The sequence below is a fragment of the Sus scrofa genome, chromosome 6, assembly GCF_000003025.6.
Source record: "Sus scrofa isolate TJ Tabasco breed Duroc chromosome 6, Sscrofa11.1, whole genome shotgun sequence".
Lineage (NCBI taxonomy): Eukaryota > Metazoa > Chordata > Mammalia > Artiodactyla > Suidae > Sus > Sus scrofa.
The window spans coordinates 44,668,391-44,720,694 of NC_010448.4; the positions used below are offsets into that span (position 1 = coordinate 44,668,391).

The 52,304-nt window shown below is 49.4% G+C and overlaps 2 protein-coding genes across 12 annotated transcripts; both read left to right on the forward strand.

The window, feature by feature from the left end:
- On the forward strand, positions 201 to 13,456 carry FXYD7 (FXYD domain containing ion transport regulator 7). 2 transcript variants are annotated; one of them, XM_021097203.1, is made up of 12 exons: positions 201 to 257; positions 650 to 714; positions 1,216 to 1,248; positions 1,822 to 2,266; positions 3,175 to 3,224; positions 3,404 to 3,455; positions 3,568 to 4,035; positions 9,304 to 9,333; positions 11,185 to 11,259; positions 11,403 to 11,445; positions 11,586 to 11,626; positions 13,055 to 13,456. In XM_021097203.1, the coding sequence occupies exons 4-12, from the start codon at positions 1,924 to 1,926 to the stop codon at positions 13,075 to 13,077; spliced, it is 1,125 nt and encodes a 374-aa protein (XP_020952862.1). In that variant the 5' UTR covers positions 201 to 257; positions 650 to 714; positions 1,216 to 1,248; positions 1,822 to 1,923; the 3' UTR covers positions 13,078 to 13,456. The 2 variants fall into 2 exon arrangements, with proteins under 2 accessions (XP_020952862.1, XP_020952863.1); XM_021097204.1 differs by lacking the exons at positions 9,304 to 9,333; positions 11,185 to 11,259; positions 11,403 to 11,445; positions 11,586 to 11,626; positions 13,055 to 13,456 and adding an exon at positions 7,318 to 7,385.
- Positions 13,855 to 27,698, forward strand: FXYD5 (FXYD domain containing ion transport regulator 5). 10 transcript variants are annotated; one of them, XM_013998308.2, is made up of 11 exons: positions 13,898 to 13,995; positions 14,523 to 14,646; positions 14,736 to 14,787; positions 16,759 to 16,836; positions 17,536 to 17,592; positions 19,256 to 19,354; positions 22,224 to 22,364; positions 23,755 to 23,784; positions 23,863 to 23,937; positions 27,384 to 27,429; positions 27,525 to 27,696. In XM_013998308.2, the coding sequence occupies exons 3-11, from the start codon at positions 14,736 to 14,738 to the stop codon at positions 27,589 to 27,591; spliced, it is 645 nt and encodes a 214-aa protein (XP_013853762.1). In that variant the 5' UTR covers positions 13,898 to 13,995; positions 14,523 to 14,646; the 3' UTR covers positions 27,592 to 27,696. The 10 variants fall into 10 exon arrangements, with proteins under 10 accessions (XP_020952873.1, XP_020952874.1, XP_020952872.1 ...); XM_013998306.2 differs by having other exon boundaries at positions 13,907 to 13,995; positions 14,406 to 14,646; XM_013998307.2 differs by having other exon boundaries at positions 13,910 to 13,995; positions 14,447 to 14,646.

Here is a 52,304-nt window from a genome sequence, read left to right on the forward strand (position 1 = left end):
TCCAGGAGAGGAGAAGAGGTGGCCTTTCCCACGGGGGCAGCCTGTGGCGTTGTGGCAGCCAGGCCTCACCCCGGCAATGACCCCCGAGGCAGGAGGGGGGGTAGGAAAGCTGTTGCCATGGTGGCCTGTGCGAGGCAAATTCCTCCAGGGTGAAGTGGGAGATATTTATACCCAGGGTCAGGCAGAGAGTGGGCCAGTGGCCGAGGGCAGGAGAGCTGGGATCTTTCAGACACAGCGAGGCAGTTTTGTGCAAGCAGGTGGGTCCTTGGGTGTGTCCTGGCTGTCTGGGCTCTGGCAGGCTGGCCGTCTCTCTGCCAGGGTGGGGTGAGGCACCTCCACCACCGGAGTAGGTGTGGGGAATCTGGGGCCTGCTGTGGGGGAAGCCCGGGCCTTCGGGAGGTCCCTGTGGATTTTGTGTGTCCCCCCTGCCTGGTCCTTGTCCTTGCTGCCATATGACCCCCCCCATTGGGTGGGATGTTTGGGTGAGACTGTGTCCTGGTGAAGCAGGGGGTGCCTTGTTTCCCAGGGCGACCAAGCTAGATGGATGCTTTTGGAATTAAGTCTCTGGACTGTATCTTAACCCCTTGGGTTCAGGCCCCAGTGGTAGGGGAACAAGGGTACACACTTCCTGACCCTTGGTGCTCCCCAGGACAATGGCATCTCTCAGCCACATCTTGGTTCTCTGGGTCGGGATCCTCACCGTGGTCAACGCAGGTGAGTCTGCGGGAGGCAGCCCACCACTCACCTCAGCCCCAAGGGTGGCAAGCGTAGGGGGAAAGCCTGCGAGAGAACTAAGTTGGAGACTCGGTCTACTCTAAGTCCGTTGGGAGCCAGGAAATTGGGGGTCTCACATGGGGTCCAGTCACAGGCTGGTGTGTGGGGGAGGGGAGAAGATGCCCCAGGTCAGGCAAAAATGGAGGGTGGGATGGAGGCGGGCTTCCGTGAACGATGGAGTCAGTCGATGGACAACCTGTAATGAGATGGGAGCTGAGGCAGTTACATGGCCCTGCCCTGCCCTGCCTGCCCAGGACAGTGCAGAGGGGTGGCTGAGACCCAGAGCCGGGGGTGGGGGTGGGGGGGGCGCGGCCTGCTCAGAGTCCAACAGTCCCCAGACTCTCAGCCCAGAAATGCGAACCCCCAAAAGGACCTCGTTACGCCCCTCCCTGTCCAGGATCCCAGGGAGCATCCACCTCTGATGTCTTTCTCTCTTTCCAGAAGCTCCACAGGAACACGACCCATTCACCTATGGTGAGGGAGGGAGGGGCCTCTTTCTTGGGGAGCTGGCTGGTGGGGGTGGGGGGCTGGGCTGAGTTAGCCTGTCCTCTCCTCCCCCATCTCTCTCTGTTTCTGTCTCCACCTGTCTCTAGACTCTCAGTGTTTATCCCTCTGTCATTCTCATTCTCTCTCTTTCTCATGATCTGGCTCTATCTTGATCTCTTTGGCTGTTTCTCTCTGTCTCTCAGTGAGTCCCTGTCTCTCTGTCTCTCTATTCTCTTTCTCCTTTCCCCTCTCAGTATCCCATGGCCCAGCCTCCACTTCCTCCTGGCTTTCTCCTCTTCCTGCCCCCCTCATCCTTTCCATCACCCTCCCCATCTCCCTTGTTTTCCTCCCTCCTCCTTGCCCTGCCCACCTCCTCTTCTCCTTTTTCTTTACATCCTCTTTTCTTCCCATCTCCTGTCTCTCGTCTCTCCCTCCTCCTCTTATTGATCTCCTTTCTCCTCTTCCCGGATCCTTCCTCCTGGCCCCTTCCTCCCTATTCTGCTCCTCTCCTGGCTTTCCTCCTCCCCTCCCTGCATTCACCGTCCTCCCTGCTGTCCACAGACTACCAATCCCTTCGGATCGGAGGCCTCATCATCGCCGGAATCCTCTTCATCCTGGGCATACTCATCGTCTTGAGTGGGTACCCCCACACTGCCTCCAGCCATGCTTCTGCGCGTGTCTGCTCCAGCCCCGCCCTGTCCCCGCCCCGCCTCCAACCCCGCCTCTATCCCAGCCCTTGGCCCCGCCCTTGTTTCTGCCCTGCACCTGTTCTGCCCTGGGCCCGTCTCTGTCTCGCCTTCGGACCCGCCCTCGCCCCTTCCTATCCCCGCCCTCGGCCCCGCCCCTGTTCCTGCCCCACCCTTATCCCCGCCCCCCAGCCTCTTCTGCCCTGGCTCGCGCGCGAGCTCTGGCTGGCTGTGCGGCACTGAGCAGAATATCAGCGCGCTCTTCCTCACACCCCACCCACAGGCAGAAGATGCCGGTGCAAGTTCAACCAGCAGCAGAGGTAAGAGGCCTCTGTGGACCCTCACTCCCCTACTCCGGCTCTAAAGGGGAGCTGGGGGTGAGGCCGGAAGTCCACTCAATCCACAGCCAGAGACACCGGCAAATATGTACTAAGCACCTGCTATGTGCCCAGCCCCGAGGTAGCCTGGGACCAAGCCACGAAATAAGTAAACTCCTTGCCTGGCTGAGTCCCAGCCCAGTGGGGGCGGTGGCAGTGGGTTCCAAGAGACCCACAAATATAAAATCACAAAGCGTGATAAGTGCTGTGAAAGAGCCTCGGCAAAATGAGATCACCTCACTTGGCGGCCCAGTTTAGCTCGGAGTCCTGTTCCTAGCTTTTTGATTAATCCTTAAATAAAAATTTAAAGCCCAGGCAATGTATTAATATCTTCTCCGTATTGATACTTGTAGATGTTATTATAAATAAAGGTAGTATTTATTGGGTGTGTCTCACGTGCAGGATTCATTGTGTTATTCACCCCTCACACCACCTCTATAAGGTGGGCGCTGTAACTAACCTCATTCTACAGATGAGGAAACCAAAGCCCAGGGAGGTGATCACATGCCCCAGATCACTCAGCTAAAAGAGGAGGGTTCTGGGTTTCTAACCTAGGGCTGTCTCCAGGCACCCTGCCTTCAAGTCCTTTTGCTAGTCCCCTTCCAAATTCCAGTTCCTTCCCCAGCACTCGGGGAGGTACTTGCTGTTACTGGCTTGGAGCGCCTGCCTCTTGCCACACACTTAAATGCTTCTGGGTGCGCTAGATCTTCTGGCTGCCTCCTGAACCCGCTCCTCCCTCATTTCTGGGGCTCAGTACACTGGCCTGTGAAATGGGGCTGCTTTGGGGTTTCCTGGGTGCCACTGCCTCTCTCCTTTTCCATCCCCAATTCCTTCTGCATCTTCTTTCTCAGGACTGGGGAGCCTGATGAAGAGGAGGGAACTTTCCGCAGCTCCATCCGCCGTGAGTTTGGGGGCGACTTCGGGTGTTTCCAAGAACCCCTTCCCTTGTCCTCCCTGGGCGCGTGGAGGGAGGGGCTTGATCTGAAACTCCAGGTCGGGGAGTTGCACTGCCTTGCTCCTACCTTCCAGAGGAGCTGGGGTGCCCCTCCTGACACCCGAACTCTATGTGTTCCCCCTCAGGTCTGTCCACCCGCAGGCGGTAGAAACACCTGGCGCTATGGAACCCAGCCAGGTCCTGCAGCTCTGACCAGGCTTAGGGGAGGGAGCGGGGAGAGGAGGGGGCGAAGGGCTGGGGTAGGGGGCCTGGAGGGCTCTCCGGCCTCTTACCCTTTTCACTCCCACAGGATTCCCCTGGCACCTGACGCCCCCCACCCACCGTCCGCGCGCCCACCACCACCTGGACTGCACTCTCCGCCAGCTCTGCGCCCACAGACTCCTCTCTGCTGCCCAGATTTCCAATAAAACGTGCTTTTCTCTCTTGACAGCGCTCTGTTGCTCTGTCAGTCCCTTCGCGTGGAAAGCCTGGGAGCCCCCTTGGCCCCGGCAGGGGGCGCCCCCACCCTTGGGGAAGGGGCGGGGACGTCGGCAGTGGGCGGGGGCGGGGGCGGGGGTGGCCGGGACGGGGGCGGGCTCTCCGGGCCCCCATTGGCTACGGCCCCCCCCAAGAGCAGGGCTCTTCCCCCCATCTCCCCCCGACACCAGTCTGTCCCGCTTCCAGCTGCTGCAGCCGCACCTTCACCGCCTCGACATCCAGCCACCCCCTGATCCTGACGGGTTCAGCATGGCGACCCCTACCCAGGTCCCCACAAAGGGTGAGCGTCGCCTGGGGAGAGGGAGCAGGGAGGTTCCGAGATCTTAGAGCTTAGGAGAGAGCATCTGGCGGAGATTCCAGTTCTGGAAAGAGAGGGGAGTGGGGAAGGGGGATGTCCGCTCCTCCAGAGGGCGGAGGCCCCTGCAGTGCACCCCTTGGAGCCCCTTTGGGCCTCTTGGACACCCCTCCGGGTGGTGTGGTTCCTGTGCGGGACCCGCAGTTGGAGAGCGGCAGTCTCCGGAGAAAGGATGCGCGGATTGGTAGCTATAGCAACCGGGTTGCTGGTCCAGCATAGCGGTGGTAGTGGACTCGAAGAGATGCGCTTGGAGGGTGGGAGCGGGTGGCTCTGCGGCCACAGAGGTTCTGGCAGATTTCAGAGTCCCTGCGGTGGGTAAGGCGAGGGGGTCCATGTACTTCTTCTTTCTAGAGCCAGCCCCTATGGTGGGTGTTTCCTGAATTCCCTGATAGGCATGTTCCGTGGGAAGGGGAGAGAAAGAGGAAAAGACAGGAGGTGGAGGAAGTGAGAGAGAGAAGGAGAGAGACAAGAGTGCGCGAGAAGGAGACAGAAAGGAATATAGAAAGAGACTGACCGAGAGAGCCTGAAAGAGATAGAGACCGAGAGATGGAAGGAATGAGGCAACTCTGGAGAGGGAGGTATAAAGACACGGAGGGGGAGAGAGAGAGGGAGATGGACCCACAGCGAGAGGGAAACGGGAAAGAGGAGAGACGGCGCAGGGTGGGGCCGCACCACTGCAGTGAGCCCCCTGGGCAGGGATGGGTGGCAGGACCCTCCTTCCCAGCCCACAGCCAGGGCTGTTGTCTGGTCGGGGAGGTGGTGCGCTTGGCTGTACACACCGATGCCCCTTCCTCCCAGCTCCATGCAGCCACACAGAGATTTACATTTCACACCGTTAACCCAGTTAGGCACCCCCTGAAACACTTCCCCCCCAACACACAGGCCCCTTTCTTGAACCTACTTTGCAGAGGAGCAAGGGGAAAAATGCTTTCATGGTGGGGGGAGAGGTGAGCAGGGGGAAGGATTTTAGCACTGAGAGCCGGGCCAGGGGATAGGTCAACCACGCTGAGGAGCCTCTGGCGGTGAGGGAACCCCAATTCCACTCTAATCTCTCTTTCCCTGCTCCCTTTCCCGGCAGGTGGGGGCTGCTGCACTGAGCCATATCTGCAGAATTTGAAGCAGGGCGGGGGGGGGGGGCGGCTGCAGAGGCCGGAAGCCACCCTAGGGAGAGGGGGCAGGGCTGAGCCAGCAAACCTGGCGGGAGCCCAGGGCTTCTTTTCGCCGAGACGGTGGTTAGCAGGATCGATGGCAGTAGATGGGCAGCGGTGGGAGGACAGATGCCTCAGTCATCCCCCCCTTTTCCCTAGTCACAGCAGGAGAGGGGACATCAGGTCTTGGGAAACCCCAGGGGAGGAAAAGCATGTTGCGTGTTGCAAACCAATTAATGAAATTAACCAATGGGTTGTTAGGGAGAGAGGGGTGGGGAAGAGGGACGACACCCCAGTCCCCCTACTACATGCCCCATTGGAGAGCAGGAGGGTGTCCTGGGGGCAAAGAGAAAGGAGAAGTGGAGTACAACTAGACTTGGGTCTCTAGAAGAACCCTTGGCTTGGCCAGAAGCCAATTCTGCAGGGGCAACACTAGGAGGTACAAAGGGTCCAGAGAGTATCAAGGAGGGCCCTGGAGTTAGAAACGTAACCCCAAGTCCCATACAGGACCCCACCCAGCCTGGGGTACCCAGACCCATTACCTCTCTTCACCTCTCAAGATGCCCCAGTTGCCATAGTAACCACCTCCTTCCTGATGTCTCCCTGGCAACTGGCCAGGAGTGGTGTACATTCCTTCTCCTGATTCCTGACTCCACCCTTAGCCCAGCGTCGCCCCAGGACCCAGATTGCCAGGGCAGCAGGGAGCAGGAGAGGAACTTCTGCATGGAGCAAGAATACCCATGGAGAAACAAAAGAGGATTCTGGGGCAGGTGCTCACCCAGTGGGCTTCTTTGCTGGCTTGGGGAGTCTGGAGGTGTGGAAACACAGGAGAGAAATGCAGAATAATCCAACTGTTCCATCTCTGAGGCGGCCTCCCTGCAGCCTAGCAGGGGCTCACATTCATTCCTTCACCCATTCATTTCATTCGTTCTAGAAAACTTCTTCGAAAAACTTTATAAATGCCAGGATTAACAGCAGAGATGAGTCAAATAAATTTGCTCTCCATCTGGTGCAGGAGCTAAGACAGAGCACAGATGACTCCAAAATAATGTTTCCCCATCTTGATGCTCATGAGTGCCACCTTCATGATTTTTCCTTGTCCAAATGTTTCCCACGGTGATATTTATTAAACATTTTTTCCTTCAAAGGATTAACTTTTTAAAAACTTAATTAGCTGTAGGAGTTCTCATTGTGGCTCAGAGGGTTAAGGACCTGACATTGTCTCTGTGAGGATGTGAGTTTGATCCCTGGTCTGGCTCAGTGGGTTAAGGATCTGCTATTGCCGGTAATCTGCAGTGTAGGTCACAGATGCGGCTCAAATCTGGTGTTGCTGTGGCTGTGGCATAGGCCAGAAGCTGCAGCTTCACTTCAACCCATGGCCTGAGAACTTCCATATAGTGCAGGTGCAGCTGTTAAAGCAAAAACAAAACAAAAAAACCCTCCAAACCAAAAAACTTTTAGTTAGCTTTATTTTATATTCTCACCACAAATAGAAAAATCAGCATTTTTTTTTTTGCCTTACATTAAAAGCAAGTATTAAAATGATCTTAAACAAGTGACTTCACTCTTCTGGGACTCAGGGTCCCTCTTTGTGGAATGGTAATGAAGCTAGTGCCTACATCAGAGAGCTGCTGTGAAGATTAAGTGTTCTAATATCTTTAAAGTGCTTAGGAAAGAGCCTGGAATGGAATCAGTGCTATCAAGTGCTGTGTAGATAAATAAATAGAGGCAAAAACCAAATAATGCCATTAAAATTCTAGTTATGTTGTCTGCTGAAGGCCCGAGCCCAAGGCCTGTTTTCTCTTGGGAGATTAACAAGGATTGGGAGGTGTGGAGACACATCACCTCCTATTTAAGACTTCCCTTTTGAAGACTGGACAGGAACTGAGAAGGGCAAAATTACCCACTGAGAATACATGTTATTCAGGGTCCTGCCTGGGTACCACCTGCATTGGTCAGTTTGGGCTAGAATACACCGTGTTAACAAATAGTACCAAAAATCTCAGTGGCTTCTCACAACCAAGGTTGATTTCTCACTTACACTGTGTGTCCACCACAGGTCGACTGGGGATCCCTATTCTCCAAAGAAAACTGGAGCAGCCACAATTTTGAACATTCAAGTCACCTGGCAAAAGGCAAAGGAGAGCTTCTACCTGAGCCCTTGAATGGGACAGACTGGAAGTAGCAATGACACTTCCGCTCATAGTTCATTGGCCAGAATTAGTCATGTGTTCCCCTTCCCAACCTCAGGGTAGCCAACCTTCCTGACCTTCGATCAGGGAAGAACGTTAATGACAGCGTCTGGCTCTCCTGGTTACCTCCCCTCTGCCCTCGTGGTCCATATTTGCAGAATTGTGCTCTGAACAAGGCAGAGTGTACGGAAAGCTGTCAGAGGAATCGGGGAAGCAACAGGACAAGCTTCTTGAATGGGAAGGATGTTCTGAGCTCTCCTGATGGGGAATATGGTTTAAGACAGGGAAGCAAGAGATGGGAAAAGTAAATCCACAGACACACACACACACACACACACACACACACACACACACACACACTTTATCCACATGTTAGCTCTTATGAAATCAAGCGGAGTCCATGGATGAGTATGTTTCACGTGGTATAGATACATATGCACGCATGGACACACCCACTGGGAAAGTTATTACAAAATCAATTTTGAACCTTTTTTTTTTTTGGCTGCATCTGTGGCATATGGAAATTCCCCAGACCAGAGATTGAATCCGAGCTGTGGCTCAGCTTATGAGACAGCTGCGGCAATGCCCAATCTTTAACCCACTGCTGATGGGCTGGGGATCAAACCCACAGCTCCACAGCAACCCAAGCTGCTGCAATCAGATCCTTAACCCACTGCGCCACAGTGGGAATTCCAATTTGGACTGTTTAAATTGACAATGTTGGAGTTCCCGTTGTGGCTCAGTGAAAACGAATCCGACTAGGAACCATGAGGTTTTGGGTTTGATCCCTGGCCTCACTCAGTGGGTTAAGGATTTGGTGTTGCTGTGAGCTATGGTGTCGTTCGCAGACCCGGCCCGGATTTGATATTGCTGTGGCTGTGGTGTACCCCAGGCAGCTGTAGCTCTGATTAGACCCCTAACCTGGGAACCTCCATATGCCATGGGTGCAGCCCTAAAAAATAAAATAAAATAAATAAATAAATTGGCGATGTCTGAGAAATAAGTGCTACAGGATATAGTATAATACAGTATAATATAATACAAATTATTGCACAGCTCCGCTGTGCTGACTTTGGTGGCAGGAGCAAGTGGATAAGAACAGGCTGCAGTGCCTGTCTCTTGGAGCTCTCAGATGGCTTCGAAGTTTCAGCGAGTGTTCAGGGGAAGGCGATATACTCAGTAGTCCCCCCGTAGCACTGGAGTCTGTTCACTCCCAGCACCATATGCCAGTGGAAGTGTTCATGAGTTTTTCAGGCTATGAGTCCATGCTTGCGTTAGACCTCCTCAGGTGGGTAGGACCAGGACTGCCATGTACGGTTACGTAGGTTAGACACTGTACAAAGGAAGGTTTTTTTTGTTTGTTTTGCTTTTTTTTTTTTTTTTTCTATTTTAGGGCTGTACCCACAGTATATGGAGGTTCCCAGCAGGCTAGGGGTCAAATTGGAGCTGTAGCCACCGGCCTACACCACAGCCATAGCAACGTGGGATCCGAGCCGGGTCTGCGACCTACACCACCGCTCACGGTAATGCCAGATCCTTAACCCACTGATGGAGGCTAGAGGATGAACCCGCATCCTCATGGATCCTAATTGGGTTGGTTAACCGCTGAGCCACGAAGGGAACTCCAGGGAAGATACTGACCAATTGAGTGAGTCGGGGCTGGAATCCAGCCTCTGTTCCTCCTTGTAAGCTTTGTGTCCTGTCATGAGGCCATGTCATCCAGAACAAGGGGGTCTTGTTCCCTGATTTCTACACAGAAACCACTGGGCCAGTGGCCCCATCAGAATCCTCAAAAATATTAAGATGCACAGTGTTGAAGTTTTTTTCTCTTTTTCTCTGCCTTCTCCCTGCAGTTCCTCAGGAACCTGACCCATTTTACTATGGTGAGTGGCAGACTCTGTGATGAGGGTATCCTGGGGCTGGATGGAGGAGTGGTTGTGAATCCCCAAGGGTCACTGCTGAAGTGGCTTCAGCTATGGCTACATGCTGCATCCTGGGCTCTAGCCATGTGACCATATGGATATAATTTCCATCAGCCTGGCTCATGGAGGGTTGAATCAGATTTGGGGAGGGAGCACCCTCTGTGGACCCTCTTCAGGCTTCACCAGGAGTCTGCGCTGCTGCAGTGGGGTCATCAGAGAAGCAAAAAACTCTGACAACAGGCTGCCTGGATTTGAATCCTGGCTTATCCACTCACTAGCTGTGTGGCCTTGAGCAAGCAACTTTGCCTCTCTGGCCCTTCTGTAAATAAAGAGTAGTAATAGTTCCCACCCATAAGGATTGTGAGAAAGACTTGCTCAGATGATGCCATTAAATCTTCCCCAGAGCACTGAAGCTTAAAGAAGTTACTCCAGGTCTAGCAGACCTGGCCGAAGTTCCCTCTCTAAACACTGCCTTGCCTTCTCCTTTTGCTCAGTCATATTGTTCCTCCATGTGCCAAGTCCTTTCCTGCCTCAGGGCCTTTGCACTTGCTGTTTCTTCACCAGAAAACTCCTCCTCTAGCTCTCCACACTGCTAGCTAGGGCTCCTTTTTCTTCTTCAGACCTCAGATGAAATAATGACCGTCTACTAGGGGAGGCCCTCCTGACTCCCCTGGAAGAAGAGCCACATCCACATCTAGCCATGGTCATACGACTTCATTTTGGGGTTTTATTTTGTTTATCACAATATGAAAGACAACTCCCTGAGGGCGGAGGCCTGCACTGCTGTAGGCACAGAGTGGGTGCTTTATAAATGAATATTTCAATAAATGTTTACTATGGCATATTAGACAAGAATAATTCTTAAGAAGGAAATTTTTTAAAAAAGAAAGATTAGGAAATGTTAAGGAGAGGATGGGAAATTCTAAATAGGACAGCCAGACTTCCGTAGTGGCTCAGCGGTTAATAAACCCGACTAGCATCCATGAGGACTCGGGTTCGATCCCTGGCCTCGCTCAGTGGGTTAAGGATCCAGTGTTGCCGTGAGCTGTGGTGAGCAGATGCAGCTCAGATCCCCAGTTGCTGTGGCTTTGGTCCAGGGTGGTGGCTACAGCTCGGACTGGACCCCTAGCCTGGGAATATCCACATGCCGCAGGTGCAGCCCTAAAAAGACCAAATAAATAAAGAAAGAAATAGGACAGCCAGAGAAGGCTTAACATTTGAATAAAGCCCAGAAGTTAGTAAAGGGGGATATGTGGGGGAGGAGCTTTCAGGCAGAAGACCCAGCAAGTGCAAAGGCCCTGAGGTAGGACCTGGAACAGCAGGGTGATCCCTGTGCTTGCAGTAGGGGACTGAGGAGGAGAGCGGAGTGGGATGAGGTCTGAGAAGGGGCAGGGGTCGTCCTGGGCCTCGTGAGCTGTGGGGAGGACTTTGGCTTTTACTTGGAATGCAGTGGAGGTGAGGGGGAGGGGAGGGGTACGCGCTGAGTCAGGAGGACGCTGATCGCTGATCGCTGATCGCTGATCGCACTCAGGCATTAGCAGGAGCCCTGGAGTTGGGGGGTTGAACTGGGGATGGGTGGCTGAGGGACCGCAGAGAAGGTTGTTCGCTGAAAAAAATTACCTATGCAGTCGAGGAGGGTCATATCTACGACCAAAGTATCCAGAAAAGGGGAGAGGAGAGGTCAAGGGAGGCTCCCAGTGCCCAAGGCCATGCGCTCTGTCCTCACGTTAACCCACCGGAAACGCCAGGCAAGACTCCGGCGGCGGGGCCGAGGTGCCGCCCAGGTTTGATGTCCTCCAATGTCTTCCCCAGACTATGACACTGTGCAGACTGTGGGCATGACTCTGGCTACCATATTGTTCCTGCTGGGCATCCTCATCATCATCAGTAAGTGCGACCATCTCCTGGGCTCCAAGGCCCCGTAAGGAGAGCCCCTCGGGGTCTCCGGGCACCTGCAGTTCCCCTGCCAGCTTTTGTCCAGACCCTTATGTCGCGTCTCCTTGTTGTGTTCTCTCTCTCTCTCCTGACAGGCAAGAAGGTGAAGTGCAGGAAGGCCGACTCCGGGTCCGAGAGGTCTGGCAGCAGGGGGACGGGAGAGAGGGCGAGGGGTGGGGGCAGCCTGGGCCCAGGGGCGCTGCCCTAGCGAGAGTGTCCCATAAAGCCCGCGCTGGGGAGCCTCTTGATGCTTTTCTCTCTCCTCTTCTCTTCCACAGCCCAACATGCAAATCCTGTAAGTCGGAGCTTCCCTCCTCAGGTGAGGGTGTGGAAGGGCGGGCGGGGTTCGGGGAGGGGGGTGGGGGCACGGAGGCGCGTCGAGGGGAAGGGGCTGCATCACACGCACAGACCCGTCCCTAAGGGGGCCCCTGGTGAGGACTGTGGGAATTTCAGTAGGAGCTGAGACCCTACAGATCAGACGTGTTCAACCACGGAGTTAGTGGGTTGTGAAATGTCCTAAGGAGTCCCTGTAGCCGTCCAGAAACAAGTACATGAGCCAGGCGGAGCTAATTCCCCAGAGGAGAAAGCCACAGCCTGTTGAGAGTGGGGTCCCACATGGGAAAAAGACTTTGGCAGAATGAAGACAGGGTTGAGCCCTAGAGAAGGGAGAAGAGAGAAGGTTTTCCAGAATTTCCTGTTCAGTTGGGAAGATCTGGGGTGAAAAGACTGAGAAAAAGGAAGGAAGGAAGGAAGGAAGGAAGGAAGGAAGGAAGGAAGGAAGGAAGGAGGAGGGAGGGAGGGAGGCGGGGAAAAAAGGGCTTGTGAATAATTGTATCAAAAAGCAGAAGGAGAGATGCATGGAACAGAGATTTTATAAACTGATATTGAAAAAGAGGGAACATGGGAGAAAATATGAGGACCGTGAGGATGGAAAGTACAGGATAAACGGTGAAGAGGATGGGAGTGTAAAGAGGTGAAGGGTGCAAGAGGGGAGCCTATGAGCATCCCCACAGAGGATGAGGGGGCAGGAGTTGTGAGAGGGGGTGGAGAGGGGAGGTGGAAAGCGAGAGGGGATGGTGTGTAGGGGTAGAGGGTGGAGGGGGTGGAGGGTGGAGGCAGGTGGAGGGTGGAGGGGTGGAGGGTAGAGGGGTGGAGGGTGTAGAGGTGGATGGTGGAGGAGGGGAGAGCGAGTGCAAGGGGAGGGAAAGTGTAAAGGACGATGGGGAGAGATGTAGGATGTGGGGGGATAAGCATGTAGATGAAAGATTGTGACTCCTTGGGGGTGTTAATTTTAATTATGCAAAAATATCTTGACCTGTTTTTAGTGGAACTGTGTCCTTTCCAGGGACTTTTTAAAAATCAGAGATGGATGGGAATCTCTCTGCCTCTTAGAAAGGGCATAGAGGGCAATGGAGACTGCCTTTCTGGCAGGGGGATGCCCCGGAAAAGCCCAGGCTAGGCCAGGGTAGGGTCTCCAGCCTCATCACAGGGGTATTCCCCTCGTGACAGTGTCCTGTGGGACAGGACAAAAGCCACCGAGGAGTCCCTGTAGGAGCCAGACAGCAGGGTGTAGAGAGGCAAGACACCTCCCCAGGAGTTGCTCAGGGGTGACAGTCCTGGAGGTCTGGCTTCCAAGGTGGGAGTGAAGGGTCCACTGGTAGTGGGGAGGGGGCTACCTCCACCCCTCTTGTCACTGACTGACACCTCCTGGCCCCCTCACTCTCTCTTTCTCTCTCTCCCCTCCCAGCCCCTGGAGGTGGTGGTGTGTAAAACCAGCCCTGGGCACCTCCGCTGCTGTCCCTGCCTGAGTGCGGGAGCCTGAGGTCCGGGTGGAGGCGGTGGGGACCCCAGCCTTGCCCCGGGAGCGCTTCCCTGAATGAGCCGCCCCACCCACTCCAAGGCTGGAGCCGCCGCACCTCCCCAGGCCTTGGCAATGACGACCCCCCAAAGAGCCCGTCTGCATCCCAGATCCAGGGACCCAGGCCTCCAGCTCCTGGGGTCCAGGAGTCCACCCTCAGCCCCCCAGAATCCCCGTGTCCCTCTTCCCGGCACCTCCCTGTCTCCTCTCAGAAGATCCGTTCCCCCCGCCCCACCTCCCGCATCCCCGGTGTCCATGTCTTGAGCTTAATAAATGTGCATTTGGTTTTTCCCCTGTTCTGTCTGTGTGTTCTCATCTGTGGGGACAGAATGGGGGAGGGGGCAAAACTGAACGTGGGGAGCTCGCTCCGCCGCCCCAGACTTCCCCCTCCTTCCCCTCCCCAGTCCGCCAGTCCCCCCTCCCTCACAGCCCCTCAAGCGTCCCTTCTCCTCCCTCAGTGCCCCCCTCCAGGCGCCCCTTGCCTTCTCTTCCCCCTCCCCAGACCCCAGAGCAGACCCCACCCCCACCCCAGGGTGCACCCACCCTGCCCAGACCTGCGCGCCCCGCTCCCCGCCCCCACCCGCCCCCAGGCAGGGTGGGTGCAGGCCTCGGCCCTGCTTCTCATCTCTGCCCCCCCATCCCCCTCAGCGTCTCCCCCCTCCTGCTCCCACCCCCGGCTCTGAAGCCAGGAAACCCAAGAGGAAATGACTGAGCCCGTCTCGGTCCCCGCCCGCCAGCGCTCCCCTGGCCACACCCTCCGCCTGGACGCCGCCACCACCGCCGCTGCCCTCGCCGCACGAGGCTGCTGGCTCGGGACCCCCAGCTCTGAAGTGAGTCTCTCCTTCCATCCTCCTCCGCCCGCTCCCCTCGGCCCAGGGGCTGGGCTCAGGTGGGGAGGACGCTGACCTTTCCCGGGCCTCTCCGCCCCCATCCCTGCTCACCTCTCCCGCCCGCCCGCCGCGCGCCGCTCCCACCCTGTGCCGCCGGCTGCCTTCCCTCCTGCCTCAGTCTCCCCAGCGCTCCTCCAGCCCTCCCAGCTCTGCCCAGCATCCTGTTCTATTGTCCCTGCTGCGAGGCCCCTCGCACCAGCTCACTTTTTCCTCTGAGATCAGGAGCACATTACTCACTCTTCCTCTTTCCCCCTCCTTGCTGACGACTCTGCTCTGAGAACAGCCCCAGCGGGAGGGCCCAGGCCCTCAGATCTACTCCTGGGCCCGATACCCCTCGCCTTGCCCTGCAGGGTCCGTCGGGGGCCAGCTGGTCAGTGCTTCTCTGCCTCAGGGCTGGCCCTGTGCAGTGGCTGCTCCTGGAAGCCTGGTTTAGTCGGATGCTTCTTGTTTTCTTTGGGGACCTGGAGAGGAAGAGACAGAGTGACTGCTGGGGACTCCCACTTCTGAGACCCTCCCCCTGGCTTCCGTCTGTCCCCACAGCCAGTGGTCAGCCCCGGCAGGTGTCCTTGAAGCCAGAGGTGCCTGCTCAGGGTAAGGAAGGGGGCTGCAGATTCTCCTGGGTGGCTCTGGGCCGCCCCACTGACATCATGGCTGACCCCCAGCTCTGGCTTGCCCCATAGATGTCGCCCTCTGATTGCCTGTGTCTCATCATCACTGGCCTGATTCTCCCAGGTAAGCCCCAGCCCTGGTCTCCACCCTGCCTGCTGCAGGGTCCTCAGCCCCACTTGGGGTGCGTGTGCTGCTGGGTGGGCGGATGGTGGGTTTGGATGCTCTGTCCTGTGTCCTCTGTCCCCTACTGAGCCGGCACCAGGAAATGGGGGCCTGATGAGGGGGCCAACGTTACACCCTCTTTAGATACCTTGGACCTAGGTGGCTGCTTCCAGCGTGTCTGGCTGGGGCCTGTCCTGCTGAGAATCTTCCATTTCACCTCCAAGGAGAACGCACTGAGTTTGGTTTGGCAGGAAGATGCGTATCGGTTTTCTGCTTGGCAGTCAGGAGCCCCACGTTCCCAGCAAAGCATCTCCCTGGATCCTGGGGTGATGTACGATTAGGGAAAGGGGGTGAGCTGGGGCCAGTCCAGGAGCTGGAGATGTCTCAGCCTTGCCTGACAAGTGTTTTCTCAAAGCAATACCTGTGATGGGCCTTGGCGAGGGCTTTCTGCATGGAAGGTGCTGTGTTCATGAGCTCGTTTCCACTTCAGCTCTACTCTGTGATGCTCTTGGCATGCCCATTTTACAGAGGAGGAAACTGAGGCTCAGTGAAGTGCTCTGTGCCAGAGGCTAGTGAGTGGAGGGGCTGGGCTGCAACCTTGGAACCCAGAGCAAACTCTCCACTGAAGCTACCCCATTTCTCTTTGATAAAATGGTTTGCATGTGTTCATTCAGTCATTCAACAAGCATTCACGGAGCAGCTCCATGTGCCAGCTCTTATTCTATGCACTGGGGAAATAGCAATGCATGTTCCGGTTGGAAAGACAGATAATAAACCATCCATCGGTAAATTAATATAGTGTGTTAGAAGATGATACATGCTTTGGAGAAAAATACCGAAGATGAGGGTTAAGGCGATCAGGAAAGATCTCACCAGAAAGTGACATTTGGGCAGACACATGAAGGAGAGGAGGAGACAAGCCCAGCTGGTACGTGAGTGCTGCCTGAAGAGTGTGAGCAACAGCAGGCAGGCTAGGCTGGGTTGGGGTGAATGGGGCAGAGTGGAGGAGGAGAGGTCAGAGAGGTGACAGGGGATCAGGTGGAGGAGAGACTTATGGCTTTTTTTTTTTTTTTTTTTTTTGGCCTTGCCCATGGCATGCGGAAATTCCCAGGCCAGGGATAGAACCTGCGCCATAGCCGTAACCAGAGCCATAGCCAGATCCTTACCTTGCTGAGCCACCAGGGGGCGGGGGTTGTATCGCCACTCACTGCATGTTAAATAGTGGGGGAGATCCTTCCCCATCGCTCCGTCTCATTTCACCCTCTCTACATATAGTCTTAGAAGTAGATCCAAGTATTACCCTATTTTGCAGATGAGGCAACTGAGGCTCAGAGAGGGGCTTCACTTGCTTCAGGTCACACAGCAAGGAAGTTATTGGGAGAAGAATTTGAGATCGGAGCTCTGGCTGACTCTAGTGCCTGGGCTCATGAGACCATGCATCTCCCGTCCTATAAGGATGAGCAGGGAGAAGGGGCTGGGGGTGCAGTGTTGGGGCATTAGCATTTTTTTTTTTTAGGGCCGGTATTTGAAAGTTCCCAGGCTAGGAGTTGAATCAGAGCTGCAGGTTCTGGCCTATGCCACAGCCATAGCAATGCCATATCGAGCCATGTCTTCGACCTACACTGCAGCTTGTAGCAACTCAGGATCTTTAACCCACTGAGCCAGGCCAGGGATCAAACTTGCATCCTCATGGACACTAGTTGGTTTCTTAATCTGCTGAACCACGACAGGAACTCCCAAGGGGCATTAGCATGTCTTAAAATGCATCCATAATCATGGGTTGATACCACCAAAGCTGATCAATCAAACATGTCTCTGGGGCCCACCAGTACCCAGGACTTCCCAAGGCTTCAGAAGGGAGGGCAGGCTAGGAATATTGGTGAGAGAAGGAGTCAGAGGCTCCTCCCTGATTTCTCATCCTTGATTTCCCAGGACTGACATTGGAGGCCACAAACATTTCTCTACCAGGTTCAACTACTGAGAACATTCATGTCCTGACTCCAGCCCCAGGTGAGGAAAGAAGGACATATCTGTCAAGATCCTGTCATTGAAAATAACAACAGCAACAAAAGTCTCAAGGTTGGATCTGATGGGATATTTTGGATTTGTAGAACTGAAAAGTCCAAGGATACACCTTCAGGCATGGCTCCATCTAGGTTCAAATGGTGCTGTCAGAAACCTGTCTCCATCTCCTGGTTCCGTTTTCTTTGTGTTGGCTTCATCCTCAGGCAGAGTCTTCTCTTATGGGGCCAAGATGGCCCACGGAGACCTGGGGCTTCTATCCTACCTGCTAAGAATCCAGCAGAAAGAGAATTTCCCCTCCCCCAATCCAGCAAATGACTCAGAACCGAGTGTTATTGACCAGGCTCAGGCCACATGCCCACCTGTGAGCTGATCACTTTCTATCACAGGCCTAGAAAACGAATTGGCCAGACCTGGGTGTCAGCCCCTTGGAATGAAAATGACGGAGAGTCAGGGAAGGATGGGTCCCTGCAAAGAAGTTCCAAGGGCTCTTGCCAGAGGAAGGTGGATGCTGGGTAGGGGAAAGGGCCTGAGGCAGGGGACAGACTGGCATTGAGTTTGGGCAGTTAGCAAATGGCTGGATTAATTCATTTCCATCCCATCAAATTTGAGTTGCTATGGAATTCACCCTGCCCGTGTTCCTTCTCTGCATCTTCTCTCTTTTCTCTCCCTGTTTTTGGATTCTAGACACAGTCCACCCAGAACTCCAGCCCACCCCTCAGACTTCAACCCTGCAGGCTGATGGTGAGTCGGGCAGGGGTAGAGGGCGGGGAGGTGGACCTGGGACAGGCATCGTTCCCCTTCTTCCTCGGAAAGTCTGTATCCTTGGTTACCCATGTCCATCCCCCAACACTGAATCCCCTGATTCACTTTGTGGTGGGGCAGCCAGCTAACTCCATTCACTTCTTTTAAAAAAATCATTTGCGATCAAGAAAAATAACATGCATACAGAAAAGTATAAAACCCATAAATGTTCAACTTAAATTATTCTAAATCGAACCCATGTAATAAACACCCAGGTCAAGGAGTAGAGCTTTGCAGACACCCCCAGAAACTCCCTGCGTGCCAACCCCACTCATTTCTTCCTTTCACCTCTTTATCTTTTTCTTTTTTTGAATTTTTGAATCATTTCTTAACTTTTTCTTGGAATATAAAATAATGGAAAAAGTATTCCCCAATTTTCATTTCTTTATCTTTTTCCTCTTTTTTTTTTCAAATCATTTCTTTCTTTTTCTTTTCTTTCTTTCTTTCTTTTTTCTTTTTAGGGCCACATGCGCAGCAGCATATAGAAGTTCGCAGGCGAGGGGCTGAATCAGAGCTGCAGCTGCCAGCCTATGCCACAGTCACATGGGATCCCAGCCGTGTCTGTGACCTACACTGCAGCTCACAGCAACGCTGGATCCTTAATCCACTGAGCAAGGCCAGGAATCGAACCCACATCCTCATGAATATTAGTCAGTCTTGCTACTGCTGAGGCAAGATGGGAACTCCCTAACATCATTTCTTAACTGTTTCTGGGAATATAACGTAATTCAAAAAGTGTTCCCCAATTTGAAGACCTTCTCCTTGGAAATAATAAAAAAAATTTTAGGCAAGATGAAATCCGCCTTCACCCACTCCCCGTTCTCATTCCCCCCGCCCTCTCTGAGAGGTTTCACCTCCACCCGTTAGCACTGGATTAGGAGGAGTTCCCCAGTGATACTGCAGCACCTGTGTATTACCTGGAGAAAATACACTAACAGGGAGGAGTCTTTGTGGGATCTTAAGGATATTTGATGACTCTTGTTCAGCAACTTGCTCTTTTCTCCCAAGCAATAATGTACTTGGAAGCTCTTCCCACATTGCTATGGAAGCGCCAATGTTGGTCTTTGTCGCGGTGTCTCTTTCGCAGGCTGCCCAGGCGTGGCTGATGAGGCCACCCCCATCTTGAGCATCCTGGTCCCTTCAGTTCATCCCACTTCTCTAAGTGCCCCAATGAGCAACCCTGTCCCCTCCTCCTCAAGCACTTAGAGCACTAATTAAGTGCCGGTCATGGTTCTAACCAGTTCCCCTGCCATTCACTCATTCAGTGCCCCACATAAACCCTCTGAGGTAGAAATAACCATTATCCCCACTTTACAGATAAGTGATAAGTGGAGGCTCAGAGTGGCTCTCCCAAGGTGTCACCGAAAGTCAGTGACATGGCTAGGATAAGGGTCCCTGAACCTGGCTCTAAAGTTTACCCACAACACTGGGGCAAAGGAACAGGGATTTGCCCTGCCACAGTGACACCTGTACAGGGACGTCTTTGATATTTGCCGGCCTGAGGATGGGAGAAGGTCCCCCCTCCCCTTCCCCGGCTGGTTTCTGCAGGTTGCTGATTCGCTCCTTTCTCACCCTCTCCGCCTTTCTTTTCTGATTTGAGTAGACGCGACACCCAACCAGATGGAGACCCAGACCCAGCAACCTACAGGAATGGATGTGCTTCTAACAACAGATCTGGGGGCGGATGAGAGCAGGACGCAAGGTAGAGCCTGGGACTGGAACAGCACCGCACGAGTTGTGTTTAATTTTCTATCTAGGTCGGCATTTCCCCGAGTATGTTTCTCAGAGCACCCGTTTGGGGAATTAATACATTTTTCAAAAAAATCTCTTTGGTTTGCGGTCAAAGGTGTTTGGGAAACTCCGAGTTAAACACGGTTCTATCTGGCAGGACGTCTCAGAGTCTTTTTAAAGCTTATTTGCAGCAGGTGTCCTAAAAGGAAACATCTAGTTTGCAGCATTTTTCCCAAGCCTGATAGGCTCAGGGACCCTCTTTATTCAGGTCCTTTATAGGGACGGTGTGGGCAATGGTTGTGTTTCCTTGGTGTAGATGTCAGTGTTCGAGCAGGAGCTTTTCAGTTGCAATATTCAGAAAACTAACGGGGGAAAAATAAGGATGTATTAGCAATATACGCTCTATAAAGCGTGTACACACCAATTTCGGGCACAGCCAGATCAAAGAGCTGAAGCACTGTCACCACAACTAATTTGCTCCCTCAGTGCTGCTATCTTTATTCTCAAGCGGCGTTTACCCTCTTAGCCACATACAAGGTCCGGAAATTCTCTAAGTTTAGGTTGAAAACCCAGCAGCTGGAGTACACCCCTAGCGCGAAGGCCTAGAATTGATGTTCATTGGCCCAGCTGGTGTCACGTGCCATGATTAACCAATGGGAGCCTGGGGCTGGAGAACCGCGTCTGCCCTTTCTAAACCTCGTAGACTAAACCTTAGTGGAGAGGTATCTTCCCCGTTCCCTCAGGACGGGTGGGAACAGTTACCAGTGGCATGGGAAGGAGGCTGAAACGAGAAGGCAGCAGGTGGCCTCTAGTGCCTGTGTGATGATCCACATTTGAGGGGCAGCCCTTCCCAGAAGGTACTGTTGCTTAGGCCACACCCAGGCTGAAGTGTGTACGGTTGCTCAGACTGGGCACTGTGCAAGAGCACTGCTGCTAAGGTCACACCATTCCCCTTGTAGATTTTTATAATTGTTACAACTTCCCAGTGATGACAGTAAAGCATCTCATTCTGACAGAGTCTCTTAAACAGTTTACAACATACGGAAATAAAGTGTCTTGAGGGAGCTTTTTTTAATTTTGTACAGAAGTGGGGGTGAAGATGGAGCAGCCATGTCCACGCTTCCCAATTGAGAAAACATCTTCACATCTCTAGATTCACTTACTGGAGCCCTTGCTGACCTGAGTTACTCTAGGTGTTAATTCCATATTCCTGGTTATTCTTGATGGAAATTCAACTGGACCGAGGGGTCAGGGAGCCAAGCGGTAAAAGGCACGGCTGAGCCTCAGGGTCACCCAGTGTCCCAGAACCTCTCTCTCTCCTACATCTTTGTTCCTCTTGCGCTGGAGCCTGTTTTTCACCTGGGGGCATGGGAAAGGGCTGCCATCCTCTGCCAGCTCAGGACTTCCAAGTGTCATCTAGCGTCCCCTCAAAATCCCTGCTTGGAATTTGAGAGGTCCTAGGGAGCGGTGAGACTGGGTCACCCGCTCCCCGTTGTGGCTGGGTTACCATAGGAGACCAGATGGTCTGTGGAAGCAGAAACCTTTCCCCGCAAAGGAAGGCGGCGTAAGAACCAAGCAGACAATAGCAGTGATGGCCAACTTGTGCTGAGGGTTTACCCCGTGCAGGACACTGTGCTAAGCTTCCATGTGGTCACTCATTTAATGCTGACAGCTACTCTGCAGGGCTAGGAGCTGTCCGTACTCCATTTTTACAGGGAAGGGAACTGAGGCCCAGAGAGGTTACAGGCCAGCCCTAGGTCACACAGCATAAAGTGACAGAAGCAGAATTAGAGCCCGGGCGTGAGCATCACACACCACCGAGGCTGTCCTTTCACATTTCCTGGGGTCCCTCCGTCCTTTTCCTGCTGTTGATCTTGCTTCTGTCTTTTCTGGAAAACCATTTCCTGAACATCTCATAATCCTTGGCTGTTGAGTCCCATTTAAGAGATGAGGTGCTGAGACTGCACTGGGGAGCTTGGGGTCCACAAGGCAGCTTCTCTGCTTGCCAGCCTCACCTTGGGGCATCAGTCAGGGGTGACCACCTCACTGGGGACGCTTCTCAGTGCCACAGGGGCAGGGCTTTTCTTAGGGGTATTGATGTTTAAAGAGAGGAACTCTGTGGTATGTTTTTTTCTCCTGAGAGCAGAAGTGATATTTGATATGTTTTCTTTTTTTTCTTCTTCTCCTTTTTTTTCCCTCAACATATTTTCTAACGTGCATCTCCAGGCTCTGTAACTGGGCCAGCATCCCGGAGGCCCTTGTTTGGCTCTGACAGATGTAACCTTTTATTCCTGACTGTAGGGTGGTCCGGGAGGTCCTAGGAGAGGGTTCGGGGCTTCCCTGGGGGTTAGGGCTGCAAGCTTATTTCAGTATCTCCATTCCTGCCACTCCTGGCTGCCTCCGTGGGTGGGAGGGGGATCCTGGGCCGCCACAGTGCACATAGGCTTGGGATGGGGGCTTCTCCCAGACACAGATGTTCAGGGGTGTCTCTCTCTCTCTCTCTTTTTTTTTTTTTTGTCTTTTTAAGGCCTCACCAGCAGCATATGGAGGTTCCCAGGCTAGGGGTCTACTCAGAGCTAGAGCTGCTGGCCCTCACCACAGCCACAGCAACGCGGGATCCAGGCTGTGTCTGCGACCTACACCACAGCTCATGGCAAGGCCGGATCCTTAACCCACTGAGTGAGGCCAGGGATCGAACCCACATCCCCATGGGTACTAGTTGGGTTCATTAACCACTGAGCCACGACAGGAACTCCTCAGTGGTGTCTCTTGTTTCCCTCCATGGCTCACTCCTGCTCGCTCTCATCTTCTGGCCATTCTCCCTGCTGATCCCATCCGAGGCCCCACACCCGCCAAGACACAAGGTCCCACACCCGCCAAGACACAGGGTCCCACACCTGCCAAGACGCGGGGTCCCACACTCGCCAAGACGAGAGCCCCAAGCAAAGACGTCAGGAGGGACTCCGTCCTCGAACCGAATGGTCAGTAACCCCCTTCCTCGACTGGACACAGGCTCTTTCCTCTTCACTGTGTGTTTTCAGCACCCCAGTCCTGCCCAACCCAGAATAGCGCCAGTAAATAGGTGTTGGGTGAGTTCCTGACTTCGGGGCTGGAGTTCTTGTGGGCGAACACAGAGCAGACCCACAGTAAATGTCTGAATAGATAAATGAATGCTTATATGAATGCTGCGTGCAGGTGGCCCCAAAAACCAAAGGATTCAAATGACAGCCATTGATGTAGCTCTCAGGTCTGCAATTTGAAAGTTTAGTCCGGGCTCAGATGGGCTTACTTGAGACAAATTTGGGATCAGTAGGGAGCTCTGTTTGTAGGGGCACCTGCAGATGCTAATTTTTTTGTGTTTTTTTTGCGGGGTGCGGCGGGGGGGGGGGCGGTGCTGCACTGAGGCATATGGAAGTTCCCAGGCGAGGCGTCATATTGGAGCTGTAGCCGCTGGCCTACACCACAGCCACAGCAATGCGAGATCTGAGCCGGGTCTGCGGCCTACACCACAGCTCACAACAACGCCTGATCCTTAACCCACTGATCGAGGCCAGGGATCGAACCTGCATCCTCATGGACACTAGTCGGGTTCGTTAACCATTGAGCCATGACGGGAACTCCTCTAGGGGCACCTTGATTCCTCCCCTCTTGGTCTTATCTTCTGCTTCATGTCCAGCCCACACCAGTGAACAGATAGAAAGGATACACCCAAGGGTTCCATAGAGTGTTCATTCATTCATTCAGAAAATATTCATTGAGCACCTACTGTGTGCCAGGCCCAGCTCTAGGTGCCAGGGATACAGCAGTGAATGAGACAGACCAAAAACAAACAAACAAACAAACACTTTTCCCTCATGGAGCAGACATTCTCGTGGAGAGAAAGAAATAATAAATCAGCCTCCTAATAACCACATATCAGGTGTTTTTAAGTTGTTCTTAAGAAAAATGAAGGAAAAAAAGGATAACGGAAAAGAAAAATGAAGAAGCAGGGTCAGGTTGAGAGAGTGACTGGGGAATATTTTCTGTAAGGGGCTGGGGAGACCTCCCTGAGAAGGAGCTGAAGGGGAGCCCTGTGGATGTCTGGGGAAGGGGGCTTCAGGCAGCGGGAGCAGCCTGTGCAAAGGCCCTGGGGTGAGAGAAGGCTTGGCATAGTCGCCAGTGGGATGGGGGTGGGGGTGGAACACAGTGAGGGAGGGGGCCAGTGAGGACGAGAAGTGAGAGATGATGGGAACTAGACTGCCTGCCGTGTGTGAGTTCTTTGGGTTTTATTCTAAGTGCGTCAAGGCTGAGACTCAGTGCGACCAAGTCTCCTTGCTGACGGTGGTTCATCTCGTCACTCCACAAATCTTTGCTCCCTTCTGTCCCCTCCAGGTGCGAGTGAGGACGACCCCTTCTCTTATGGTAAGTTGCCCATGGGAGGCTGTGGGGGAAGGAAGGTGCAGGCCCTCTCACCATACTCTTGCATCTCTCTCTCGGCAGACGAGGACTCCCTCCGGAAACGGGGGCTGTTGGTGGCAGCCGTGCTCTTCATCACAGGCATCGTCATCCTCACCAGTGAGAACGGGGCTTGGGCAGGAGGGGCATCAGGGCTGGGAGGGCCTTGGTGTGCCCGCTGACAGAGGGGTAGGTTCTTGAAGGCCGCTGAGCAAAATTGTTTTAAAGGCATATCCAAGAGTTCCTGTCGTGGCGCAGTGGTTAACGAATCCGACTAGGAACCATGAGGTTGCGGGTTCGGTCCCTGCCCTTGCTCAGTGGGTTAACGATCCGGCGTTGCGTGAGCTGTGGTGTGGGTCGAAGACACGGCTCGGATCCCGCGTTGCTGTGGCTCTGGCGTAGGCTGGTGGCTACAGCTCCGATTAGACCCCTAGCCTGGGAACATCCCATATGCCGCGGGAGTGGCCCAAGAAATGGCAAAAAGACACACACACACACAAAAAAAAGGCATATCCAGGAGTTCCCACTGTGGCTCAGTGGATTAAGAACCTGACACGGTGTCTGTAAGGATGCGGATTCATCCCTGGCCTCACTCAGTGGGTTAAGGATCTGGCATTGCTACAAGCTGTGGCGTAGGACACAGATGTGGCTCGGATCTGGTGATGCTGTGGCTGTGGCTGTGGCTGTGACATAGACCTGCAACTGTAGCTCTGATACACCCTTAGCCTGGGAACTTCCATATGCCGCAGACGCGGCCATAAATTAAACAAACAGGAAAACAAAACAAAAACTAAAGGAGGCGTACCATATGAACCACCCCAGAGTTCAGTGGCTTGAGATGATACCCATTTACTGAGCTCTCAGTTCTGCAATCTGGAAACATAGGCTGGGCTCAGCTGGGTGGTTCTTCTGGTTGCAGCTGGGTTTATTCACACATTGGATGGAGGTCAGTCGCAGGTCAGCAGGGAGCTCTATGGGCACCTTCGTTCTTTGCCTGGTGGCCTTCTCCTCCAACAGGCTAGTCTGGGTTTTTCACATGGTGGTGGCCGGGGAACGGGGTGGTACAGCTCCCCAGGACTAGCAGCAGTGGGGAGCTGTGATCACCCCAGCCCACAGGGCTAAGGGGAGGTAACGACTGCCCCAGGGCCTGGTGAGAGAGGAACTAAAGCAGGGGGCCCCAAGCTGGAGGTGTGGCTCCAGAGGGAGGTTTCCAGCCCCTGCCTCCTGGTAAGCCTACCGGGAGGGAGCAGGGGTGTTGCAGGTCAGACACCTCAACCTCTCTCTCCTCTTGCCCTCCCCTCTCCTGCCAGTGCCCCCCTGCCAGTGTTCAAGTAGAGCTCAGAGGCCTGGGGGCTGCAGCCTCTCAGATGCGTTTCCAAGGACCCAGTGTCACGTGGGGAAGGGGGAAGTAAAGGGAGGATAACAAGCAGAGAAACTCATTTTTAGGAAGTTTTGCAAATGCTGAAGATTAAATAAAACGTGAGGGCCACCAGTTTGCAAGCTCTGAGTTAAGGTGTCTAACTCATGCCAAGTTTTATGACGCTAGCTTCCTCATCAGGGAAAGGGGCACGGCCACATCTTTCTGCCTTAAGGTGGGAGGCAAAACGCTGGGTGTTAAAAAGAGATGGCTGATGCAAGCCCGATCCAGGTTGAATCCTGGGGTCAAGCGCCACTGCCTCAGCTGTTCAACTTATGTTAATAGATCCTGACTTTGGGCCAGGCCCTGGTCTCTTCCCCTGTGGGAAGAGTGAGGCTCAGAGAGTTGAGAAGTCTGCCCAAGGTCACATGACACATAAAAATCAGGCAAGGGTAGTTCCTGTTGTGGCTCAGTAACTTAAGACCCTGACTAATATCTGCGAGGACGCAGGTTCGAGCCCTGGCCTCCCTCAGTGGGTTAAGGATCTAGTGTTGGCGTGAGCTGTGGTATAGGTTCCAGAGGCGGCTTGGATCCTGCGTTGCTGTGGCTGTGCTGTAGCTCAGCAGCCGCAGCTCCGATTCGACCCCTAGCCTGGGAACTTCCATTTGCTGCAGGTGCAACCCTAAACAATGAAAAAAACTTTTTAAAAAAATCAGGGAAGGGCTGGACTCAGGTCTGTGTGAGGTGGCTCCTGAATGTTAGCTCTGGGGCCGTAAATCGTTCCAATGGCAAACGCTTGTGAGCACCTGCTCTGTGCCCAGCCTATGCTGTGATGCTGAGGGCCCTGGTCCCCACCCTCAGGGAGCTCACCCCTGGTGAAGGGGGTGACAATAAACAGGTAAATGCATTAATGAGCAGGGTGGATACAGAAAAAGAGAATTCCCAGGAGGACAATAAAGATGAGATTGAGAGGGATGGGGGGGGGGACTGCTTCCTCTAAAGAGGTAAAATCAGAATGGATTCTGATAAGAAGGATGGTTTTAAAAAACAGGTAGAGGAAGCAGCAAGTGCAAAGCCTGGGAGGCAGGAATGAGCTGAATGTGTTGCAATAACCACGGGGGCAGTGTGATCAGGAGAGGAGTAAGAGCGAATCCAGAGGGTCAGGGAGGGAGAAGGCGGCAGCCAGGAGGTGGTAGAGGGCTGCTTTCTGCAAGTCCCCTTTGTGTTCCACCCCCTACCCCCCATTTGCTGGGGCCCAGCTCCCTGGCTTCCCTGTTGTCCCATAAGCCCACCTGCCTATTCCTGCCTCAGGGCCTTTGCACCGACTGTTCCCCACGCCTTTAACACCCTTCCTCTAGATGTCCACGTGGCTCTCCTATCACCTCCTTCAGGTTTTTGCTCAAATATCACTTCCTCAGTGAGGTCCCCCTAGTCACAGCCATGAGGATGCCCCCAGCTCCCAGGCCTCCCTGCCTCCTTCCTTATTTTTCTACACAGCACGCGACACTGTCTAACTCAACGCAGTCCATACACTTGATCTGGTTCTTTTTCTCATGGTCGCTCTCCCTCACTAGGGCAGGGGTTTTACATGCTAGTTTCCGGCTGTGTTCCCATGCCTAGATCACTGCCTGGCACAGAGTGGGGGCACAATAAACATTTGCCGAACATGTGAATGACATACAAGCGAGGCTGAGTTTCCAAAGGGCTCCTCTGTGTGTGGGGGGAGCCCCTCCCTGGGGACCCTGGCACAGGCTCTTCTGTCAGCTTCTTGTCACTTGCTCAGAGTTGCCTTGGAGCCTCCTGGGGGGCGAGGGTGGGGTTCGGGGGAGGGGGCGCTCAGAGATGTGCCTGCTCCTCCTGCAGCAAGAGCACACCCAAGAATTAATATGGTGACCTTCCCATCGTGGCTCAGCGGAAAACTGAATCTCACTAGCATCCATGGGGATGCAGGTTCGATCCCTGGCCTTGATGTGTGGGTTAAGGACACGGTGTTGCCGTGAGCTGTGGTGTAGGTTGCAGACACAGCTTGGATCCTGTGTTGCTGTGGCTGTGCTGGAGGCCAGCAGCTACAGCTCTGATTCAACCCCTAGCCTGGGAACCTCCATGTGCTGCAGGTGCAGCCCTGAAAAAACACCAAAAAAAAAAAAAAAAAAAAAAAAAGAATCAGTATGGTTCCAGCTCTCGATTGAACCCTTTCCTTCATGCACAGGTGGCAAATGTAGGCAGTTGCCCCGACTATGCCGGAATCACGGCAGGTGAGTCCATCGGAAGTGGGGGCTGAAGACCCGACGGGCACCCCGAGACAGCTCCCAGCAGCTCACCATGCCTGGCCTCCTCCCTCCCCTCACAGAACCTACAGAATAGTCAGTAAGGCCCAGCCCGAGAGGGAAGACGTGGATGGAGCCAGGGCGTCCTGAGGCCTCTACTCTCCCAGCTCTGCCTACCCTGCCTGGATCCCAGGCCTTGATGCCCAAGTTACCACTTCTGTTCAGACAAGAAGTAAAGCACTGTGGTCTTTGCCCCATGGTCTCTGTCATGCCTGACTGGGGAGTGGAAGGACATGGCAGGGGCTGGGGCGGGCCCTCAAGGAGTAAAGTGATGGGGTCACAGACTCCAAAGCCAAAGTGGGGGATACAGGAGGGGTTGGGGGGTGGATGGTAGGGGACTCTGGACTGTTGAGAGGATCAGCGCTGGATTCTACCCACACCAGTTTGAGAGCCCTGGCCTGGTCTGTGTGCAGAAGCTGAGGTCCAAAGCCAGCTCCCCCCGACATTGGTTGGCACCATCGGTAACTGGGCAAACACAAATGAAGGTCCCCAGCCCATAGTGACCCTCTCCAGCACATTAGTGGGGACACCCCCCCACCCCGTGCCTGTACATCTACAATCCCAGCTGCCTCTTGGTTTAGGGGTGTGCCCACAAAGAAGTCCACACAGGCCCTGGAGTGGGCTCAGTGTCCCTGGGTCCCAGAGCATGGTCGTGAAGGGCTCTGGTGGGCTCTTCTGGAAGGCCTTTGGGTTCCTTGGGGAGGGACTCAACCAGATTAGGTGGGGGCAGGGCCTGGGGCAGGGATTTCTCCCCAGGTTCAAGGGTTATCACACCAAAGCAAAGAGACAAGGTCCCGTTCAAGGCAGTTGCGTAAGTGTTTCACAAACTTGCCTGTTCATGGGTTACAAAGTCAGTTTAGTGGGCTCTGAGTAGCATAAGAAAAAGGGAAAGAAGAAGTTATAAAATAGAAAAGCAAATATCAGAATGTATCAAAAATAATATGACTATATATATATTCTCTTAATTTTTGCCACATTATCATCCCACCTGTATTATTAATCATTTTTTAAGAGAACTCCCTTTTTAACTTAAATAAATATATTTAAAGAGACTTAATGGTATATGGAAAATCAGTACTGCTTCCTAAAATAGAAGATAGCCATAAAGATAAATTCAATGAAAATAAAGACATAGGTTGCATGTGATATATATTGTATATGTGTATTATGTATGTGACATATATTATGTGTACATTATATGTATGGTATATATCATATGTATATTATATGCATATGGGGGATACTAAATATATTTTTTGATTGGCACCCACTACCTACTAATCAGAACAGAGGTCTACCCAATCGTGACGGAATATCATTCATATGTATCTATAGTATATTACATGTATATATGTATATTCATGTGTAATGTGTTATAGTTATTAAATTGAATCATATGAAATTGTCACTATTCAAATTTTTTTGACCTTTAAACATAACAATTTCATATGGCTCAACTGAATGATATATGTAATGATGCTATAAAATGGATTTCATACTGCAGGTCACTTTTTAAAAATACTGAAATGCACTAGGGAAAGGGAACATATAGGTTTTAGTAGGAAAGGAATTAAGGTTCCCTCTCAGAACAGGAAATGCTGGCAGCCACATTGGCCCCTGCCTGGGTGGCAGCCACATGAGTATGTGGAAGATGTCTCTGGTTGAGTATTTCCCAAACTTCAATATCCCATATCCTCTTCACAATTTTTGTCACATATTCATCCTGCCTGCACTATTATTCACTTTTTTAAAAAAAGGTCAACTTGCTGTGAATGCAGCCAAAAAAAAAAAAAAAAAGATCAAATCCCTTTTTAACTTAAATACATTTATCTTAAAAGGCACAGTCATATGTGGAAACTTGGTACTGCTTGATATAAATAGAAGACAGCCATAAAGATAAATCTAAAGAAGACAGTAAGGAAAAGATACACTGTGTTCTAGCTGGGTACCAAGTTGCTGGCTGAGGGCTCCAGAGTCTGTGCTGTTGGAGGAGACCGTCAGGTGTTAGAGATGTGATTGTTACCAGACTGCCCAAAGACACTGCAGAGTTCGGGAGGTCCAAGACCACCCTCACTTCTGACACTAACTGCAAGTTTGAGTGTCCCCAAGACCATCCTCAAGTTTGGTAATTCACCAGAAGAACTCACAGGATTCATTGAAAGCCATTATACTTACAGTTATAGTTTATTACAGTGAAAGGGCCAGATTAGAATTAGCCAAGGAAAGAGACACACAGGGTCAAGTCCAGGGGACTTCCAGGCACAAAGCCTCCAGGTGTCCTCTGCCAGTGGAGCCATGGACAGTGCTAACTTCTGGCAACAATGTGTGACAATGCACATGGAATACTGCCAACCAGGGCAGCTCCCACAAGCTTTGGTGTCCAGAGTTTTTATTGGAGCTCAGTCACAAAGACATGACTAACCATCCATGTAGTCACCTTGGTTTTTCAGTCCCTCTGGAGGCTAGGCTGATACCTGTGGCCCAGCTCGATGTGAGTTAATATTGTTGGGGCCTAAAACCATTTCATGTCTGCCACTGGAGCACAGCCTGGACTTGAGGACTCATTAGTTCAGGAGAATGCCTGACAGCCTACAGGGCAGAAATGAGGCTGTGCATATCCACCATGTGGATAGTTGGGACACTGGTGCTGGGTGTGCATCCCCCGCTTATTCCAATTTCCCATGGGGTAGAGATGAAAAAGCTAATTTTGTGTTTTGTTTTGCAGATGTCCCTGATAGGGATTTTTTTTTGGGGGGGGGGTCTTTTTACAGCCACACCTGTGGCATGTGGAAGTTCCTGGGCTAGGGGTGGAATCAGAGCTGCATCTGCCAGCCTACGCCACAGCCATAGCAATGCGGGATCTGAGCTACATCTTTGACCCATGCTGGTTTGTGGCAACTCACTGAGTGAGGCCATGGATTGAATCCACATCCTCATAGATACTAGTCAGGTTCTTAACCCACTGAGCCCCAGTAGGAACTCCTGCTAGGGACTTCTGGATGTGGATTCAGCTCTGGTATTTAATTTAGATTTAATTTAAAAGGCCAAAGAGATCATCTTTCTCGCCAGTTGGCTGTTCTCTGCTGGCAAGTAGGGATGCAGATGTGATGAGTTTGGGCCACACCATTCCAGTGTCAGCCACTAGCCTTGTAGGCATTAAGAGGCAGTTATGCACACACCAAAAAGGTATCTGAATGGCCAGTAAACACTTGAAAAGATGTTCAACATCATTAGCTATTGGCAAAAATTAAATGAAAACCAGAATAGACACCACCAGACACAGAATGGCTAAAAGTAGAAAAACTAACAATACCAACTACTGCAGAAGACATGGACCAGTTGGGATTTTCTTTTCTTTTCTTTTTCTTCCTTTCCTTTTTTTCTTTTTCTTTTTCTTTTTTTTTCTTTTTTTTTCTTTTTTTTTAGGGCCATATCCTTGGCATATGGAAGTTCCCAGACTAGGGGTCCAATTGGAGCTGTAGCTGCCATCCTACACACCACACAGCCACGTGGGATCCAAGCCGCGTCTGCAACCTCCACAACAGCTCACAGCAACACTGGATCCTTAACTCACTGAGCAAGACCAGGGATCGAACCCGTGTCCTCCTGGACACTAGTCAGGTTTGTTACCACTGAGGCCCAACGGGAACTCCCAGGATTTTCATACATTGCTCTCAATTGGAGTGCAAATCAGTACAGTCACTTTAGAAAAATGTCAGTTTTTTAAAAAGGTGAATGTACACTTAACATAGGACCCAGCAACTCAATCCTTAAATATCTGTCCAAGAGAAAGGAAACCAGAGGCCCAAGGAAGAGTTGAACGCTACAAGACTTTTTAGAGGCAATATGCATAATAGTGAAAAACTGGAAATTATCTAAATGTCCATCAACATAGGTGAGGACACGAGCTGAGAGTCACTCAGTGATAAAAAGCGGAACTACTGGTGCAGCCAGTCAGGCGAGTGAACCTCTAAAGCATTATCCTGAGTGCATGGAGCCAGATACAAAAAAGCACCCACGACAGAATTCCAGTTATCTGAACTCTGGAGTAAGCAAAACGAATTGATGGTGATGGAAGTCAGGATAACTGCTGTTACGCTGCTTTTACCATGGGAGCGGCCGCTTGAATGGGAAGGGGCTCAAGGGAAATTTCTTGAAGTATTGAAATGTCCTTTACCCCAATAGTGGCGCTGACTTCGGGAATGTATGTATTGCTTAGAACTGGCTGAACCGTACACTTAAGATTTGTGCCCTTGGCTTAATCTCTAGAATATATAAACAACTTATACAACCCAACAGCAAAAAAGCCAATCAATCAATGGAAAAATGGGCAAAAGACCTGAATAGACATTTCTCCAAAGAAGATATACAGATGGCCAACAAACACATGAAAAAATGCTCAACATCGCTGGTTATAAGAGAAATGCAAATCAAAACTACCATGAGATACCACCTCACACCAGTCAGAATGGCCATCATTAATAAATCCACAAATAACAAGTGCTGGAGGGGCTGTGGAGAAAAGGGAACCTTCCTGCACTGTTGGTGGGAATGTAAACTGGTACAGCCACTATGGAGAACAGTATGGAGGTACCTTAGAAATCTATACATAGAACTTCCATATGACCCCGCAATCCCACTCTTGGGCATCTATCCGGACAAAACTCTACTTAAAAGAGACACATGCACCCGCATGTTCATTGCAGCACTATTCACAATAGCCAGGACATGGAAACAACCTAAATGTCCATCGACAGAGGATTGGATTCGGAAGATGTGGTATACATACACAATGGAATACTACTCAGCCATAAAAAAGAATGACATCATGCCATTTGCAGCAACATGGATGGAACTAGAGAATCTCATCCTGAGTGAAATGAGCCAGAAAGACAAAGACAAATACCATATGATATCACTTATAACTGGAATCTAATATCCAGCAGAAATGAACATCTCCTCAGAAAAGAAAATCATGGACTTGGAGAAGAGACTTGTGCCTGCCTGATGGGAGGGGGAGGGAGTGGGAGGGATCGGGAGCTTGGGCTTATCAGACACAACCTAGAATAGATTTACAAGGAGATCCTGCTGAATAGCATTGAGAACTATGTCTAGATACTCATGTTGCAACAGAAGAAAGGGTGGGGGAAAAACTGTAATTGCAATGTATACATGTAAGGATAACCTGACCCCCCTTGCTGTACAGTGGGAAAATAAAAAAAATATATTAAAAAAAAAAAAAAAAGATTTGTGCCCTTGGAGTTCCCGTCGTGGCGCCTCGGAAACGAATCCGACGACGAAGCATGAGGTCACAGTTTCGATCCCTGGCCTCACTCGAGGTCGCAGTTTCGATCCCTGGCCTCACTCAGCGGGTTAAGGATCTGGTGTTGCTGTGAGCTGTGGTGTAGGTCGCAGCCGTGGCTCGGATCTGGTGTTGCTGTGGCTGGGGTGTCAGCTGGCAGCTGCAGCTCCGATTGGACCTCTCTCCTGGGAACATCCATATGCCCTATGTGCGGCCCTAAAAAGAAAAAAAAATTGTGCGCTTTACTACATAAGTTAGACCTTAACATGAAACACAACAAAACTGAAAACAAAAGGGCACACAACAGTGTATTTTTGGATCTGGGAGTTCCCGTTGTGGCTAAGAGGGGGAGAACCTAACACAGTGTCTATAAGGATGTGGGTTTGATCTCTGGCCTCAATCAGTGGATTAAGAACCTGGCATTTCTGTGGCTGTGGTGTAGGCCAGCAGTTACAGCTCCGATTCAACCCCCAGCCTGGGAACTTCCATATGCCACAGGTGCAGCCCTAACAGCCAAAAAAAAAAAAAAAAAAAAAAAAAAGCAGAGGATCTAAATAGGTATTTCTCCAAAGAAGACATACAGATAGCCAACAGGCACATGGAAAGTATTCTCAACATGGTTAATTGTTAGAGAAATGCAAATCAAAACTACATTGAGGTACCACCTCACTCTGGTCAAAATGGCCATCATTCAAATTCCACCAATAACAAATGCTGGAGCTCCTAAGGCCCTCGTAATTTCCTAAGTGACAGGAAATTACACTTAGAGTATCTTTTACTCTAACATTTGGTTTTTGACCCCATCTCCTGATGTGGAGCTCCTAATCCCTTGGAATTTCCTGGGTGCTGGGAGTGTCTTTTTTTCTTTTTTTTTTCCTTCCTTGCAGCAGCTGTGGCATGCAGAGGTTTCTGGGAGACTGAACCTTCATCACAGCTGCAAACCAAGTCATAGCAGTGACAATGCTAGATCCTGAACCTGCTGAGCCACCAGGGAACTCCTGTAGCAGTGTCTTTTGTTTTAATGAAGCAATACTTGGTAGGCTCCTGGAGGGGGGCTAGTCACTAGAAAGACCAAGCCATGATTAGAAGCTGTGAACTTTCCATCTCACTCCCTATCCTCCGGAAAGGAGAGAAGGGCTGGATGTTAAGTCAATGATGGATCATGCCTTCGTGATGAAGAAGCCCCTATAAAAATCCCAAAAGTATGGGGTTCAGAGAACCTCCAGATTGGTGAACATGTCCACATTCTAGAAGGAAGATGGACCCCAACTCCATGGAGAACGAGCCTCCCGTGCTTGGAACCCTTAGGTACTTCTGCACCTGGCTGGTCTTCTGTATCCTTTACCATATCCTTTATTATATAATAAACTGGTAAATACAAGTGTTACCCTGAGGCTATGAGCTGTTCTGGCAAATAATTGACTCCAAGCTTGGCAGGAGGCAGGGGAGGACCTAGGAACCTCGAATTTGTAGCCAAGTTGGAAGAAGGTATGGGCAACCTGGAGGCCTGCTGGCAACTGGCATCTGAAGTGGCGGGGGGCAGTCTCCTGGTACTGAGTTCTTCACCTGTGGTGTCTGCAGTGATTCCATTTAGTGTCAGAATTGAACTGAATTGTAGCACAGCCAGCAGCCAACTGGTGTCACAGAGAATTGCTTGGTGTGGGAAAAAACAAAAAAAACAAACACATACCTGGTATCAGAAGTGTTGTGATTGTGACAGTAGCAGTGTGAGGACACAGGAGAAACACACAGGAGTAAATTTCTCCTTAGAATCACATTCTAGGAATTGTTTGCAAAGTCAGCCTAGAGCCCACTCCACGAGCATTTTCTTTCTTTTTAGTTTTCCATTAGCCATTTTAAAGGGCTTATCAGCCCTCTAACTCCCTGTATCAAGCCAGCTCATTTTTGCTTAAATTTGACAGTAATAAACAATCTCCAAATCTCAGTGGCTTATAGCAACCAAGGTTTGTTTCTCACTCAAACTGCATGTCCATCACCAAGAGCCACAATGGGACCTAAGCTGATGGAGACGCTACTATCAGAGACATTGCTGCTTATCACTGACAGAAAGAGAAGAGAATAAGATGAGATACACACTGGCTCTTATTGCCTCTGTCAGGAAGGGATGCTCATCTTTTCTGCTCACATTTCATTGGCCGAAGCAAATGCAGATCAAACTCAATCTGCATTTGAGTTCGAGAGGGCAGGAAGCGACAGCCCTATAGAGAGGGAGCTGGATATTGGTGAACAGTAATATATCTGGCCACAAAGGAAGTTTATTATCTCATGCAGCAAGAGTTCTGGAAGCAGAAACTCGATTCAACTGCCAGAGACATAAACCAGAAACAAGAGTGATGTAAACAAGTGATTTATTTCTCTCTCACATAACAGAACTCTGAAATGTGTAGTCCAAGGCTGAGGAAGGGGTTCCTTGATGTTATAAGGGTCCAGGCTCCTACTAATTTACTGCTCTGCCATCTTTAGAATGTGGCTCTAATCCTCAAGCTCACAAAATAGCTGCAGGAGCCTCAGGCATCACATCACATTCCAGAGAAAAACCAGTGGAAAAGAAAAAGGCAAGGGAGATGGAGAAAGGCACTCTTAGGTGAGTCAGCTCCTTTTTAAAGAGCTTTTGCAGGATCCCTTCCCAGAGACTTCTATTTACTTTTGATTGGCCACTTCTACCTGCAAAAGGAAACTGGGAAATGTAGGGGTTTTTGTTTTAGCTGAGTTTACAACACCCTGAATACCATCAGGGAAAATGATAATGCGCAGAAATTGGTTGAATGATGAGGAGGATGCTGAGCTTTCCCCAAGACAAGGGACGGGAGCGTGAGCAATTTTTATTCAAACACGAAGAGAGAAGGTGATTTCTAAGACTGGAGTCTGTTGAGACCTCCAGGGGACAGCAACACTGGGTCTGAGACTTGGAAAAGACACCCGGAAATCTTTCCACTGGGGCCCCCCATGTTCCCCATAGGCAACACGTTATCCGATGGCCAAACCCCTCTGGCACGATGCCTTTTGCTGCTGTGCAGTGTCTGAACTGAAGCCTCCTCCTGCGCTCTTATATCAGGGGTGAGATTTCTTGCCAAGAGCTAATGCAGTGGTTCTTGTCCTGCAGCCAGTCTCCTGAATACAATACCAACAAGGTTCTTGTGCTGGAAGAATTAAGGCCAAATCACATTAACCGGAAGGAATCTGTTTTGCTCATATGAAATCAGATTGCGCTTTTTGGGGGGCAGGGGGAGGGTCCTCCAATGCTCGCTTCAGGGATGGGGGCGGCTGCCCGCAGGAGACGGGTGGGTGGACAAACTCTGGCTCCTGCTGGTGGGAGATGAAACAGGGTTTGACACACCCCCTGAGTGGTTTTGTGATGTATCCACTTGGCCAGGGTAACCTACATTTCCCAGAATCCTCCCCCTTCCCATAGGCTTCTGGGGAGCGTGGGCCACAAGCTACGTTCTAGTGGGAGGTTTGCAGGTGGAAGTTGGAACCGCCGGCGTTTTGTGGCTTATAACCACTTTTCTCTTATCTGCCGACTCTTCTCTTTGGCTGAGGCAGCCTCCAGCCAGCCCCTGCTCCGCCTCCCTCCCTCCCCTGCCCCCAGTCCACCTTCTGCTTCTCCAGCTCCTGGGCCGGGTGTGTGTCTGGCCCTGTAATAAGGGACCCTGGCTCCTCCTCAGGACACTTACACCCCCCCAAAGTCAGAGGAGAAAGGAACGATGGTGGGGTTCAGTCCATCCTCATGGCTTCCAGATTGTTCTTGCCCTTCCTGACTTTATATCCGTCTTCCCTTCCTGTCTGCCCCGTGGACATCAAGTTCCAGGGTCAAGGTCAGAGACAAGAGCCTTCCAGAGACAGCTTCACCAGCTCCCACAATTGGGAAAGGTTACATCCTTGTAACAAATCGTGTGAGTGTGTGTGTGTGTATCAGTTATTCTGCTTTGCTGATGCAGAATTGGGTCTCAGAGTGATTCCAGATGAACAGACTCTTAAGAATGAGTCTGGGATTTTCTGGAATTGGTTCTCTGATCTAATTAAAGTCATTAATGACCCCGTTTCCAGTGGCAAAGGGAGCACTGATGGCCCAGAGCATGAAGTGGCAAAACAGTTACTCAGAGCCTTGCCTGTAGCTTCCTCTATCAGGTTCTCCAGGAGGCAAGGTTCTGGGTGACTAAGCATTTGCTTCCCTAGAACATTTTATTTTTCATTTTTATGTTTTGCTTTTAGGGCTGCGCCCGCGGCATATAGAGATTCCCAGGCTAGGGGTCCAATCGGAGCTACAGCTGCCAGCCTGAACCATAGCCACAGCAACGCAGGATCTGAGCCAAGGCTGCGACCTACACCATAGCTCATGGCAACACCAGATCCTTAACCCACTGAGCGAGGCCAGGGATCAAATCTGAAACCTCATGGTTCCTAGTCAGATTCGTTTCTGATGTGCCCTGATGGGAACTCCCACAGAACATTTTAGTTAAAAACAGTGTACTGGATTGGTTGCTGGCTTCTAACTGTGCTGGAAAACATGGGGGAAAGAAAGTGATGAGCTCAGACCTTTAAATTCCCTTTCAGGACCCGTCTAAGGGACTTGGAAGCCTCTGTGACTGCACTGAAAGAAATCCTTATTTCTCCCAGTCACCTGGCCCAAGAGTTCTGAAGACCAAGCTCAAAGTTCAGTCCTGCAGGAGGCTGACTTACCACACAAACTGAACCTCCAACCTGGTGGGTTTTTTTTTTTTGTTAAACTTAGGGCGTTAATTGGAAAGGATTAGGATTCTGAAAATTGGGATTGGGCTATATCAGCCGATTCTGGTTTTTTTCTAATTACTCAAATGAATTTATCACATCTGTATATCAGCAGATTCTAATAAGGCTGGGGACATCAAAGCCTGAATTCTGCCATCTTCTTTGCCCAAGCAGCAGCCCTCAGCCCTGCCTGAAGAAACCATAATGGTTTCCCCATGGTCGTTGTCCCACAAGGCACTGTGGACCTTGCTCAGGACTTACTCCGACTTCCTTTTCTTTTCTTTTCTTTTTTAAATTAGGGCTGCGCTTGAGGCATCTGGATGTTCCCAGGCTAGGGGTTGAATTGGAGCCACAGCTTGCAGCCATGCCAGATCCTTAACCCCCTGGGCGAGGCCAGGGAAAGAACCCTCATCCTCATGGGTACGAGTTGGATTCTTACCTGCTGAGCCACAAAGGAAACCCCTCAACTTCCTTTCCTTGCTTCCAAAACCTATTCCTAGACTCAAGTCTCAACAGAACTCTACGGGTGAGGTACAAAATATGACCCATGAGCCGGTGTGATGTAACACCAGAACAATTGCCAATTTCTAGCAAGAGAAAACTGGGGAATAGCTATGGAGATGGACCTTAAGAGTATTGAATCAAGGTGGAAGAACAGGAGTTCCTGTCGTGGTGCAGCGGTTAACGAATCCAACTAGGAACCATGAGGTTCAGGTTCGATCCCTGGCCTTGCTCAGTGGGTTAAGGATCCGGCGTTGCCATGAGCTGTGGTGTAGGTTGCAGACATGGCTCAGATCCCGAGCTGCTGTGGCTGTGGTGTAGGCCGGCGGTAAGCTCTGATTGACCCCTAGCCTGGGAACCTCCATATGCCACGGGAGCGGCCCAAGAAATGGCAAAAAGAAAAAAAAAAAAAAAGTGGAAGAACATAAAATGAGTCAGGCCAAATTTATTGACATGGCCCATGAAGCAGAGACTCTGGATTCTGTGGTTGACGTTGGAGGGCCAGGAATGGCTCTGACGGTTTTGTTGGTTTGTTGATGGATGTATGTTCCCAAAGGTGGATTATCCTCGTGGAAATGTCAGAAGTTCCTTGGTGCCCTGCTGAGCGTGAGTCAGCAAACTTTTTCTATAAAAGGTCAGATAGTTTATGTTTTAGGGTTCACAGGCTGTGTCCGTTGTGACTATTCAACTTTCCCATTATAGCTGGAAAGCAGCCAAAGACAATCTCTAAATGAATAAGCAGGGCTGTGTTCCAATACAAGTTTATAAATGACACTAAAATTTGAATTTCTTATCATTTTTTATGTGGCCCCAAAGATTCTTCATTTGATTTTATTTCAATTAAAATTGTAAAAAACCCTTTTGAAACCATGGACCAGACAAAACCAGCCCGTGGGCTAGATTTGGCCCCTGGGTTGCCGTTTGCTGAACTCTGCTAAGGAGGAAGGTAACCCAAGGCTTAGGACCTGGAGGACACAAGGCTAAAGCCAGACACAAGGAGACAAACACAGCATGATATCACTTCTAAGTGGAATCTAAAAAAACTCAAACTCACAGAAGCAGACAGTGGCTGTCAAGGGCTGGAAATGTTGGTCAAATGGCACAAAATTTTAGTTACACAGGTGAATAAATTTTGGAGATCTAATATGCATCTTGGTGAGTATATTAATAACTGCTTTAATTCGGTAATACTGAGATTTGCTGAGAGAATAGATCCTAACTAAGTATTTTCATCTACAGGTGAAAAAAAAAGGGACTATGTGAGGTGATGGGAAGGCTTTGTTTTTTGCGTTTTTTTTTTTTTTTTTTTTTTTTTTTTTTTTTTTTTTTTTTTAGGGCTGCACTTGCGGCATATGGAGATTCCCAGGCTATGGGTCAAATTGGAGCTGCAGCTGTCGGCCTACACCACAGCCGCAGCAATGCAGGATCTGAGCTGTGTCCAAGCGGACAACCACTACACCACAGCTCACGGCAATGCCAGATCCTGAACCCAGTGACCAAGGCCAGGGATTGAACCCACATCTTCAGGGATACTAGTGGAGTTCATTACCTCTGAGCCATGACAGGAACTCCCTAGAAAGGTTAATTGGCTTGATTTGGTCATTTCATGTTTTGTGTATGCATATATCAAAACATCATGCGGTATACTTTAATTAAATATAATGTTTATTTGTTAATTATACATCCATAAAGCCTGGGTGGGGGACACACAAGCTTAGGCATATTGGAGCATGGAATGACTTTATCATTTAAGACTTGCTTGTCCACACACACCAGGAGGATCCAATTTCCACTGTAGCTGTCAGAAATAAAATAGCTAGGTCTGTGATAACTTACATGGGAAAAGAACCTGAAAAAGAACGGATGTGTATATATGTATAACTGAATCCCTTTGCTGTACAGCAGAAGTCAACACAACATTGAAAATCAACTCTGCATCAATAAAATATTTTTAATGAAAAAAAGGAAATAAATTCATGAGGGAGAGTCTGAACATCCTTCAATAATTCTGTGGTGGCTCTTCTTTGTAGGTCAGAAATTCTAGAGGAAATGGCTACCATTAATTGGCATCTCTAAGAGCAAGAGCATGCGGGAACCCAGAGGTGGTGGGATCCTGGTGGTGCTTACATGCCCCAGATAAGTGGGTTGAGTTACCATAGTGGATGGTGAAGCCAAAACAGCAGTGAGAGTCGTTTAACTCACAGAGATCTTGGGCATTCACTGGTTTATCAGGACAGCATCCCTAGCAATGAAGTAGGCGGGGAGCCTCCTGAAGTCTTGCCTCATCTGAATAAGTGGCTGAGTTCTGGGTCTAGTGAACACAGGCCTGACCTGAAGGATCAAAACAGAGGGTCATGGCCTTGCAATCACTTCCCGTACTCAAACCCTTGATTGAAGGAGAGGCCAGGGAGGCCCCTTGTGGTGCAGTGGGTGAAGGATCTGGCATGGTCATTGCAGGGGCTCAGGTCTCTGCTGTGATGTGGCTTTGATCCCTGGCCTGGGAACTTCCACATGCTGTGGGGGGTGGCCTATAAATTAATAAATACATAGAGGGCAGGTTCTTCAAGGGATGAACTTATGACACTGCCAAAGATGTGTGCTGTTAATCTTCTTCCCAGACTTCTCCCAGAGACCTGTGGCCATTCACTAGCCGATTGTGCAAAGGGGAAGGGAGATAATTTACAGGAATTACAGCCAGTTTAGACTTTCCAAGGATTGCTGGACACAGAGTCTGAACTGGCTGTAATTCTTATAAATCCAAAACATTGCTGCGGTCCATTAGTCAGAGCAGGGCTCTGGAGGTCAGCTGACCAATGGAGTTTGGGGGAAGGCTGGTCTCACAGAAGACCGGATGGGTCCCTGAATCCACCTTCTGGATATTTCTTCACTGCTGAAATGCAAACTAGAAGAATCCCAACACTGGTTCCCTGACCCGTGGATGAGGGATTTTATGGTAGGAAAAGCCAAGTAGGAACCACTGGAATTCTCTCACTGAAAATATTAAATGAAAGGCAATAGATTGCATATGTTGGTGCCACCGTGAGGGTTTGAAAGATACAAGAGTAGTGATGCCTATTACATCCCCTTTCAACTGCCTATCTGCCCTGTGAAGAAGATAGATGGGCCTTAGAGAATGACAGCAGATCATTAAAAACTTAATCGGGGGTGACTCCAACTGGCAGCTGCTCTTCTTCCAAAGGGAGTTTTGCTGCTGGAGCCATCAACACATCTCAAGGGACTTAGTATGTAGTTATTGATCTGGAAAATTCTTTTTAATCTATATCCATTGGTAAAGAACATCAGAAGAAGTTTGTTTTCAGCTAGCAAAGCCAGCAATACAAGCTTCACTGTCCCCCTCAAGGCTTTATCAGTGCTCCAGCCCTGTGATCTAGCACGGTCTGGATTGATCTTCATCTTCCTTTTCCATGGGACCTCATGCTGATCCATTCCGCTGATGATATTATGATGACTGGATCTGATGAGCAGCTGTAGAGCGGTAACCATCCTTTTAAGAGTTCCTGTCGCGGCACAGCGTGCGGAAATGAATCTGACTAGGAACCATGAGGTTGCGAATTCAATCCCTGGCTTTGCTCAATGGATTAAGGATCTAGTGTTGCCTTGAGCTGTGGTGTAGGTCGCAGACAGGGCTTGGATCCTGCATTGCTGTGGCTGTGGCAGAGGCCGGCGGCTGCAGCTCCAATTCAACCCCTAGCCTGGGAACCTCCAAATGCCCTGGGTGAGGCCTTAAAAAGCAACAAACAAACAATCCCTTTAGATACCTTTGTAAGACACCTGCATGCCACAGGGTGGGAAACAAACCCCACCCACAAAGATTCAGGTGTCCTGTCACTTTGGTGAAATCTCTTGGGGTCCAGTGATTTGAAGCACATTAAAGGGGAAGGAAGAGCCGCTACCCTCAGCCCCTCTTAACACTTGGGGAGACACACAGGCTTGGGAGATTCTTTGGAGTTTAGAGTCAACGTATATCCCCTTTGCTCTCATTCATTTACTGAGTGGCTGGGGAATCTGCCAGTTTTGAGTGGGATTCAGAGCAAGAGAAAGCTCTGCGCCAGGTTCAGGCTGATCAAGTGGTGCTTGAAGAATCGGTGGTACAGAGGGATGGTGTTTGGAGAGTTTGATAGGGGGATATCACAGCATAGACCCCTAGGATTTGGAAGAAAGTTGTGTCATTCTTTGAAAATAGTTTCTCTATTTTTGAGAAATAGTTTTGGCTTCCTACTGGGCTTTAGTAGAGACTGAACTAAACTGAACTGAACAATCAGGCCCTCGCAATATCTCCAATGAGCTGGTGTCCTGGGTAACTTTCAGTCAGGTCCCCAAGCATATCAACTGAGCAGGTATTCTTCGGAATCTTTCAATCCAGTTTGACCACGGACACCAGGATACCATGCAAATTGAGCTGCCCTTCATTACCTGTGTGTTATCCAAGCCAACAAGCCATTACATTGGGGGTGCGCAGCAACACTCCATGGAAGTGTGGGCTGGGCTCTAGCCCGTCCTGAAGGCACAAGTAATTTGCATGAGGAAGATGCTCAGAGGTCCAAACCCTTATTCCTTTTTTTAAAAAAAGTTTATATGATTTTTATTTTTTCCATCATAGTTGATTTACAGTGTTCCGTCAATTTCTACTGTACGGCAAAGTGACCCAGTCATACATATATATATATACACATATTTTTTTCTCATACCATCCTCCATCATCTTCCATCACAAGTGACTAGATAGAGTTCCCTGTGCTGTACAGCAGGATCTCATTGCTTATACACTCCAAATGCAATCATTTGCATCTATTAACCCCAAACTCCAGTCCATCCCACTCCTTCCCCCTCCTCCTTGGTAACCACAAGTTTGTTCTCCAAGTCTGTGAGTTTTTTTTTTCTGTGGAAAGATTCATTTGTGCTGTATATTAGATTCCAGATATACGTGGTATCCTATGGTAGTTATCTTTCTCTTTCTGACTTACCTCACTTAGTATGAGAGTTTCTAGTTCCATCCATGTTGCTGCAAATGGCATTATTTTGTTCGTTTTATGGCTGAGTAGTATTCTGTTGTGTGTATATACCACACCTTCTTTTTTTTTTTTTTTTTTGGTCTTTTTGCCTTTTCTAGGGCCGCACCCGTGACATATGGAGGTTCCCAGGCTAGGGGCTGAATCGGAGCTATTGCTGCCAGCCTACGCCAGAGCTATGGCAGTGCTAGATCCGAGCCGTGTCTGTGACCTGCACCACAGCTCACACACAAAGCTGGATCCTTAACCCACTGAGCAAGGCCAGGGATCGAACCTGAAACCTCATGGTTCCCAGTCGGATTCATTAACCACTGCGCCACCACGGGAACTTCAACACATCTTCTTAATCCATTCCAGATCCCTTATTCCTGATTCATGGTCTTCTCTCTCTCAAACCACACAGATGGCTCAGAGCGAGTCGCCCTGTGGCCAGTTGACTGAGGAAGAGAAAACTCAGACCTAGTTTACATATGGTTCTGAGGGACATGCCGGCAGGACCCCCAAGTGGACAACTGAATCACTTACAGCCCCACTGGGACACCTCTGAGGGATAGAGGCAATGGGAAAGTTTCTTGGTAGACAGAAATTTGAGCAATGTACTTGGTTGTCCATTTTGACCGGAAGGAGAGATGTCTGGAAATATCCTCTACATCAATTCATGTGTTGTGATGAATGGTCCAGCTAGATGGTCATGGGCTGCTGCAGAGTCTGGAGAAGATGTGTGTGGAGAGACCTCTACAGAGTGGGAGGATGTTTGTGCCCCATGTGAATGTTCATCAAAGAGGGATCTCAGAAAATGAGATTTTTAGGAAGATCAGGTAGCCCACTGTGTGGACATCAGTCAACCACCTTCTCCAGTACACCCTAGATTTGTCCAGTAAGCTCACTATCAGTGTAGCCAAGGTGGCAGTGATGGAGGGCGTACACAGAATTAGCAAGAACTTCCACCCACCAAGGCTGATCTGGATCCTACCACTGGTAAGTGCCCAGTCTGCCAGCAGCAGATACCAACACTGAACCCCTGGCATGCCGCCTTTCTCAAGAGGATCAGCCAGTTTGATGATAGGGGCTGATTACATCGAACTACTTCCCTAATGGAAAGAGCAACACTTTCTTTTTTTCTTTTCAGGGCCACACTTTCAACACATGGAAATTCCCAGGCTAGGGGTTGAATCGAAGCTGTGGCTGCCAGCCACAGCCACAGCCACAGCCACTCCAGACCCAAGCTGCATCTGTGACCCACACCACAGTTTGTGGCAATGCCAGATCCTTAATCCCCTGAGCGAGGCCAGGGATGGAACCCGCATCCTCATGGATACTAGTTGGGTTCTTAACCCACTGAGCCACAATGGCAACTCCCTCTTTTTGTTTTTTGGTAACAGCTTTATTGTAATATAATTCATGTATCATATAATTCACATGTTTAAAGTGTACGAGTCAATAATTTTTAGTATATTCACGGATATCTACAATCACCACTCTAATCAATTTTAGAACATTTTCATGCCCCCAAAAGAAACATCAGGAGGATTCTTGGAAGATGGTGGAGTATGAAACCCCAGGAATCTGTCTGTCTCCCCATCTGGACAACGATTGTACTGGCAGGATCTGTCTGATGTAACTATTTTGGAACTCTGGAGCCTACTGAAGGCTGACAACTTCCAAGGGAAGGTTTGGATGGTACATCGTGGCTAATTTTAGTAAATTTCAGCTCTCAGCACAGTAGCGGCTCCCCATCCTCCAGCCTCAGCCCTGTGGCAGGCAGCTGTGCATCTGTTCTTGGAGCAGCTTGCATTCAGCCTGTAGGACCAGGGTGGACCAAAAAACACCTTGTCCTCCAAATATGGAGGATCTGCGCCCTGATCACGGATTGCTGCTTCTGGTCATAGAGGTGTAGACAAAGAGGCAGGCGGCCTCCCTTCATTGTTGCAAGCCTCTCCCCACATTTCGTTGCCTACATAATTTAAGAGACTAATGCATTTAAAAGAATTATTAGCTTGGAGTTCCCGTTGTGGCTCGGTGGGTTAAGAACCTGACTAATATCCAGGAGGATGGGGATTCAGCCCCTGGCCTCACTCAGTGGATTAAGGATCCAGCATTCCACAAACTGGGGCATAGGTCCCAGATACAGCTTGGATCTGGCATTGCAGTGGCTGCAGTGTAGGCTGGCAGCTGTAGCTTTGATTCAACCCCTAGCCCAGGAACTTCTATATGCCCACAGGTGTGGTGCTAAAATGTAAGAAAGAATTATTAGTTTATGTATAAACTATGTATAAACAATGTATAAACAATGTATAATGTATAAACAATGTATAAAGATGTGATTTTATGACATTGACAGCCAAAAGGGGGTAGGAACAGAGAGCTGTAACAGAGGAGAGGTTTTGTATGTGGTTGAAGTTAAACTCTTGTAAATTCAAATTGGAGTGTAAGAACTTTCGAATGTCAAATGTAATTCCCATTGTAACCACAAAGAACATAGCTATGGAATATACACAAAGAGAAATGAGAAAGAAATATAAGTTTTCATTATCAAAAATTCAACTACCCACGAAAAAATGTAATGTAATATGGAAATGAGAGACTAAAAAGCCATAAAGATCCATGGAAAGCAAATGGGAAAATGACGAAAGTACATTGCTCTATATCAGTAATGACTCTACCTGCAAATGAATTAAACTGTCCAATCAAAAATAGAGCTTGGCAGAATGGAAAAAAAACATATGTGGTCTACAACAAACTCATTTTATTATTTGTTTAATTTGAAGTATATTTGATTTACAATATTATATTAGTTTCAGGTGTACAACATAGTGATTCAAGATTTTGATAGACTATACTCCATTTAAACCTGTTGTAAAATATTGGCTATTTCTACTGTGTTGTACAATATATCCTTATAAATTCTTGTAAATTTCATTTTTTGATGGCTGTAATATTCCATTATCTATACATACCACCTCTTCTTTATCCATTCATCTGTTGATGGACACTTAGGTTGCTTCCATATCTTGGCTATTGTAAATAATGCTGCTATAAACATTGGGGTGCATGTATCTTTTCAAATTAGGGCTTTCATTTTCTCCAGATACATTTCTAGGAGTGGAATTGCTCAATCATATAGTAGTTCTATTTTTAGTTCTCTGAGGAATCCTCATCTTATTTTCCACAGTAGCTGCATCAATTTACATTCCCACCAACAATGTAACTAGGATACCCCTTTCTCCACATCCTCCTCAAACTTTGTTATTTTTGGTCTTTTTGATGATAGCCATTCTGACAAGTGTGAGGTGATATTTCATTGTGGTTTTGATTTGCATTTCTCTGATGATTAGCAATGTTGAGCATCTTTTCATGTTCCTGTTGGCCATTTGTATGTCTCCTTTGGAAAAATGTCTATTCAGACCTTCCGCCCATTTTTTAATTGGGTTGTTTGGGATTTAAAAAACAAAACAAAACATTGAGTTGTAAGAGTTCCTACGTGGCTCAGCGGTTAAGGAACCTGACTAGCATTCATGAGGATCAGGGTTCCATCCCTGGCCCACTAGTGGGTTAAGGATCTGACGTTGCCATGAGCTGTGTTGTGGGTAGCAGATGTGGCTCAGATCTGGCATTGTTATGACTGTGGTGTAGGCTGGCAGCTGTAGCTCTGGTCGGACCCCTAGCCTGGGAACCTCCGTATGCCACGGGTGCGGCCCTAAAAAGACAAAAAACAAAACAAAACAAAACAAAAACAAAAAGAAAGAGAGAACATTCCGTCAATAATGTTACTTTTTTCCCTTTCAACTGTCAAACATATTTTAGAGCCCTCAAGAGGAGAATAGCCTATATTTACCCAGACACTTATCATTTCTGTTTTTCCTCCTTTATTCCTGATGTTCCGAACTTCCTTCTGTTCAGTTCCGTTTTGTCTGAAGCCTTTCCTTTAGCAATTCTTACAGAGCAGTTCTGTAGAGCCATGAATTTTCTTAGCTTTACTTAATCTGGGGGTGTCTTTGTTTCACTTTCATTCCTGAAAGATCTTTTCAGTGAATATAGAATTCTGGGCTGACAGTGCTTTTCTTTCAGCACTTTAAAAATATCGGGGAGTTCCCATTGTGGCTTGGAGAAAATGAACCCGACTAGTATCCATGAGGATGTGGGTTTGATCTCTGACCTTGCTCAGTGGGTCAAGGATCCGGTGTTGCTATGAGCTGTGGTGCAGGCTGCAGATGCTGCTCTGATCTGGTGTTGCGTGGCTGTGGTGTAGGCTGGCAGCTGCAGCTCTGATTCGACCCCTAGCCTGGGAACTTCCATATGTGGCGGGTACAGCCTGGAAAAGAAAAAAAAAAAAAAGTTTTTTTAATAAATAAAAATATTGGGCCACTTCCCTCTGGACTCTATGGTTTCTGTTGAAAAATCTGCCATCATTTGAATTGTTCACATGGAGGTATTGCATTATTTTTCTTTGGCTTCTTTCAAGATTTTTTTCTTAAAATATATTTAGTTTTCAGCAGTTTGTATTTAGTATTTAATTTAAATACTTTATTTGTCTGTTCATGGATTTCTTTAGCTTTATCCTATTCAGGATTCACTCCGCTTCTTGAATCTGTAGGTTTATGGTTTTTTGCTGAACTTGTGACATTTTCAGGCATTATTTCTTCATACTGCACTCTCCTATCTTCCAGAACACCTGTGCTGTCATCCTACAGGTTCTTAAGCCCTTATTTGCTTATAAAAAAATCTGTTTTCTCTCCACAGTACAGACTGAATAATTTCTGTTGATGTAACTTTAAGTTTACTGACTCGTTATGGGTTAAGGATCCACATTGCTGTGAGCTGAGGTGTAGCTTGCAGACACAGCTCACATCTGGCATTGCTGTGGCTGTGGTATAGGCCAGCGGCTACAGCTCTGAGTCGACCCCTAGCCAGGGAACTTCCATATACCACAGGTGTGGCCCTATAAAGTAAAAAAAAAAAAAAAATTTACTGACTCCTTTCTCCATATCAGGCCCATTCAGTAAATTTTTTATTTTGTGTTTTTTATTGTGTTTTTCAGTTGGAGGATGTTCATTTGTTTTTTCTTGGTAAGTTATATTCTTTGCTGATAACTTTTATTTTATTCATTTGTTTAATTTTTTTACTTTTTAGGGCTGCACAGGGAGCATATGGAGGTTCCCAGGCTAGGGGTCGAATTGGAGCTGTAGCCGCTGGCCTACACCACAGGCACATCAACGAAGATCCGAGCCATGTCTGTGACCTACACCACAGCTCATGGCAACGCCGGATCCTTAACCCACTGAGTGAGGCCAGGGATCAAACCATGAATACTAGACAGATTTGTTAACCACTGAGCCGTGATAGGAACTCTTAATAACTTGTATTTTAATATTTGTTTTAAGAATGTTCATGACTATTATTTTGAACATTTTTAACACATACTATTATTATTATTATTATTATTATTATTAGGGCCACGGTATGCAGCAGTTTCATGTGGGATCTCAATTCCCAGACCAAGAATTGAACCCAGGCTGCAGTGGAGAAAGCACCAAGTGCTAACTAACCACTAGACCACCAGGAAACTCCCTTGCGAGCATTTTAAAAATAGCTGATTCAGGAGTTCCCGTCGTGGCGCAGTGGTTAACGAATCCGACTAGGAACCATGAGGTTGCGGGTTCGGTCCCTGCCCTTGCTCAGTGGGTTAACGATCCGGCGTTGCCGTGAGCTGTGGTGTAGGTTGCAGACGTGGCTTGGATCCAGCGTTGCTGTGGCTCTGGCGTAGGCTGGTGGCTGCAGCTCCGATTAGACCTCTAGCCTGGGAACTTCCATATGCCGCAGGAGCGGCCCAAGAAATAGCAAAAAGACAAAAAAAAAAAAAAAAAAAAAAAAAAAAGCTGATTCAGGAATTCCCATTGTGGCTCAGCAGATTAAGAACCTGACTAGTATTCATGAGAATGTAGGTTCAATGCCTGACCTCACTCAGTAGGTTAAAGATCTGCAGCTGCTGCAAGCTGCAGTGTAGGTCGAAGACGAGGCTCAGATCTGGCATTGCTGTGGCTGTGGAGTAAGGTGGCAGCTGCAGCTCCGATTCAACCCCTAGCCTGGGAATTTCCATATGCTGTTGGTGTGGCCATTAAAAAAATAAATGGAAATTTAAAAAATAGCTGATTCAATGTACTTTTCATATAATTTCAACACTGGTGGCATTGCAATAAAAACTATTGATTTTTTGGAGTTCCCATTGTGGCACAGTGGTTAACAAATCTGACTAGCATCCATGAGGACACAGGTTCGATCCCTGGCTTTGCTCAGTGGATTAAGGATCCGGCGTTGCTGCGAGCTGTGGTGTAGGTCGCAGACGAGGCTCAGATCCCGCATTGCTGTGGCTCTGGCGTAGGCCGGCGGCTACAGCTCTGATTTGACCCCTAGCCTGGGAACCTCCATATGCTCCAGGAGCGGCCCTAGAAAAGGAAACAAAAAACAAAAAACAAAAAACTATTGATTTTTTATCCTATGAGAGTTAAGATTTGGGGGGTTCTTCATATGCCAAGTCCTTTTGGATTATATTCTACACATTTGGACTATTACATTATGAAACCTTGGCTCTTGTTTCAATCTTATGAAAAATGCTTGTATTTTTGTTTTAGTGGCCAATTGAACTTGGGTTGCTTCAGACTGCAAGCTCCTATTTGCTCGCTGTCATCTGCTTCTCATTGTCAGTTTTTGAAATATTTGCAGAGTTGTTCGGATCTGTCTCACGCAGGTGTCACCCAGTGGTCAGCGTGGGGCCTGAGCATAGCTCAGTTCTCAAAGCCTTTGCTATGCTAATTAAGGCCCCAGGATCCCAGGAGGTCAGAAATATTCCGGGGGTGAATTTCCCAAGCTCTTCCCTCTCTGCAATTTTCTTAGTACTTTCTTATTCCCCTGAGGTCCCCTTTTTGGTCCCCCTGCCAGAAACTGGCCACTTCCATGATTGTGTCAAGTCTAGGACCACGAGCTAGGACAACAGAGAGGGAGAAGCAAGCAGTGGGGTTTGGCCTGCTTCCTTGGAGCCAGGGCCCCACTGAATGAAGAGACAGGTCTCTTACCTTTTGCTTTTGGCTTCTACGGACCCCTTTGCCAGTGGCTGTTGCTGTGGGCTTACCTGCAAGAGGAAGGGGAAAGAAAAGAGAATTTCTGAGTTCCCTCAGGGGTGCAATGGGATTGGCGGTATCTTGGGAACACTGGGACGCAGGTTGGATCCCCAGCCCGGCACTGTGGCTTAAGGATCCGGCGATGCCACAGTTTCAGCTTGGGTCTCAACTGCTGCTCTGATCTGATCCCTGGCCTGGGAACTCCATATGCCGCAGGGTGGCCCAAAAAGAAAAGAAAAGAAACCTGCAACACACCAACTGAAACTGAGCAGCTTCATCAACAAATTAAAGAGGTGGGGAGAGAATATTTCTCCACTCTGAGCTTTAGGAACTCCCTAAAGGATGCTCCTGGATGTCTCTGTGTCTGTTCACTTCTGGGTTTGGGACTGTATTAGGTTCAGGACAGGGGGTGCGGGAGAGAAATAAAATGGTAAATTCACCATTGATTCAGATTTCACCAGAGAACCATAACCGGACCCTGCTGAGGGCAAAGGGGACATGGAGCGGTGTCTTTGTCCATCCACTCAGCAGCTGTAACAAAATGCCACAGACTGGGTGACTTGTAAATAACAGACATTTCTTTCTGACAGCAGTGCATTGAATTCTTGTAATCCTTACCTGGTCCCCCTACAGCAGTTTACTTTTCAGTAATTCCAAATAGCCAGGCCATGTTTCCTGTCCAGATGTTACAGTTGTGCTCAGCAGTAAAGAAAGGATGGCATGTGTTGACTCCTGACCCCGAACTGGAACTTGGAATGGACTTTTGAACATTTGGTTACAGTGCCAGCTATGTGGCAACAACCGCAGGGCTAACGCAGTGTCCTCCAGGGTGTTGTATGCGTTCTAAATCATTGGCTAAATATGGTATTGTCTCTCCCTCGGCACATGGTTGGGTTCAACAATCAAGGGGTAAAATGGGAGTTACTTCTCACTCTATTACGCCTATGAAAATTGTTTCTGCAGAGTTCCCATTGTGGCGCAGAGGAAACGAATCTGACCAGTATCCATGAGGAGGCTGGTTCGATCCCTGGCCTTGATCAGTGGATCAGAGATCCAGCATTGCCATGAGCTGTGGTGTAGACTGCAGATGTGGCTTGGATCCTGAGTTGCTGTGGCTGTGGCTGTGGCTGGCAGCTACAGCTCTGATTTGACCCCGAGCCTGGGAACTTCTATATGCTTCGGGTACAGCCCTAAAAAGCGAAAAAAAAAAAAAAATTGCGTGTTCCCCCAACTTTAGCCTCTGCTGGTCTACCAGTCTTAGTTCCAAAGGGAAAAATGCTTTGCTTTCACCAGTAGACATGTTGCTGGGAAGGGGACCCCTTTCAGGGTCCGAGAATGGGCTCTTAATCTAACACTCTGAAATGAATTGTCCGAGGAGACACATGTGCTGACAAAGCAAAAGACTTTATTGGCAAGGGGCGCCTGGGGCTAGAGCAGCAGAGTAAAGGAACCCAGGGGAATTGGGACACAAATGTTTAGACCATGGCCAGTGGGTATTGGGCAAGGTAGTTAAAATGTAATTATAAATGCCAAGTATAACCACGTCACCAGGTGCACTAGGTGACACAAGTTATAAGTATTCCTCCCTTGTTTGATATGAATATATATACCACATATTTTGACTCCCCCCCCTTGTTAGCTAAGATGTATTAATAGCAGTTAACTTCATTTCTCAGTATTTATGCTACAAGATATCAAAGGCTTTAGAGTGAGCTAAGAGAAAAATAAACACCATTCAGAAATGAAAAAGAGATACTGTATCTTCATAGGAAAAGGTTATTAAGTTTTGGACCTTACCTGCATTAGATGCATAATTTATGTAACATCATGACTCTATTACTCCCTTTATTTGGAGATTAAGAATGGTTTAATAGGCAGGTTGACAATGAGAGGACCGAGGTGGCTTCGAAATGTTTTGACTTGCTTAGATTGAGTCACATTTCCCAGAATTCCCTTTTTTGGGATGCTTCCAATTAGGTTGAGCCACAGGAGAGATTTTTTTTTTTTTTTTTTTTTTTTTTTTTTGCTTTTTAAGGCTGCACCAGCTGCAAATGGAAGTTCCCAGGCTAGGGGGTGAATCAGAGCTGTAGCTGCCAGCCTACACCAC

What these genes read in the sequence shown, in the direction of transcription:
- FXYD7 (XM_021097203.1), top strand. Translation starts at nt 1,924, where the DNA reads ATGCTTCTGCGCGTGTCTGCTCCAGCCCCGCCCTGTCCCCGCCCCGCC. An exon ending in AAGTTCAACCAGCAGCAGAG is followed by an intron (nt 2,267 to 3,174) that starts GTAAGAGGCCTC and finishes CTTCTTTCTCAG; the next exon opens with GACTGGGGAGCCTGATGAAG. An exon ending in GCCGACTCCGGGTCCGAGAG is followed by an intron (nt 11,446 to 11,585) that starts GTCTGGCAGCAG and finishes TCTCTTCCACAG; the next exon opens with CCCAACATGCAAATCCTGTA.
- FXYD5 (XM_021097213.1), top strand. Translation starts at nt 13,870, where the DNA reads ATGACTGAGCCCGTCTCGGTCCCCGCCCGCCAGCGCTCCCCTGGCCAC. An exon ending in TGTCCTGACTCCAGCCCCAG is followed by an intron (nt 16,837 to 17,535) that starts GTGAGGAAAGAA and finishes TTTGGATTCTAG; the next exon opens with ACACAGTCCACCCAGAACTC. An exon ending in AGGCATCGTCATCCTCACCA is followed by an intron (nt 23,938 to 27,383) that starts GTGAGAACGGGG and finishes CTTCATGCACAG; the next exon opens with GTGGCAAATGTAGGCAGTTG.